A 60948-nucleotide genomic window follows, 5' to 3' on the forward strand; every position below is an offset into this window, starting at 1 on the left:
AGAACTTGCCCAGAATGTAGCAGTCAAACTATTGCCTTTCCTGATACCTTTTAACCTTTACTAAAAGTTCTACATTGTTTGCCAATGTCCTACCAAGCCAAATTGTTATTCATAAATAAAGCTCTAAACCAGGGGTCTCAAACTCGCAGCCCGTGGGCCAATTGCGGCCCACAGGACGATATTCTGTGGCCTCCACCGTGATATGAAAGTATAATATTAGTGCGGCCCGCAGGGGGAATGGACCTCTGAAGGAAGTCCCACCCGCCGTTCCTCCTCGTGGCTTCTTCTCCACCCTGAACTTTAACAAGTCGAAGTACAGGTCCAGACTTACTGATGATCATCTTCAAGCCATACTGAGGGTCTCAAGTGCCTCCTCTCTCAAGCCAAACATGGCTCAGATATGTGAGAGGAAGCGTTGTCAAGTCTCTGGCAGCAAGGAGTAAGCTGGAGAAGCCATGTTCTGAGGAACTGTTCATGATCTTCATTCAATGTTCCATTCATGTGTTCAGGACAGTTCATGTATTGGAGAAATCATTAACTGTTGATGACATTTGAGGATATTTTTTTAACAACGTTTTTTGTGGAATCCCTTATGCGGCCCAGCCTCACCCAGACTCTGCCTCCAGCGGCCCCCAGGTAAATTGAGTTTGAGACCCCTGCTCTAAACAATTCAAGATCAACTATCCAAAACAGTGCCGCCCCCAACTTTTAGGTACCAGACACTGGTTCCATGGAAAGAGTTTTTTCCACATCCAAGGGGATGTGGTTTCGTGTGCTGCCTGCATCCCAGGGGTGGGGCTTCGCTTGTTTGTGCAGACTGGTTTCTGGCATGCCATAGACCAATGCCGATCCACAGACTGGAGGTTGGGGACCCCTAATCTACAAGACCATTATGAGTCTGGGTAATTCTTGTTCTTGGAAGAGATTCTGGTCTCTGTCCCTCAACCAACAAACTACTGATTAGTCATGAATCAAAAATGAGCAGAATTGGTATAATTTAATGAGTACCAAGCCTATGGAATGACCTCACTTTTTAATACACCAGCCTAAGTGTTAATGTATTTAAGTTTTTTAAAAAATAAATTTTCTTATGCATGCCTTTCCTAGTCTACCTATTATTTTTAACATATTGAATTAATTAGCAATTGTGTCAGCTAAATATTGAACCTTGCAATATGTGACACTGATAGACTGCTGATATGGTGGTTTTATTAAAAAGAACCAGCTGTCTTAGAGGATGTTGATATATTTATGTTCCTGTATCCTTCAGGGTACTATAAGGAGTGAAAAGAAATAAGGAGTCTGGTTAATGTTAATAAAGGGACTAATGAGTTGAGGTCAAGAAGGCACGGAAACCTGAAATGCCAAGATACATCTCTCTCTTTCCCTCAACCATAGATCCCTCAAAGTTGGAACACTTCTTAAAGAAGCCAATTGCAAGCCTAACATTGTGGAGTAGCAAAATTGTCGTGGCAAGGATAGACCAGAATCAATTAGTGTCAATCCAATGGGCTTTGGAGGCAATTATTTAAAAATGCTTTGCTTCGACTTTCTGGCAGAGGAATATTGCCAACTAGCTCCTGACTTATGTTTTGCCCTCTCGGTTGGATACTCCTTGCTTTTGGGTCCATCACTTCAATCTTTACTTCCTACTTAGGCTGAAAGCATTGGGTATAAGCCACTTGACTCCCACATCTGCATCTAGGTATATTCCTATGCCCATGACATTTCTTACTGTTGCCTTTTACTTACTGTTGCCAGATGCATGCTTGCTTTGCAAATCTGGCAGTTATTTCACAAAGCTAAGAAATGAGCATTTGAATGTGTTCTTTGTTTATGTCTTGCCATTAAATTGCATCGAGTGCATTTCGGCTGGTGTGTCAAAAAGGGCTTCTTAATACAAGGGAAATTATACTAAACATGAATATGAGCATAGGTGCAGGTATTGGGGTTGGGAAGTTGTCCATCCATAAAATGGTCTAAGAGCCAGAGACACCTAGATATGTGCTCTGGAATCTAGGAATGAGGTTATCTTAGATCAGGGCTGTCAAATGCGTGGCCCGGATGCGCTGGTCACGCCCACGCCCGGTTTGGCAAAGGGGAAAAATGTCACGATACATCACATGATGCTGCCAGGATGATGCGAGTTTGACACCCCTGTCTTAGGTGATCTCTTGCATAAGCATTATTCACAGATGAGACAGTGGGAATACCAGGGAAGTTGATTCTTATCTATGTGGCTGATGGGTAATAAACTCTGAAAAATTCTGCAGACCTAACAGATCAGTAATAGCAGAATACAAGAGACTGGCAAGCAAATTTCACATCCAGCGCTGGGACCAAAGAACCACTTTCTAGGTGCAAGTAAAGAAAGTGATTGACTCAGAAACAGAAATTGTGGTTTCCACAGAAATAAAGAGGATGACTCCTGGCAACAAACTTTACAGTTTTTAGGATGCCCATCCTGGGGTGATAGAGAAAAACTGGTTGCTAGGTTACAATCACACCAGCTGGAAGCCAACTGAAGAACAAAAATTGACCTCTCTCACATGCCTGTTCTGAGCTTTTGCACACAGCTTGGAGCAATGGTGTGAAGAGAGCTTGAAAAAAATGTTTTGATAAAAAGAGGCTCAGGATTGTTTCTGGGGAGGTGGGGGGGGGAGATGTAAGATGTAAAAAAGATCTTAAGAGTCAAAAGAAGAAAAAGTGAGTTGTTGGCAATAGCCTTGCCTTGCTAGCCCAGATGGATCAGATTAACAGCTTGAAAGCACAGATGCGGCTGGACAGAGCTTTAAGCCATGTTGCCCAATTGGAAAGGGAATTCAGGAATTTTAGTGGAGAATAAGGTTCTGGGGGTATTATGATCTGTTGAAAAAATAACTGTGATTACGATTGTGTTATGTCTATCTTAAAAGAAGAGCTGCAACAAAAAGTTTATTTATTTATTAAATATCAGCTGCCATCTTCGCTTTCTTTGAAGTTTGCTAGCACCTGCCATAACCAGCCCAGGGGGAGGTGGGAGAGGGGGCATTTGGGAGGGGAAGAGTGCTGAAGGTGTGAAACAATGCTATGGGAAATTTGGGAGTATGGGCACTAACAGAAATCAGAGGTGCCAAAGCAAGCCATCTTCCTGCCTTCAAGGACACACCGGCCCTGGGAAAGGAATTAACAGCAGCGTCTGATGCATCAAGTTCCCAAAACATTGGAACGGAACCTGATTGGACTTCTCACAGGGGGGAAGGTTTTGGACATTGGGGATTGCTTTCAATATATGATTTTCAATGAGAAAATTCTGATGGATGAGGAAATAATTAAGAAAATAATGGAATGTGCAGAAATGAGTAGATTGACAATGGCAATTAGAGAACAAGAACAAGAACAAGATTATTATAAGATTTGGAATTTATTTTATGAATGGCTGGAGAGAAGAGTAAGAAATTGAAATATGTAAATACAGTATAATATATTATTACTGATAAACGGATGAGTTAGATAGAGTAAGAAAATGAATGTGAAATATATCATTGAAAGTCAATAATTACAATGTTAAGGATAATATAATAAGTGATATATGTGATATAAAATACTGATTAGAACGATTATAAACATATATAAGTAAAATATGTATGATAATGTTATTATGTGCACAAAGAAATATGTACCCAACTGACACATTGTTGAACAGAAAGGTTTTATTTGTTTGTTTTTATTGTTGTTATAAAAATAAAAAAACTTTTCATTAAATATATATGTGTGTGTGTGTATGTGTATGTATGTATGTGTGTGTGTGTGTATATATATATATATATATGTTTTCTGAGGTTCTCGGTATTTGTATGTGGATCTTTGGTTATTCGGGTTTCTCCCGCGTAAGATTGGAAGTATCTAGGCAACGTTTGATGAAGTCTCATTCATCATCTTCAGGCTTCTGTCTTCAGCTGAAGACAGAAGCCTGAAGATGATGAATGAGACTTCATCGAAACGTTGCCTAGATACTTCCAATCTTACGCGGGAGAAAACCCGAATAATCAAAGATCTATCTATCTATCTATCTATCTATCTATCTATCTATCTATCTATCTATCTATCATCTATCATCTATCTATCTATTTGTTTTCTTAAGTTTTCGCGATATTTATATGTATGGTATTCAGCTTTGTTTGGGTATTTTCCCACATCATTATAGTTGTGCTTTTAAAGTTGTAGCAACGTTTCGGCAGAATCTCATCTGCCATAATCAGGCTTGTGTATTGTGTTCGTCTGTGAGTCAGACTTTCACAGCCGTTTCTGTTTTAAATTTGGTGCTAGCCTACGCTGCGCCAGAATGATTTTTTTCTTCATCCTGATTGGTTGGGAGTCTTGGTCTGTGTTTATTGGTCTTGGAGTTTGCTGTGTTCTGCTTGATTGGAGTTTCTAATATCTTCTGTCTGTTTTGTAGCTTTTTTTGTCTTGATTGGCTGGCAACATTGTGTTTCCTGTATTGGAGGCTTTTAGTGCGGCTTGGCTCCAAGTAAATGGACGGCTATCATTTATTAGGAAGCTAGGTTTCATCTGAGTGCCTGGTTGGGGTGTGTTTGAGCTGGAGGTATCAGGGGGAGTCTGTTTGTGCCCAGGTGTTTGGCTGGCTTGTGGTGTGGAGATTTTTTTGTTTGAGAGTGCAGGCTTCCAGATAATTGACAGTCTGGTGACACCTGAAAGCATGAATAGAAGAGATGACTCCACCAGACTGTGAAAGTCTGACTCACAGACGAACACTATACAGAAGCCTGATGATGGCAGATGGGATTCTGCCGAAACGTTGCTACAACTTTAAAAGCACAACTATAATGACATGGGAAAATACCCAAACAAAGCTGAATACCATACATCTAAGTACCCTGAAAATCTACAAAAACATATATATGCATAAGCACGAAGCCGAAAGCACCAGCCTGAAGATGGCAAGTGGGACCTCATTGAAACGTCACCAAGATACTCTTAATCTTACACAGGAAAAGACCTGAACACACCAAGACCTGCATACCTGTACCCATGAAAATCTAAGAAAACACACACACACACAAACACACATACATATGCTTTTCATGTGTTTTTTCTTCAAAGCTTGCCTTGCTATGCCGTACTCAGCATTTCTAGTAAAAGTACCTTTTCTCTAACACCAATGGAGTCAGGGATCGTTCTTTCCTAAGGAGTAAGCTGACATTAAATTTATACCCATCTCACTCTTGAGCAAATCTAGGTGGCTTGCAAACATCACAAAAGCAAACATGAAAATATTAAATATTAAAATGAACAGAGATTAAATAAACTAGGAACCAGATTATTACAGGGTGGGGTAGTGGGATTTTCTTCCTAATCCACTAACCACCTCCAACATGGAATGTCCCCTTTGGTGGTCCAGGTCAATTGACAGAGTCAGATTTTGAGGCCTCTTGCACAAGGCCAAGAGGGTGGGGCAGATGTCACTTCTGGGGGCACCATATTCCATATTCTTCAGATTGCACATATCACATTCGTGCCCATGGGGAAAATGTTTTGGGACTTTGGAGGAAGTGTGAAAGCCAGAGAACTGTCATCCAGTGGTCCAAATAACCTCTGATTATTGGGGAGCTGGGGGCTGAAGCCATTTTACATCAGATGGCTAGAAAAACCATAGTGTGATGCACCACTAACTTTTTTTTAAAAAAAGCATAGAAAAAAATAGGAAACTTAAGGTAAGAAAAATAGTAATCAAAATTATTTTTGATGAAATTTGAATCAACACCATTTTAATTAGACCATGTTGTAATCATTGTGTTAATATGGCTTTTTGGGGGTGGGGGGGGAATGATGCATAACCTTTTCAGCCCAACAGCAGTTTTTTTTTTCTTTGAAAATATTTTGCTTCTCATGTAAGAAGCTTCTTGGATGAGAAGCGAAACTCTTTTAAAAAAAAACACACACAAGAAAGTCTAGTTGCCTTTTGGAAAAGCACCTTTGGAACAACCATGGATCTGGATGATTGAAAATCTCCATAGACAACTCCTAGGGAGGATTTGAGAGCTAAATGTGAGGATTTACAATGTCTCTATGATGGTAGAAGAAAGAAAGCACCACTTGGAAGCCTTGGAAGATCTGTTTGGGGATACTTCAGAAGAGCATGAGAAATAGGAACAACTTCTAGCAGCAAGATTACCTTGATGTATACTTCTCCAAGTTTACTCATCGTTGTAAAGTTTTGCTGGATTAAAAGCCCTTGCAGTTCCACCAGATCGATTTTCTAGCCTTCAGAAAGAAAAGAACACTGTTTGTGATACTTGTACTACACAGTAATTGCTGAAAAAGTCAATGCCTTTACTGGTGTATACTTACAATAGCTTCAGACTTTCAGTGATATATTTAATAACTAATTAAATTAGATACGGGATGGGACAGAGGAAGATACAAGTGGAGCTTTGTCCTCTATGAATCTATAGCACCTTTTGGTGGCCATTTAACTTTCATGGCACCTTTTTGTGCCCAGATGTACCAATAAAACATACCCCGTCTCGATGCCTAGTGCCACTCTAGGAAAACAAAGCCCAGGAAGTAGTTATGGATGGAACTAAAATGATAAATACATCCTAATCACCTAGGATGTGTGCATAGGGGATTAGGTAGACTCCTCTTTTTCTGGTAAATTGCATGAAAGAGAATTAGTTCTGAAGCTGCCCCTATACAAATGAGGAACACTAATCCAGATAGTCCTGTCCTGTTAACTCAAGTGGTATTTCCTCAGCAACATCTAAGAGCAGCGGCAGCCTTACACAAGAGCTGCTATCTGATCCTTCTAGTTAAAGATGCCCAGCATTTAATCAGGCAGATGAGAAGTGTATCTATTGCCTTTCCCGTTCTCATGGCTTCAAAAAGAGGCAATTTCCTAATGTGTTTTTTTTTCTCCCAATTTCCTTTTAGATCAGCCAGTAAATTCTGCAAGAGGCTTGGCATGTGTTTTGATGACAAGGGTCTCTGGGCTTGAACTCAAACAGAATTAATTGGACATCACAAATTCCTTCACGGGGCTGCTGCCAGTGAAAGGAATAGCAACCTTGAAGTGGATCTTAATCTTGCTCAATTAAGATGAAGGCAAGTCCACTTACTACCAGGCCTTTGGAGTGAAGTTGGTGGATGCCAGTCACAATAAAACGGAGAACTGGTTGTAGGGCATGTAAATGCTTTTTTTCCCCTGTGAAGTTGGTTGACTGGTTTGGTCAAAATTGCTAAAGCACACATCAGAAGAAAAACCAAAGATTTGCCCCTCAAAAGGAAGCTGGACATGTGACTGATGCATTTCAAGAGAGAAAGAAATGAGCCTAAGCTGAAATCTTTGCACCCAACATGAGGATTCAGAAAAGGGCGGAACAGAGAGAAATCTGTCACCGGTCCTGAAGAAATACTATCCAGGCAGAAGATATATTAGTTTGAGATGCACCGTGAGATTGGAGGATAAAAGCATTTAGACTTATATACCAACTTTACAGTGCTTTACAGCCCTCTCTAGGCGGTTTTACAGAGTCAGCCTATTGCCCCCAACAATCTGGGTCCTCATTTTACCCACCTCGGAAGGATGGAAGGCTGAGTCAACCCTGAGCCTGGTGAGATTCGAACTGTCAAATTGCAGGCAGCCGGCAGGCAGCAGAAGTAGCCTGCAGTACTGCACTCTAACCACTGCGCCACCACGGCTCGTGGCTATGCACCACGGTTACGCTAGTTCTGCTAGCGTAGAACTAGGAGGATAAAGGCATTTAGACTTATATACCAACTTTACAGTGCTTTACAGCCCTCTCTAAGTGGTTTTACAGTCAGCCTATTGCCCCCAACAATCTGGGTCCTCATTTTACCCACCTCAGAAGGATGGAGGGCTGAGTCAACCTTGAGTCTGGTGAGATTCGAACTGTCAAATTGCAGGCAGCCGGAAGTCAGCAGAAGTAGCCTGCAGTACTGCATTCTAACCACTGCGCCACCACGGCTCTTGCGGCTATGCACCACGGTTACGCTAGTTCTGCCATCATACCAGGTAAAAATGATTTTTTGTACTATTAGTTCAATTATTACAGAATGATTAAGTGCAATTCACATCATTCCACCAATGTAATGCTTTCTCTTCTGCCATAGTACCAATGATAACTTACTGGCAACTTCTGGAAGACTTGCAACACTATATATTGAAGGAGTGCTCTTTTTTTTTTTTTTTTTTGCAAATCTCAGTTTCAATCTCAGGGAAACAATATTCACTTAGATCAGTTTCCTAAATTAGTTATTGACTCAAATAGGTCATGGAACTATCTTGATTCCCAAAACTCTGAATATAGGAAATGTCTGATAATATCATTTCATTTTTAGTTTCCTAGCATCCAAATAGCCATTGATCAATGTGAGTTTTCAGATAGGGAAGTCTAAGATTTTCACAGACTCAGACTATGTTTAAGCAGAAGATCAATTCTTCCTGTCCCAAATCTAAAGTTATACCTAGGGCACATGCTATTAACCTTAATCTGATGGGACACAGTGGTGCCATATATTATCCCATCAGAAGCAGAATATATTTCTTTTAAAAAGGCTTGACCATCTCATTTATAAGACATGTCTATTCTCATCTCAGCAGATTCTTTTTAATATTTGGTCTGCCTCTGAAGATTAATTCAAAATGGTCTGGATAAAATGCTTCTCAGTTCTGGATAATAGCCCTCAAGAGAGTATAAACCTATTAAACAGTGTAGAGGAATATAGAATATAAGGAAGAAGTGCAAGTACCATTATGTAAATGAAAACTTGATTCTGAAAAGAGAAAATACAAGAAAGACATTCAAAACAATTCTTTCTAGAGGAATATTTAGGCAGGTTTCCAAGTTTATGTTATTATGCCCTGTGACAATAGCATTCCAATAGTCCTTGTTTTGTTTATTCCATGTCCAGGCCCAATGTAAGGGTTACTAAATCAACTGTAAAGTCCTAACAAATTCAGAAATGTGCCAGGATGTGTCTTATTCCTCTACAATGTATTTTCCAGGTTTTTATGTAGTGCTGTTTTGTGACTGATTTCCCTCAATGATTTCTATTTTATTGATGATCTTCTTCTTCTTCTTCTTCTTCTTCTTCTTCTTCTTTCTTCTTCTTCTTCTTCTTCTTTCTTCTTCTTCTTCTTCTTCTTCTTCTTCTTCTTCTTCTTCTTCTTCTTCTTCTTCTTCTTCTTCTTCTTCTTCTTCTTCTTCTTCTTCTTCTTCTTCTTCTTCTTCTTCTTCTTCTTCTTCTTCTTCTTCTTCTTCTTCTTCTTCTTCTTCTTCTTCTTCTTCTTCTTCTTCTTCTTCTTCTTCTTCTTCTTCTTCTTCTTCTTCTTCTTCTTCTTCTTCTTCTTCTTCTTCTTCTTCTTCTTCTTCTTCTTCTTCTTCTTCTTCTTCTTCTTCTTCTTCTTCTTCTTCTTCTTCTTCTTCTTCTTCTTCTTCTTCTTCTTCTTCTTCTTCTGGAACCATTACTGTAACGGTTGACATATATGACAGTCAAGTCAGTCCTTCAAGGCAGACCAGACTAGGTAACCAAAGTCATGCAGGGAAATACAGGGGTGGGCTGCTGGGGGGTTTGCAAGGGTTTGAGAGAGCCCCTACCTCAGATTCTGTGCAATTCAGAGAACCCCCAAATCCCACTCCTGGCTGGCCCTGCCCACCCCTCCCCTCCCCGGAGTCCCCACGCGGCCCGCTTTGGATGAAGGTGCGCGCAGGGTACATGCGGAGCTCGAGGAGGGTGAAGAATGGGCCTCCTGGAAGTTCAGGAGGGTCGTTTTCACCCTCCCCGAGGCTCCAGGAAAGCCTCCGGAGCCCAGGGAGGTCAAACACCACCACCCCCGCCGTGGTGCAGGAGGCTGACTAAGCCACGCCCACCCAGCAATCAGGCAGAGAACCCTTTGCTAAAATTTTTGAAGCCCACCCCTGGATAAATATTACTCTTATTCTGAAGTTATAGTAATAGAATCTTGCAAGCCTGAATGCTCTTCCTTTTCTCCCTCCCTCCATCTTCCTGAGAGCCAGGGAGGTCTTGTCTGCAAGGCTTTCTCCGATTACGGTTCTGCCCCAGACGCAGGTTTCTTTATCTGATCATTGTCTTAGTAATGGCTCTTTCTTCCGTTCCTCACCATTCCTTCTTCCTATTATAAGTGAAGAAAGTTGGATGAGAAGCAAGGACTGGCTGTTTGGGTCCCTCAACACAGTGCCTGTGGATCCCCATCTGCAGTTAAGGACCTCCTGATTCCTTCCAAACTCTCTGCTTATTTTTTAAAATTGATCTTTTAAACACCACTCAGAGAAAGGGAAAAGCAATTTAGGAAGTAAAATTGGATGTCCCAGAGGATGAACTATTGTATTGTCTTTTTAAAAGATATGCCAGTGTATATGATGTCTGAATTTGTTTTTATGTAGTTTATTGTACAGCCTTTGTTTTGTAACAGGGTGACATTTGGGGTTCTAATTCCCTCAAGACAGTTCCAAGTTCCTTGTCTCTATATCATATGACCTTCTGTAAAATGGATCAGAAAATCATAGGTTCAAGAAACCAACTCTGTGTTTTAGAGCAAGGGTCTCCAACCAAAGCTGGCTGAGGAATTCTAGGAGTTGAAGTCCACAAGTCTTAAAGTTGCTAAGGTTGGACACCCCTGTTTTAGAGGACTGTCAAATTTACATTTGTTGCAGAGGTGGGATTCAGCAGGTTCTGACCAGTTCTGGAGAACCGGTAGCGAAAATTTTGAGTAGTTTGGAGAACCGGCAAATATCACCTCTGACTGGCCCCAAGTCCCAGCTGATCGGCTGGGTCTTCTTTTGTTGCCCTGCACAGAACGGAGCTGGAAAGCAGGTTAGTGGGTTGGGGAGGGAATGGAGATTTTGCAGTATCCTTCCCCTGGAGTGGGGTGAGAATGGAGATTTTACAGTATCCTTCCCTACCACGCCCACCAAACCACGCCACGCCACGCCAACCAAGCCACCCCACAGAACTGGTGGTAAATTTTTTGGAATCCCACCACTGATTTGCTGGTCTTTTCACCAAAAGCCACACATTTGTTTTCCCGGAAATGTGATTTGTAATTTACCATGGCAGATTTCATGTAAGAAGACTCAGGAATATTCTGCATCCTAAAAATATTTTTCCTCTGTTGATTGCCCTAACAACCTAACAATTGTACCCAGCAGAGAGAATTCTGAACTCATATTTGGTATTTGATATATGCCCAATAATATATTTTTAAAAAGAAAGGGAAAAGAACAGTAATGCTATGTTTCTGATCTAGAAGTAATAGAAGTATATCATCAATTTTTCAATTTTTAGTGTTATATTACTTCATTCCGTTGCTAAAAAAAATTATCTCATTTTGCCTGCATACAAGTGATTGCATATGAGGAATGCACCTTTGGAATTACAGTTATAAAAATACAGCTCACATAAAAAAAATGTAGTTAATAACATTCATGATCCTAAGACGGATTTATTACTATTGAAATGGGATTTACATCCTTCTGCCAAATAATAATGTAACTGATATTAAAATACATGACCTAGGTTGACCCCAAACTAGTTTAGTTACCATGAAAGAGTTTACTGAAATTGGGAATTGATGTTTATTCCAAGGAAAGAAAGGCTTGCCATGCTGCAATGAGAAGATAGATTTATTAGAGAAATTATTCCAACTGTCCTTGCAAAAGGTTCATTGAAAGGAAAAAAAGGAAGATATTCTCAAGCCTCTATCAGATTTCTGGTAGGAGAAATGTTTTTCCCTGCTGCCTTTGCCTGACGAGGAGTATGGTCTTGTTAGATACAGTGGATTCTTCTTAGTAAGGAAGAATAGAATTGCTCATTTTTGAGATTCAGTTCTGTGTAGGATGGGTCATTTGACAATTCTGTGGTTATCTTCAATGAAACTAAATACCTTAATTTGTGGTGGGGAGGACGACTGATTACATATATTCTGTTTGTTTGGTTTCTTTCCTCCCAGCAATATTTCATAGTCTTTCTCCTCCCCACCAGAGCCATCTCTTTTCCCATTTTAAACCCCAAATTGCGGTGAAAGACTTTCTCCTCTGCCAAGATGCTCTCGATTCAAGGCCATCCAGGGAGTGAGGAAAGGCAGTAGCGGCTGGAGTAAGTGCTGTGGCCCGGCACACAGATTTAGAAAGCAGAGGGAAGGGAAGGCGTACCCGGCCAGTTTTAAAAGGACCGGGAGGGCAGCTGCCCCTGTGACAAATGAAGAATCTGTGTGAGAGCATCAAGAATGGATGAGGTTGGGGAGTTCTTTCATCTCAGCCATAAATACAGCATTAAAAATTAACCTGCGGCAAGGCACCCCACTGCTCATGCTATCATGAGCATGTCTCCCTAAGCCTTCTATGCAGAGGCATTGTGGGCAACTTCTTTTAAAAGCTGGCAACCCTGTGAGATTGTTCCTTCCAGGAGAAAGAAAGAAGGCAGCAGGGTTCAGCTAGCTCCACCTTCAGCTGAACCAGATTGGAGGGAGGCACGGCAGGGGACAGCCAATCACAGGAGTCCCAATGGAAGACCTCCTTTGGGGGGGGGGGAGAGATTGGGGGGGTCTAGATTTTTTTCCAAAGCACAATAAATTTGGGGATTTCTTTCTACCTTAGCCCATGCTTGCAACACAACCATGTACTGCAGTGTATCAACTGTTCTTTCCATTCATTAATAGTGGCACTTTTAAGCAAGGAATGTAAATTCTAGCTATGTTTTATTGTTTTTTTCCAGGTAGCTTGTCAGAGATGCAAATAATCTGTGCAATTTTCATATATAACCTGCAGGTTGGTGCAGTGATTGAAGCACCAGGTTAGAAACTTGGAGAATGAGGTCTAATCCTGCCTTAGGCACAAAGCCAGCTAAGTGGGCTTTAGTGCAGCTTCTCTCTCCCCCAGGAGGGAGGCAATGGCAAACCACTTTCAAAACCTTGTCAAGGAAACAGAAGGGGCTTGTCTAGGCAATCACCAGGAGTCAACACTGACTTGAAGTCTGTCTCCCTTTCCCTCTCTCTCTCTCTCACACACACACACAAAGTTTGATTGTTCTTCCAAGGAATTTGGCAGAGACAAAATAATCTGTACAATTTTAATGTGTAACCTGTATCCTGACCTGTAGTTCTGCGCACAGGGTATTCTGTGCAATATCTTGACCTATTACTGAGTAATATTTAAGCACCTTTATCTTCAATTCCTAGAGCAAAAGCATTTTAAGCAATGAGAAAGACCATATTTTCTGTAATTAGAAAATTATCTGTCACTAAGCCCTCATTATGTCTGCGTGGAGCAGCCACTTTTACCCTGATCGAAGGCTAAAGCTATTTTGAATGCATGCCTGTGCAAAGAAAATTTATTAAAAGCTAAAGCCCGGCAACCAGAGAACCCTCAATTGGAGAGAAAGCAACCAATTCCTCCACTGTGTTAATGATTGACAGAAACAATTGCAGCAAGATCCCTTATGAAGAAACACTGGAAGCTGTCTTATTGATCAGAGTCAAATAGTTCATCTAGGATTCTGGGGCTTATTGCACAAGACATTTTGAGGAACATTGGGCTAGTTCAGTACTAGCTGCATCACACCAGTCATTCTTTCATTTTAACCTGGACATGTTAAGAACAAGACCTTTGATATTCTCTATATACCATACCATACTGAAAAGAAATATGCATATATTTATACATTTATTGGGGGGGGGGGGAATCTATGAATCTATCACAAACATCTATGAATTGTTTTATAGACCTGATTTTTTTTACATAGAAATGGAACATCCTTTAGATGAGGAAACAAGATAATCCTAAACTCAGGTTTGTCCACTCTAAGCCATGACCTTAATCTTTGATGGTCTTTAATGGTCTATTTTTCTTCCATGAAATTTCTGTTCCTTTTTTTAAAGGAAAATCTGAAGAGATTGGGAAATCTTATGAGCTATTAGTACTTGATCAAAGTATTCTTGCGCGAGAACACAATATCTTAGCATTTCTGGAGTATTTTAACTATATGCCTAAAGTTGAATTATTTTTAATGTAATTTTAGGGGTCCATGCATGCCATCTAGGGGGGCTGTCATGAATGTGCTAATAATTTTCATTTATCTAAAACAGAATTGGGGAACCTGAGGTCTTCTAAACTAGGTTGCCGAACTAAAATAGTCAGTATCTATTATTATTGGTTCTGTTTTGGTCGAGAATTTGTCGCCTCTGATCCAAAACCAAATGCGTGGTGTCCTTTGTGTCCTGAGCAGGATGATGAAAGCCCAAACAATAATCCATGCAATGGTCAGAAGCTATAATGCTTGGTGAAAACTGTACATCTTTTAATGGTCTTATATGTATATTTGACAAGATACAATGAATAACCATTTTTGGTGGAATGATGTAGAAAATGATTACATAGGAAAAAGTCTACATTTTCCTTTCATACGAAAGTGATAGAAACAGTCTTCTTCTCAATGCATGGGTGTTATTGTCATAGAACGGGGTGTCACACTCAATTTCATTGAGGGCCGCATCAGGGTTGTGCTTGACCTTGGGCGGGGGCAGGGTGGACATGACCAGTTCAATGTCACTTGTGTCGGGAGCACCTGTAGTAGCCCGAGCACTCTGCTAGCGAAAACAGAGTCCCAAACATTGTTTTTGCCTGCGATGGCCTCCTGCAACCCCCTGCCAGCGAAAAACAGAGCTCCATTTTCACTGGCAGAGCCACCATGGGCCAGTCCTTCGCTGTTACCAGGGCAGCCCTGTGGGCCAGATCTTAAGCATCCCGTGGACTAGATCCCGTCCCCGGGCCTTGAGTTTGACACCCCTGTCATAGGACAGATGTTCTTCCTGCATATGGCCTGCTCAGAATTATAAAGCAGGCAAGAGCCCCACTTCACCAAAAAGAAAGAGAAAAAGAGAATCAGCATTTGGAGGAGGTTCATCTGTGAATCATATAATTCAACCTTGAGCCTGGTGGGATTCAATCTGCCAAATTGCAGTGGGAGTACCTTGCAGTACTGCACTCTAACCAGTGCGCCAATGAGGCTCCATGTCATGCAACTAAGAAGGACAGCCCTTGTAAAAATACTATTGACCACTTTTAGAACCAGAATCAAAAATAACTGATTTGTCTTCAGCATCGTCTGAGAATATGATGGAAAAGGTTATAAAGTGGTAGAAGAAAGGACAACTTTCTCACATGTAGCAACTCTCTAAGACCAAATATCAAGTTGCTTCTATACTTGATGTGATAGCTCTCAATAGAATAAACTCAGATTTCAGTACTTTTACTGCCCCAAACAGATGAGAGAAGTGGCGCAAACAGAAGTAGCTATGATTTACCTAAAGCAAAGGTACTGCTGGCATCCCTGCAACAGGCAGCAGTAATACTGAGTCAAATAGCAATAGCTCTTGGACTTATATACTGCTTCACAGTGCTTTACAGCCCTTTATAAGTGGCTTACAGAGTCAGCCTATTGCCCCCAACAATCTGGATCCTCATTTTACCAGCCTCCAAAGCCTGAAAGGCTGAGTCAACCTTGAGTCGGTCAGGATCGAACAGCCGGCTGTGAGCAGAGTCAGCTGAAATGGAAACTTCAGGACCAGTTCAAATATGGCAATAGCAATGGATAAAACCTTTGATCAAAACAGTTTTAACAGTTCACCATGAAATTGAAAATGAAGTTGGGGCATTCCCCCAACATGCAATATTTGAAGCCAGTCAACTTTCATGCTAAATAAGCCATTAAAGTTTATCATGTCTCACGAATGAAGGCAAATATATGTGTCCTGAGATAATGATGTGAAATCAAATTTGGATCAGTCACTGGGACCAGAGATTTAGGTGGGAGATTCTTCCAATGTAATCTACCGGTTGCCCTGAATGGACTGCCCCTATGACTATGTGGGACAAAACGGGAGGAGGCTAAACACCAAATTGCAAGAATGTAAGTGAGCGGTCAGAAGAGGAGACCCGAACTCACTGGTAGCCTCACATTGCAATGAGCAAGGACACACATTTAATTTCGCAGCAACTAAAATCATTGGCCATGCAGGAACAAAGATAGCCAGGGAAGTGATTGAAGCTTGGGAAATGGGCCTCTTGTCAGTTAACAGGAGTGCTGAATTACCACCAGTCTATCAAATACTTAGGAGCTGAGGGCTTGGCAGCACAAAGAAATGACAGCCAATCACCAGCTATCAATGCACCGCGGTGTCTCACGTGGTAAGATGCTAGACCTGCGCACCGCTGAGGTCGGCAGCTTGGCAGCTCAATTCCCATGAGCAAATAAACCGTGTAGGGACAAGAAAGGAGCCTCCCCTTATTGCCTTCCGGCATCCCATAGGTAAAATTAACACCGCCCAAAAAAATTCCTTTCACAGAGGCAGCCAGCCACCTTGGTGATCCCTGGCTAACATGTGCCATACGCTAAATAAATAAATGCACCAAACAGCCAATAGGAAGGCACCACATAAAGATGACTCACAGAACAGCCCAAAGCACATATTCCAGTAGAAAAATCCCCTGAAGATGAGCTCCAGCACAAATCTGAAAGCCCCAAAGAGTAACTCTCTGGTCCTGGTGACCGACCCAAATTCGATTTTGCTTTATCGTGTCTGTTTTCATTCAAAATAAGCCATCAAAGGGTAAGTTCTCCTGTTGCTTTCTACAATTAGAGCATCAGAATGAAGCCAAGCAACAGAAGTTGCCATCATTTTAGCTGGGCTCCAACTGTTATTTCACAAATATCACTTCTACTTGGAAAATCTCCAGCAAACGGAGAGACCAAGAAACCATCCTTCTCCCTTCCTAACAGGAAATGAAGGCATTCTGTTATGTCAACTTGATAACTGAAAATACCCTGCAATAAATTCCCCCTCCTAAGTTATATGGCTTGGTCTCCCTCTTTATCTACAGATGTTGAGACCTGTTGGCAATATAATCTCACCGAAAAGCTTCAAAAGAGTTAGGTGAAGGGGAACAATTTGGGAATTAATGATCCTTAGTTCTTAGCTTGAAGAAGCCAGGTTATACTTTTTTAATGTGGATTTCTAAAATTCAAATTTGATGGCAAATTCTGAACATTCTGCACTGGGGGTTAACTTTTGATCATTAAGAAACAAGGAGATTCAATTGAAAAATGCTTTATACAATTCAAACCATTGATCCTCCTAGCCCAGGGGTGGGCAACTATGGCCCTTTTATGAATTATGGACTTCAACTCCCAGAATTCCTGAGCAAGCATGGCTTGCTCAGGAATTCTGGGAGTTGAAGTCCATAATTCATAAAAGGGCCATAGTTGCCCACCCCTGTCCTAGCCTATAAGTTTACTCTCACTTGCTGCAGCTCACAAGCTAGAATATGCAAGTCTGCTAAAGGAACATTTGCTTCCGTATTCTGCCACAACAGGGGAGATTCTGTCAGCCTCCTTTCCCTAGACTTGGCAGGAATGTTAATATCCATCACGGCTAGAAATTCTTGGAATCTCAGTGCATTTATGGGGTGTTAGATGGGAGGAAGGACTGCCTGGTCATTTTACTGAGTAAATTGCGGAGCTGTGGTATAGTACAGTAATCACAAATGTTTCTCCCCTGTTGAAGGACTCTAGTCCTAGAAACTAGGATTGAATTCCTAAAATAGCAAAAACAGCAGAGCAGCTGAGAAAAAAGTCCTAGAAACTTTTAAGAACTCTTTCTCATCTTTCAGAGCTACTTTACAAAAGCATACAATTTGAATTTCTCCTTGGTGTTCAGTGTGGATTGCTTTCATGGAAGAAACGTAGTGACTTAACTCTGAAAACAATTTTATCCCACTGGATTGCAAACTCCATCAAATTTCCAAAGATCACCCCTTCTAGGAATAAAGATGCATTCGTAACTCGCTTTTAAAGAATTACTCATCTTTAAATCTGCCATTGTTTAATGAAAATCTTAACTTAATTTTCCTTCTTCTCTCCTTTGAAATTGTTCTCACCACATTATGCTCATTTGGGGATAATTTTCCTTTTCACTTTCTTCCCTTCCCCCATGTTTCACTTGCTTGTCACCCTGCATTCTGGAGATTTATATTAAAAATAAAGAAATCAATGTGTTGCTATGGAGACAAACTTTCATCCAATGCAACTATCTCATTTTCCCAATGAGTTTGACTGATGAAAGCACAGAGGTAAAAATGATAATGGAAATATCCCACATTTTGAGCAACCATCCAGTGCCGTAACACTACATTTATTTGTTTTCTGAGTGCATTGCTGTTAAACACAGTGGTCATTTTGACGTAGTGAAAAGACATGGCTTTACCTCTGACAAATTCACTGTGTGCCCTTAGGCAAAACACACATAGGCTTAATTGAGCCTGTAAAACATGTCTAGTATTGACCCAGTACAAATGTCTCAAGTGCCTCAACAATTAAGTCTTGTACACAGAACAAGACCTTGCCTTGTGGTAGATAATCCAAGCTCTATTTCTCAGCAGAGGATATGGTAGTGTAAGATCTCTTTTGCTTTCGCTGCAGATTTTCAGGAGGAAGTTTGCATAGGCCCACTGCTCTTCCAGAAAGCACAATAACTATCCATCACAAAGAAGGGAAGAAGGGAGGGAAGGAAGGATTTAACATTGAAAAACACATTTTAAAATAACAGGAAAAATGGTTAGAAATTCTCTTTTTTAATACTACTGGATATTTACTAGCAGTACCATTTATATATATATAAGCCAAGTAGAAGCTTAGCACAACTAATGATTTTTTTCTTTTTTAAAAAAAGCATCTTTTAATCTTAAAATTAAAATGCAGCCACGCCTCCTTTGATAACATCAAGACACCATTTGCACTATCTCAGCTCATTAAAGTTTTTTTTTTTTTTAGTGTAGCTCCCAGACTCAAAAAAGTGTTTCTTTTCTGCTATACAATAAATTCCACCATGGCAACTAGGCAGACTTTGGTCTTCTGAATTCATTTTGAAATGACCCTGAGGTAATATTATAGTGTAGAAGATAACATACAGGGGGAAAAAAGCCTTTTGGTAATAATGGACCTTCTGAATGAAAAAAGTGCAACTCTATGGAAATCAAGAGCCAAATGTATATTAGAAGCATTAAAATAAGACCTGGCTTAAATCATAGAACAAACATTATTTTCATTTAAAACTAACTGGACGACAATTTTCAAAAATGTATCTTATTTAAAAAAATCCTCCAGAGGATCAGAGTAGAAAAATCTAAAACCAGTGTAATAGAAATTTCCAGTATTTTCCAACAATTATTTGAAACCTGCTCAAACATTTATTGAGGCACCTCTAGCAATGCCGATATAAAACTTTACAATGAGATATTACCGTACCTAGATCAATACTTATCCTTAATCTTTACTTCTCTTTTCCAATACTTTTCTCATCACCAAAACAACATGTGACTTATCAAACTGAGAGGGATGAATGGGGACTAATCAGGTTTCTTTTCCTCCCTTTGTCCAGCAGTGCTCAAAGCAGATGATTTATCAAGGAATTTTAAGGCTACAGGTTATGGGGGGGCATGTCCTTGATCTGGTGATTCGCAAGTTATGGGTTCTGCACTAAAATAACCTGAATTATTTGAGTGATCAGAAAGCATATTAAAATAAAATCTGCACGACATTAAAAATAACAAGAAATATCACAAGATCAAACTCTGATGTCGATAGTTGGCAGGGATTTATTTTTATTTTCTCACATAAGAGAACTGGAACACTCTCTGTACATATATATATACACAAAGCTTGTTTGCATCAGATCAAAAGCAGGGAATTTGGTGGGAATCATATTGATTTTATATAGAGAAAAAGCAATGCAGAAAAACAGGAAGAGTGACTACAGTGTTATCTTAAACCACAAATGGATCATGACCAGCTTCTGAACAAAAGAAAATAGAAACAAAAAAGAAAACACAAACCAAAAAACTTGGAAGCCAATAACTAAATGGCCTTCCCTGGGGATAGTATTTCAGCATTAAGAACAACACACAAGAATGATTAAGATGTAGTATATCTAATGAAATTTTAGAGGGCTAAATAAATTTGTGGAAGGGCTGCACTGGAATAATGTAAAAGAAAAATATCTGTCTGCCTCAAAAGGGCATCAGCAAGATTCAATTCAATGTGAACGCATTATGGTAATCAGCATATGGTGAATTTATACTTATATTTCTGACAGCAGAATCCGGTGTATGCTCAAGTGAGCACAGAGAATTCTTATCCAGACAACATCAAGTCCCTTTGCAACTTCTGAAACTCAACCCTTGATGGAAGTTGGAAGTGAAGTCCAGAGGAATTTGCACATTATCATGAGAAATCTGTTCTCCTAAATCTACAGCAATAAAGTGAGGCCACAGGAGTGTTCTAGTTGTACATCCAAAAACAATTTATCAGTGATTGGCCAAATTAAGAAATGAATGCCACTGAATTGTGGGTCAGAGAGATAAGAAATGGGATGTTGTCACTTGTGAAGTTAAACCAGGCTATATCGTGGCAAAGGAGATTTTTATTCTACTTATACACTGAGAGCTAAACTCTGCCACCATCAATGCAGCCCTATAATAAATAACTCTATGATAAGTTGGATATAGAGGGAAAGCACTGAAGCATGACCCTGTAAGTATAGACATGTCTCCTGAATGGAAGAAACCATCAATATTAAACTCAAGCAGCTAGGGAATTTCCTTTTTTTATTCTTGTTAAAAACATTGTCATTGTGTCCATGAAAGATGCTACTGTCTCATTGTTTCAATTGTTTTCTGCCCCAGCTAACATGCATCAATACAGGTGGGGGAAAACATTTCTTCAACATGTCAAATAAGGTACTGAAATATGAAACAGATACACATTGATGTGTGTTGCATATGCACACACTTATTGTTTATGTTTATATATTTTATATATATAAACAAAAATAAACAATAAGTTAGATATGAAGTTTGTTCTGGGATAGAGAGCGTATCAATGGTTGGAATAACGGTTCTCTTGTTCCTTTTTTCCCATCACCCTTTCTTTTCCAAGTGCATGGTGCCAAAACACTCATTCTGTACGCAGAATTATATGGATCCCTGAATCTGTGAATACTGGTCCACTCATCTCACCAGTCCTCAGCGCAAAGGAGGCATCTTCAAAAGGTTTCTGCATTTGACCTGTCAGACAGAAAACAATTTTCAAGTGAAAAGTGGAAAACTGACAGCCATATCAAGAATATCTAGAATTAATTCCAAGCATGAACATCTAGAAGTAGGAAATGTTGCCCTCACTGGTTCTAGCTCAACAGAAAAAAGCCAAAGGCAATCCTATAAAAGTAGTCCTTGATTTACACCCACAATTAAATCCAAAATTTCCATTGCTAAGCAAGGCAGTTAAGTGAGTTTTGCTTCATTTTACAACCTCTATTATCACAGTTGTTAAGTGAATCACTATAGCTGTTAAGTTAGTAACACCATTGTTAAGTGAATCTGGTTTGCCTAGTGACTTTGCTCGTCAGAAAAGATGATCACATGACCCCAGGATACTGCAACCGTCATAAATACATGACAGCTGCCAAGTATCCAAATTTTGATCATGTAACCACGGGGATGTATTAATGGTTATAAGCGTCAAAAACAACCATAAGTCTCTCTTTTCAGTGTTTCTGTAACTTTGAATGTTTACTAAATGAATGGTTGTAAATCAAGGACTACCTGTAGTAGCTATGAGCACACAAAAATCTGTAATATAGGATTCCATATTCATAGACTGGACTTTTACACCTTTATGGCCAGAATCTAAATATTTGAAGACATATTCAATGATATTACTGAAAAATACCACCCAAATATTAATTCTGTTTCAGTGCTGGATAAATATATGTGTTTTCCTTTTAACTAGTGAGCACTTTTTCAGTGATAGGATGTTAGTTAAGGACCCAGTTTTGTGCACACATTTTCTAATATTTGGAGCTTCTGGGATTAAAATGGCAGGCTGTCCCTTCCCTGACACATTCTCCATCGACATGTTCCCTGGAGATCGTCCACCATTTCAAATGCAGAGGAGCAGAGAAAATACATCAGAACCCACATGCCCTGTCAAGCTCAAATGTGATTGAACCAATGTTAATACCTAGCATGTGTGCATGTTTTGACTGCAGAAACCTGAATCATTCGTCATATCTTATCTGCACTTTCTTTGCTGCCCAATTTACCCTCATGATTCATAATCAGGAGGGGTCTGCATGTGCAGAACCAAGCAGCAGGGTGGCATGCATCACTTCAATATGCATATGGAAGAGTTCCACTCTCCAATGCTCCCCCCGCATCAGACAATCTTCAAAAATAAAGTACAACAGAGAAAGGATCCTAATCTTTTTGCTGTGCTGTGTCTAAATTTTTAGCAGCAGAGATGTGAGTGTAGGGCCCCTCTTTCAAAACTTACTGCCAAGTTTTGAAGAGACTTCCTTTCTCTCCCATCTGACTATAGCAGAACTATTCTGCAGAAGCAGCTCACGACAGCCCAGGGAATGTGTTTTGAAATCTATAGAGAAAAACAGCTGGGAGAAAGGCAGTTACTAAACTCCTGTGATGCATCAAAAAACAAATTGGATAAGTATTCAATTTACAGGGGTCCAAAGGTTTACCTCACCCTTATCAAAATATTGGATCTTTTAACTGGCATTTACTTCCCTTCAAGTCTTGAGTATCAGTACCAAGGACAGAAAGAAAAAGAAGGGAGCCCTGGTGACTGAACTTAGCACCAAAAATTAGGACTTGCTGTCCTAAGATGCCAAAATTGACCCAAGTAGAAAGGAAACTGGGTAAAGCTCGGGTAGAACTCTTGAATTAGAATTGTTATGTACAGTATTGCCACTGCTACAGAAAATGAATCCAGAAAGCTTAAAGGCAGCGTTCCAGATGAATCCCTGACAGAATTTATTTATTTTCTTTGCATGCTGCATATAATCCTGTGGGTTTGTGTGTCTGAGAAATTAGTAGAATTTATTATTTATTTGTGGCTTTCAATCCATCTGCAACTTTTATAATTATGACTCTAAACTTCTTCCAGGACTTGTCATAATGGCTTTAGCCTGTTATTTCCCCCAAAGTTTTAGCTCATAAAATGACTAGAAGGGAAAATGAAAAGATTTAAAGTTATAATCCTGCTGGCAACAGAATTTTATGGGGAAAAATCACACAAGTATAAAATATTTCTTTTTTGAACTGAACTTTAAAATGGAGGATATTGAAAAATGAGACATCTTTTTTCACAAAGACACCAAAGCTTGTGGATATGGGTGCAAATGCATGCTCTTGCAATGCTCTACATCAGGGGTGCCAAACTCGCGGCATCACATGACATATCAGGACTTTTTTCCCCTTTGCTAAACCGGGCATGGGCATGGCCAACACGTGACACATCCAGCCCACAGGATGGGAGTTTGACAGCCCTGCTCTACATGCTATCATTGCAATCCTAGTTTTGCTCATTCTTGAACAACCACAGTATGAATGGTCTGACCACAACAATGTAATTCGCTGCTATAGGATATTTTTTTTTAAAAGAAAAAAATAAGAAGACTGGTTTAAAAATGCAGGATGCATTAAATTGAATTATCACCACAAAAAAGCAAGAAAATAATTAAGTCATTCAAGTAAATTACTTAAATTGTTTCTCATTTCATAACTGAGTTTGTAACTATTTGTAATTAAGTATTCAATTTTGAAAAAATGCACATATTTCCAGAAGAAATGTGGATATTAATTAACTGTAATAGGATATGCTACTTTGCCTTAAATAATTGGTTTTCTCCATGCAGCTGTGTAGCACATAATTTATAACCTTCAAATAAATGTTGATTTGGATTTATTCTCAACCCAAAAGTTCTTAATTTCTGAATCAGGAAAAAAAAACCATCTGTTTCTTCATCCAGAATTTAATAAAGCAGAGGAAATGTCAATTGCTCTTGATTTTTTAAAAGACTAAATGAGAATGCTTATGTTTTTTCACTTCTAAACATATCCAGGATTCATAATTGTAGCAAATTATGGTTAGCAATACCATCAAAAGAGTACAAGATGACATAAAGTGGTTATCACGGAAGACCTGCTTGTGCTCCTAGTCCCATCTAGTGGACAACAAAATTCCAGCAGCATTGCTACTGCATCATTGTGCCCTGTCTCATCTAAACTCTCTTTCTTTCAGTAAGTCACCCAAGACCACAGCTGAAGTGACAGTTTCTAAATGAGACCCAACTACCAGTCACTGGCAGCCTATGATTAATAGCTTTTTCATTACTTTGCAATCCAAAATGCCAATATTAGCAATCATCTTTTCTTCTGGAAAATATTTGACTTGGGAAGGAATTACTGCCTCTGAACAATAAGGCAGAATTTGTGAAGATAAAGGACAATTTAAAAAATAGTATCTTCTTGCAAATCAAGAATTTATTCCCAGGAAAAGAAAAGAAAGTTTTTGACCAAAGTTAGCAACTTCATTTTTTTTCTTCCAGTTACACATAAACATTAACTGTCAAGGGCGAAGTCTATTATTATAAGAAGGAACTAAGTTTTTGGATGATAAACAGTAGCTATGCTAATTATTTCATCTGTCTTGCAAATTCATGTTCTATATATTGATATGAATTTACATGCTTATTTCTTTAACATTTTTTTAAAAGATCCTTGTGAGGATATTATTAAATATTTTTCTCTAAATTTATTCTGCCACTACTGATGGATCCAATTTGGAACTTCTATTTTGGGATTACCTAAAGATCATATATGTTCCAAATACTTCTCATTCTTGAAAAACATACAAATGTTATTATTAGAAGCTCATCAAGACAAAAACCAAAACCTGCCACAAAATTGCTCGTAATACCTTCTTAAGGTCCTGAAGACAGGAGAAAAGTTAACCAGATGCTTTGGGCATGAAAATCCAGATCTGGCTTTACTACACTGTAACCACTTGCCTTTAAGTGTACTTTCACTAACCATGAGTTCGAAAGCCTTTCTTTCCTAATTGACCAAGGTGGGATGGTTGACACAGTCAGAAGATACAAATAAGCAGCATAAACGCACATGAAATACAGTACATAAATGCCTATATTAAAAATACAAAGCTTTTCTTTCTGGAAATACTGTTAAGGTCACTTAGTATAATGATTTCAGATTTTTATTGATCAAAGTATCAGATATATTGACCTTTATACACGAGAATTTCAGGCTCTGACAATTTGATGGCTATTGGATATTTCTAGCATCTGGTGTAGACTATGACTTCATCATAATTAATTAAATTAGTTACTTGAATACTAAATTATGCCATTATTTTCAAGTAGCTCATTTCAACAAGATGATTGGGTTAAGTTGGTAGCAGATCTGGTCAGAGCTTTCTCTGCATGGAGAGAAACTATAAGGCACATATTTTTTTCTCTGCAATTTTTGATTCACCAGTCAGGGACTCAGACCAATTTACAAATTAAAAATGTTTAAATGGTCTATATATTATCTGTATTATGTTCATTACAGTATACTTTCCTAGTAGCATATATATTTGAATTCAGGTTCAAGAAAGTTGCACAAAAGCATTATCAATCATTAAGGGGAACACTGCCTCATACCAGATATTTTATTCCCAGATCAAACAATTGCTGCCCCTTGTTCTAGAATGAAAAGCTGTATTGTTTGATTCTCAATCTCTTCTAAAGAAATTATTTTTGTAGAAAATATTCAAGATACAAACTTAACGAGTAATGATAAAGATGCCCTATCAAAAAATGAATTATTCCCTCTCAATAGCTTCTTGATTCTTGAGCATGCCTCAACATCAAGAAAACTCAGTAGAGACTGTCACCACCCCTGGAATGCTTCAAAACAATGGAGAAAACCTAAAGAATGTGGACATTTTTCGGTATCTGGGATCCTACCTCCAAGGCAATAGCAACATCAGCCTGGACGCATTGGCGAGAATTCACCGGTGGGTTATGTGACAGACAAATGCCAACCCGTCTTAAATCTACTTTTTACAAGACAACCATCTGCCCTGTATAGCACTGAATGCTGGGCAGCAACAACAGGGACCGAAAGTTATCTCCATACCATGGAAATGTAAATACTTCATTGGATATCGGAGATCTCCCTTCTTAACCACATCACAAATGACCCCATTTGGCAATATTTTGGAGTGGCACCAATTATAGAGAAGATGAGAGAAGGCTGGCTCCACTGGTATGGACATGTCCTGCACCTTCCACCATTGCCAAGAATGCTTACCAACTAGAAGTCAATAATCAGCTATCTCACAGGCATCCAAAACAGAGATGGCAAGACAAAGATATGCAAGTTGCAGGCCTGCGCTCTGGAGACGCAGCTGACCGTGGAAAATGGTGTTCAATGATCCAAAAAGCAGACCCTGCAGTAGTGGGAATACGCTAGGAAGAAGAATAACTTCTTGATTCTGCACTTGCCATTGCAGCCCACTCATTCAGAGTTCTCCTATTCACTTCTATTAGAAGGTATTTCTAGGCCATGTATCATCCCACACTACCTTTCCTACAACCTGGTGACATGTTCTATACTCAACTTCTTGAAATTTCCAGTTTCAAAGAAAATGAGGTTTCTAGCTTTTAAAACAAAAATCATACAAGCAACAGCTAGTGAAATTCAGAAGTTTAAGGCCAGATCAAGTTTGGCAAAATGGGAGAACTTCAGCCCATGAGATACAGTTTTTTTTCCTTCTCAGATGAGGAAAATAAGCAGAATAGATGATACAAAATAAATATGTTAGTAGAATTAATTAGCAGCAGTTTAGTAGAATTCCAGTGATCTTGGTAAACAAGTCAACATCTCAATTTATGAATTGAGATCTCAGGCATGGAAAGGCGTTTCCCAATACCTGCTAGCAGCAACTCTTGTTCGCTGTCATTGAGCTTCAGCATCTTTTAATTTTCAAACAAAAATAGTGTCTCATGAAAGCCAGGAGAGACATAGCAACAGAAACATTGCTAGGCCTTTTCTATTAGCGTCTTTTATTTTCAAAACAAGCAGATAATATCCCACACTTAGGAATCTGATTGATAGAGGAAATCTTTTACTATTTTCCTATAAACCTTTTTTTTTCAAGCCTAAAGGATATCTGATTTCAGGATTTTTAAGACAAAGGCCCAGAAATGGATACAATTGTCCTGGGTAGCATACTTGAGGCCAAAGACAGATTATCCATAGTGTTTCAAGGTACATTATGCTGTGCCCAAGGCTAGGAAAACTAACCTAATGTAAAGGAAACAACCTTCAGATAGTAAATTGCTTAACAATAAAGTATCCATTAATATAAATATACAGTAGGAACTAGAGAGAAATAATGATTCAGCTGGGCTGACAGAGCAGGTAGGAAGGTTTATTATATGCAGGATGTGTTAGGAATGTAAGTCACCTAACAGTTGGGTTGGAAAATATATAAACCAGGATAGACATTTTAATACTGTCTCTTTAAGGGAATGCTAAAATTGTAATTGGGTGTGGTTCCTCAAACGGCCATAAGATGGAGCCAGAAACCTGGGTTGTTCTGTCCTGTTGTTGAGAGTGTTGCCATTCCTGTATTTCCCTATTGATTGTTGCTGATCATAGTTCTTCTTGCATTTGATGTAAGTCTGTTACTGAACTGTTTTTGATACTGGACTTTGATTTTGGATTATCCCTGGACTGAAAACTGACTGCTTTAACCGTGTATGACTTGGACTGTGTTTGGGCTTTGCTTAACAGTTTTACTGGAAGTAAAAACCTACATTTTACTATACAGTGTATCTGTGTGCTAGTTGTGTGTTATTCTTCACTACTCTCACTACGTCTCCCTGTGTGCGCTCATTCTCCTAACAGGGAACTACCTCAACAGGATGCATGCAAACAATGCAGCATCTTCACCTATTATGGCTTAGAATGCTTTTTATTAAATGCTACAATTATTTTGATCCAAAGCAAAATCCAAGATGCATGATAGACTCCATTTCTCAAAGAAAGTTTAACAAGGCACCTAACATATTCAGTAACATCAAATAGTTGAAAAGGAGTCCTTGAGCAGTGCAGACAAGTGTCAAAACAGCATATTCACAGAATATGAATACTCAAGTTACAAAGTGGGCAGCATTTGTAATAAGTCATTCATAAGTCACTGCAATAAGTCATTATGACTATTATTAAGTGTTGTACCTTATGATTCTTGACGAATGTATCTTTTCTTTTATGTATACTGAGAGCATTTGCACCAAGACAAATTCCTTGTGTGTCCAATCACAGCTGGCCAATAAAGAATTCTATTTTATTCTACAAGTAGAGGTCACCAAATAAGGGGCCCTCTATCTTGTGACAGTTGTCATAAAAAGCAGTATTTCCAAAGGGAGATAGACCATAGTTGGGCTTAATCGTGGCATTGTTAATTTGGCCAAAATTAGGAAATGTTGTTATCATTAACATAAGACCTCTCAACAAGACATCGGTCAACTTTTGGAATCTTAAATTCTCTTCAATAACTCTAAGCAGCACAATGGCCACATTCAGCTTTTTTGCCTATGTGGAATTTTAAATAGCTCCCCCTTTTTTCCCCATTATGTATGATTCTCAGAAACTGCCTTGACCAATCCCTGCAATTTTCTTGGCAAGATTTTTTAAAAAGTAGTTTGTCATTGCCTGGTTCCTCCAGCTGAGAATGAGCCCAAAGCTATGTGGATATGTGCCTAAGGGGAGACTAGAACTCAGTTTCCCAGTGTCTAGCCTTGTGCCTTAACTGGCTCTCAGTTCACCTCTTAGAAGTCTCCTATTCCTATCTAGAAAATCTCTTCCTCCCAAAAAATAATCAGACCAAAAAGTGCAGCCATAACTCTTTTAGTGATAGAGGTTTCATACTGGACGTTCCCCTGAAGGTTGAGGAGCTGAGTTGCGGCTTTTGACTCCTCAAAAGTTGCCAATCCCAGACCTATGGACATTCTGATACCCTCTGTCCCCTTCTCTATGTGTGTTGCTGTATGTACTTTTATATGTACTCTCATTTTGTACAAGAAAAATAGTAAAAAGTTGGTTGCTTCAACAATATATGCTGTAACAAGGACATATCTTCCGTAACGCATGATCTGATTAGTGAAAGGTATGTTATTATTAGATATGTAATCTGCAAGCTGAACACAGAGCTATTTTCATAATATCTAGAACTTCTTCAAAAGAATGATCCCAAAATTAAGCTTCCTTGAAGCATAAAAGAGAACAGCCTACAACAGCCCAGACAACTTTCAAAGCTTGGTTTTCTTTTCGAGAATTGGCTTGATAATATGGCCATTGTTATAGGCTCTGATTATCTTGAGCAGGAGTGTCAAACTTGGTTTCATTGAGGGCTGCATCAGGGCTGTGTTTGACCTTGGGGGCCAGGGTGGATGTGGCCAACTCAACCTCACTCATGTTAGGGGCGCCTGTGGTGGCCCAAGGGCGCTGCCAGTGAAAATAGGCTCCCGAGCTCTTCTTTCAGTTGCAATGGCTTCCTGAAACCCTTTGCCAGCAAAAATGGAGCTTGGGAGGGCCACCCATAGCCCTCCCGACGTCCGTTTTCACTGGCAGAGGTACTGCGGGCTGGTCCTTTGCTGTTTCCAGGGCAGCCCCACGGGCCAGATCTAAACATCCCGTGGTCCGGATCTGTGACCCCCCCCCCAGGCCTTGAGTTTGACACCCCTGGTCTTGAGGGTTGTTCTGTATTCAAAAACATTGATTTATTCATTTTGCTCCCTCTTTAGCATGTGCTTCACAAAAAAGCAATTATTTCTAAGGAGAGGAAAATCCAGTGTCCTTCCTTTTATAATCTTGATAGATATCCCCCAACCTGTTCAGAAAGCAGGACTACAGCCCCATAAAATCAATTGACTCACCTCTTCCAAAAGTACCCAGGTCTCCCCCTGCCTTGGCTGAGCTGCAGTCACTGAACTGTGATGCTAAGGATTCAAAATCTTCCTCCCCAGATTTAATCTTCTGGATGTAGCCTATGGAGAACAGGGAGTAAAAGAGTTAAGTATCAAGAGGTCTGCTATGAAAAGAGAATATTTCTAGTTACAAAGCTAGGATTACTTAGGATGTTACTGTTAATCCTACATCTAGATAATCGCAGGGGTTTCTTTTCATTTTTTAGGAAGGAAAGATCCACAAAATCATATTTTTTTTCTTCTACAAAAAAACAATATTTCCATATAGAAAGCTATGTATCATAAAACACATGATATGCCTAACATTGCTTATTCTCTAGAACAGGGGTCCCCAACCACCGGGCCGCGGACCGGTACCGGTCCGTGGATCACTTTGTACCAGGCCGCAAAGAAAAAAAAAGAAAAAAAATGGCGGCTTTCTTCGCCTTCGGTGAATGCTGCTGGGATCAGGGATCAAGGACACAAATGAAAGAAGGGGAGGGAGGAAGCAACCAAAGCCTGTCCTGCTCTCTGGCTCAGTGGCTTCTGTTTCCTCCCGCCTCGTTCCTCTCTCAGTCGCTCTCTCGCTCCTCCACCAGCCCAGGAAGAAACTGCTTCAAAGAAGCCGGCAGGGTGGCTTTTCCTGTCAGCGCAGCTCCTCCAAAGCGCCCGTTCACCCCCACCCCGCCGCCCGTGGTTCAATCCAGTGCTCCGTTCTGCCTGCCTGCCTGCCTTCGTTTCTGGTTGTTTGGGAGCAGCTTCGGCTGAGAATAATAACTATTCGCCTCTTTTTATCAGCCGAAGCTTCTCCGAAACAACCAGAAACGAAGGCAGGCAGGCAGAACGGAGCACTGGATTGAACCGCGCATGGGCGGCGGGGTGGGGGTGAACGGGTGCTTCGGAGGAGCTGCGGCGACAGGAAAAGCCACGCTGCCGGCTTCTTTGAAGCAGTTTCTTCCTGGGCTGGTGGAGGAGCGAGAGAGCGACTGAGAGAGGAACGAGGCAGACACCTGAGGGAGGGAGGAAGACACCTGAGGGATGGGGCTGAGGAAGGCAGGGCCGAGAGCCGTGGGCCGCTGCCGCCCAGCGCTCAGTTTTGAAGGCGCTCCTCAGCCCGGCGCAGTTCCTGAATCTGCAGCTGAAACCCTCCGTTTTAAATGTCCCAATAGAAGAGAATATCTGTCGCTCAGGGTTGCAATGAGGAGGCATTGGCGCTCCCTGAACTTGGTGGTTTGCTGGCAAATGTTTTATTACCCGACTAGGTAACAACATCAGATGTTACCTAGTCAGGTAATGAAACGTCTGCAAGCAAACCACCAAACTCGGACTCCCCCCCCTCTCCCTGGTCCTTGAAAAAGTGTTTCTGCTTGAAACTGGTCCCTGGTACAAAAAAGGTTGGGGACCACTGTTCTAGAATACTTTTTTTTTGATATGGGAATTCGAAAGGTTGGGGGAAGGGGAAGCATTATCTTATATTTGAAGTGGCTGAATCCGGATAAGTTTCACTGTGGATACCAATCTCCCTCCTAAACCATTCTCTTTCTGTTGTTATACTGTACATATATTATCCTAAACTGCCTACTAGTTATTTATTCTTAAAATACACTATCGAAAACCTACTTCTTCTTTTGTTGTTATTTTTGCTAAAAACAACCCTCTGTACTGCAGTTCACCTATTTCACCTTCATCCTATCTGGTTTGGCTTTGCAGGACAACTGTATTTTTTTAAAAAAAGATGAAAAGCATCATATGTGAAAGTTACCCATGCCTAATTGCTTTCCAGTAGTTTTCTATAAGCAGGAATTGTCTTCTTATACAGTAGTACTTGTAGCAAACAGTATTACCATTTATTGTGCAACATAAGACAGTCAAAATAAGTGAGCCCCCATTCACTAATTTTAGGGAGAAGTTACAATCAAGAGGAGCTTTCTCTCTTCCCAAATACAATTATTGTTAATGTGAAAGTGAATAATTTGATTGTCCCACTCCCCCACACCATCTTCAGTCCTTCACTTTTGCCTGTCTGGGGGACTGAACAGGGAGTCCTCAGTATAATTAAGTTGGCTCTCTATGCAATTTAAAACCTGGAAAATCTTACTTGCATAATAATAAATTGAGGGGGAGGGAATCTACCTGTTGTTTTGTGTTACAGCTAATTAGGTTTTATAAATATTAAATCTAAGTTCTTTCAGTTATGCTTTAAACTGTTCTCAACTTACCTTTATAGCAATGTAATTTGCCTTGATTTCATAAGAACTTTTTCTTTGATCATTCCCTTGCTTCACTCCCTGATGAACACTTATGTGTACTGGCATCTTGCCTCCCATATAAATAAAAGCAAATTGCTTTGCAGTTTAGGAAACATCTTTTCAAAAACCATAGGTTAATTGCAACGCAGCAATTATTCATTCTTTGTGTTTTTTAAGCCTCCATATTTGCCATACAGTATGTTCTTTTGGTTATTTAAAAATTGCTTATAGTTCCTATGGCCTTGTAAAACACATGCAACTGTGTTCCGTATCTGTATTCTGTTCAAAGTGTTTAAGAGTGTTTTATACTTTTATTTTCATGCGAAGTTTGCAAACTTGTTTAGGCTGTTGAGAGTCTGCAAGCAGCCAAGGGGTACTCAATGAGTCTTGAGGTTGCACAGGGACTTGAATCTAGATCTTGTGCATGCAAGTCTAATATGTAAGCCATTTCAGTTGTCACATTCTGATACATTTGGTATCCCCAGTGGTCACTAGCAGCATTTCTAAAAACACTCAAGATCCCAATGAAGAAATGTGTAACCTCTCCTTGCTAGTTATATCAGCACAACGGTGGTTGTTTGAAGCTAAAAGAAAATATAAATGGAGACTCAAGAGAGGCTCAACAGAAATGCCGATGTTTACTTTGTATGCATCACAATTAAGGAACAGAGTCGGTGCTCAGCTCAACACTACTTTACAACAATCTGCAGATGCTGCTGTTCTTTGATGAGTTACATTTGCTGGAAACTGGGCAATTCTCTTTCTGTCCTTCAGAAGTATTGGGAATACAACTTTCAGAATTCACAGCCCGTGTGACTTAATACGGTCTGGGTACACCTGGAGAGGCTGTTCTAATCTTATCTATTTATAACAACAAAAACCTGCTTACATGGCAGTCCAGCCAGGAAGAACTGTGTGATAGAGAGTCCAGTACTTCTTTAATGGCACTGCTTAAGCATTATTGTGTTACTTGCAAGACAATTGAGCAGATGTTACTTACAGATGTACACTGAACAAATTTATGGAAGTATACTGAAAACCAAGATCAAATGAACTATTTCCTACAAAGACTAGCTAAGCATTCAAGCAGGATTTTCCAACCGAGCACTCCAGAAATACATTTCTGATTTCTCTCCTGCAGTGAGACGTGTTTATGCAGATCAATAGCACCTGGATAGAAAGCAAATGGCACGTTGGCATTTGAATTGTCCAAGAAGTGCTGTTTTGGAAGGGATGGGAGGTAGTGGGTGACTATCAATTCACCTAAATAAAATGAGCTGCAACTTATCAAGCCCTCTAACTGCAGAAAATGAGATCTACTTCTGAAGATGTTGTATTTTTGGATGCACTCTTTTTTCCTATGAGTATTTATATAAATACAGATCACATATTTAGTGCTCCAACAAGTATACAAGATCCCGTATATGGCCACTGTCCCACCATGTTGGTCTCCGGACAATCTGGGGTAGGCCCATGGTTATCCCTGAACTCATGAGCCACCTCAGACTCCACTCCTAAAGAAGGCAGACTGAAGTTCCCCAAAATTGTAGATCTGGAGAATTACACTGCCAGCTCAGAAATTAAGGTAAGAAGCACAGGAGTTGCTGTACAGCAGGGAGGCTGGTAGAACAGCAGCAATCCCAACTGATTTCTAGAGGTCAACTTAATGAACAGGAGCTCACTGATCTGGCAACCTTGTAGTTCAGCAACTCTGAAGCCAGTAAGAAATTCCCAGATAACAATCATCCCACCCTCCACCCTGGGATCTTGGCTGATGCCACACCTGAAACCCAGCTGGGCATATCTCTGGAAGAGCAATGTCCCTTCTAGTCCGAGCCAGCTCTAAAGTGATACACGCCAGATGATCCATTCATTAATGGTTAAATCACTGGTGAGAGAAGCTTTATTAGACCGACCTAGCATTCAGAAGCGGGAGCCGAAAGCCAGGGCTTCTGAAGATCTACTGATAGGGTATCAGGGTCTGAAATTGAGAAGCTAGAATGTGGAACCCCTATAAACAATAGTCCTGCATCCCCCAGGAGTGGCCTGCTCCTTCTCTCCCACCATATCTCATCTTGCCTATCACTATCATAATATTTTGGCCCCAACAGCAGCCCCATGCCCATATTATCATTTCTTCAGGTTTTGGGGTTAATGAGTAACAGAATATAAATATCCAAGCCCCTTAGTTCCCAAGACAAGGAACCAGCTGTTATTCAGAATAGAACAGAACAACAGAGTTGGAAGGGACCTTGGAGATCTTCTAGTCCAATCCCTGGGAGGAGCAGCTAGGCACCCCGAGAGACTTCACCAACTGTCAAGAGTTTGTCAGGGCACCCTATAATCACCTCTCCCTCTACTATGACACACCTGCACACACTAGCATAAACAGGCACCTCTCCTCAGCAGCTACCACGGCAGTCAAAAGGGTCTCTTCCCTTATACAGTCAGTTCCTCTTCCAACTCTCATCACGAGGAGGAATTCACAGGCACTCACTCACACCAACATCCAGGACCAGCCCTCACTTGCTACTTCCACAGGCTAGTAGAGGCTTTCATCCCGTCCAACTCCCCCACCAAATTTACCTCTGGTTCTCACCCAGAGAAGTTTATGGAAATTTTTTATCTGTAATGGGAGGCTAAACATGTTCAAGAGGAATTAGGTTACTGATGATCAAGCCATCATACTACAAATTCCAATAGCTAGGGAGCAACAGTGGCTGAACTATTGTCTCCTCTTCTCTTCTATTTTGACATCTTGAACGCCTCTGATTGATCACACATGGTTTCTTAGCCTACTGGAACCCTGCTAGATCACGCAACCAGCCCAACCTTATTCATGAGAAGGAATTTTTTTTTTTAAATCATGTTCCTTAGCATCTTAAGTTTTAAGATTTGCAGTCTTTTCCTCTACTACTATCTTGAGAGCCAGCAAAAACCTCAATTGGAAGGACAGAAACTGAAAGCGTCCGTGGAAAAAAATCTTTTTTGGGAGGTCACTTTGCTGCTGCCTTGTTCTCTGACTAACTTGGCTGGAGTTCATCCATTAGAGAGATTACTTCCTCCCTCTTTGTCCCAGCTATAAAGAATATAGAAGACTCCTTTGCTTGTGATAATTAATTTCTCTGCTAGAGGTTTCAGCGGGGCTAATTTAGTAATATTCTAAGATCATTAATATCCATTTCTGAAATAACAGAACTACTGCGATGCCGAGAACATTGTCTTCCAACAACTTAGTTCTTGCTGCATGCAGGTTTGGGCTGGATACTCTCCCGTGGACTACTGCCAGGATTCAAATTGAACTTATCTAACATTAAACTATCCTCAGGCTATGTAACTCAAGGAAAAGGGAAATAAGTAATAATTTTGGGAAGAGGGAAGAATGTGACAAATTCATAATTCAGTACTAAACCACTTGATTTCATTTCTTTCCCTCTAACAAGAAACAAAAAAAAAATCAAAACAGATGCAGTAGAGAACAAAAGATGGCAATATTTGCAAGTCCAGGCCTGCTGTCTTTCAAATGTTCTAGCTCTGTAGAAAAGCTTTCAGATTTAATCTAGCTGCCTTATGAAAAACCTTCGTGATGCACATAGCTTTGCTTCTAAACATTTTGTACCTGTTTGACAAAACTAGCAATATAAATGGCTCAACACAAGCAGCAAAGTATCTGTTAAATGAAGGACAGTCCTCAGCTTGCTGTTACACACACAGTTGTGTGACTGTGACGGTCATTAAATGGGCCATGTGTGTGCCTCAGGGGATTGGGGAAATTCTGGAGGCCTTGGACTGCTCCTCACCAGACCTGAAGGCCTTAGCCAGCTACAAGGTCCACCACCTTATGCAAAACTGCTGCAGGCTGGGAGGTCTCAGGCAAGTTAACTCATAAATGAATCTGGACAATCACTTTAAACAATTTAACACACTCACAAAGCTTCTGTCAATTCCCTTACCTCACAATGGTATTAATAAACACAGTAATAGCAGAGTTAAAATCTACTAAACAAATACATGACAGGCAATGATGATATACCTGTCAAACTGATGGCTCCCAAAGGATCTATTTAAACAATTCTGAGCTATAATTATGTTCATTAGATATGATACCTCTCTTCACAGAAATCCAATGAAGCTCAGCTGTTTGATTGCGACTGAGATGGGCATTGATGCAATACATTTTGTGAGATTTTGTTGTTGTTTTTGTTTATAATTTTACTTGCTCATTTTTAGAAGATAATAACAGGCTGTTCTCACTAAATCAACAGTATCAATCTTTCTTTATCAAGTCAAAGTACACATCTTTTAAATAATTATATGAAAACTTCCACGACCTTTGCAGCAAATTGAGTATTTCAAGGGCAGATGGAGGTTTTAGCAGAAAATGGATTTCCTTCCCTCCTGACCATAGTGTTTCATATTTTGTAGAATTATAAAAAAGATAATAAAAGTGACAAATGCATACATTCCTAACCCTGCAGCCGAAAAGTTGGATGAAACAACCTTTAATCACATCTTTCCTCCTGTCCTTAAGTGACATAGAAGATTGTTCTAACACAAAAATTATCAGATGGGATTGTCTCAGGGGCTTTCAATTGATACTTTAATACATTTTAAGCAACACTTGAATATAAGAACTACACCTGGAACTCATATAAAACAAGATTAAATTGTCTCTCTCTATAACCTTATCAGATGATGGAGGCCATTTATTGCTGCTGCAGAAACAACTTTTCATTTACCAGGTATTCTATCTGAAAAAGATAACATGCAGAAAAAAGCTGGTCTCAGAATTTCTACTTGAAAATGTAATTCTGGGACTTTGGTTTGCAGATAAAGGACTGTAGCTCCTGGAATAGTGACCTCATGTTAACATGTTTGCTCAATTTCAAGAAAATGTTGACAAAAATGTCCACTTCGTACTGTTTTTATACTCACAAAATTCAAGAAAATTCAAATTCTGTAGCAACTCTACATTAAAGTCAAAGTCCTTCAATTTAGGGATGTTATGAGTCCAGGCATAGATTAGAAGTTCTCTGCATAAGAAAGTGGGGGAGGGGGTTTATAAATAACTGGTTATCTTTTGATAGTTTTCCAGTTCCTTTAGTGATTCCTGGAGTACAGAATCCAAAGAGCCATCCTTCTTCCCCTAGCAAAAGAAGTGGGGGAGGAAAAGTGTCAGTTGTATTAGGTAGACAAGTCCATGAAATCAACTCCATGGGATGTCTACAACTATTTTTATTGAGATAATATTTATATAACCAATTAATATAGTTGCCCATCTCACAAACAAGTGCCTTGGGGCTGCCCAGAGATTAGCTATAATTACAGAAACTTACAGTCTGATTGTATTGTTCCTCTTCCCCCGTGTAGTAGTTCAGTGAATTAGGGAGATGTCTACCTGCACCAAATGGCAGCTGAAAAGCTATTTGTCCATTCTTATTTTGAATAATTTTTACCATGGAAGTGCCAGCTAACAAATCACTTTTAGTCCATTTACCTTTTCCCATGGAAGTCGGATCACTATTGCATGGAATAATGTGGGGAAGCGCCAAGAGAAGTGGTAACAGAAATGCTTTCTGAATGTTCTTTCTCTACCATTGGTTAATATGTTTGTGTGTGTGTGTGTGTGTGTGTGACTTGAGAAAGACAAAGAATATTTGTCATCTTCACTGTAGTCTGGTCTGTGCTTAAAGTTTTTGCCAAGATGAATGGTAATAACTGGCTAGTTCAATCTTCCTGGACATGGTGTGCCTCTGATAGGTTGAGATAAAGTATAACTAGAAGTTAGGAATCTTCTTTATTCTGCCTCATTGTTGAGATAGGATAATAATTGAAAATACAAGTGGCATCCCATGGAAGATTTTTATTCCTGCAGTAGTGCTAGCAATGCCAGTACCAACAAGGACGTATCAAGCTCTATTGACCGAGAGTTGGTTTTATATGAGTGCTGTAATCCTATCAGACAGTTGAAGCATCTCTTTAGAGGCATACTTTTGAAAGTCAGATATTTGCCAATAAACTGTGACATGCAATTGGGAAGAGAAAGGATTCCAAGGGCTTTAACCAATGAGAGAGGGGCTGACTACTACATATAAGCCATGAGTTCCACCCCTATCCTGCCTGTTTAGGGGCTCATGAAATGTAACTGATTTTAAAACCCTGCCTTGATATTTTTCACAGAGGCTCTTGGACTCAGAATTACCAGAATTTGGGGGAAAGGAAAGTATGATATAAAGGTATAATCATTTAAGAATAGAGCAAGCAAAGTATTTCACTGGGGCTTGACAAATAATAATAATGGGGGGGGGGGAAACACCCAACCAACGGAAGCAAAATTTTATTAGGTATGTGTTATGTATGTATTCTCCATTACCAGTATGAAATGATACTGTTCAGGAGAAAGTTTTATCACCTCATCTTGTATATGGATGTAATAGGTCTATTATAGGTTTTAGTAACCAGATTTTGTTAGAAAGTAGAATAGAACAGAATGGAATATTGGAATGGAACAGAACAGGAATAGGAATGGTTAGGGAGAGGGAGAGGAATAGGAAGAGGGATAGGGAGATGAAGAATAGGGACAGGACAAGAACTGAACAGAACAGTGGAATGGAATAGAATGGAATAGAAGAGTAGAGTAGAGTGTAGAGTAGATTAGAATGGAACAGAACAGAATAGAGGAATGGGATGGGATGGGATGGGATGGGTCATAACCCCCTCGAAGCCTGAGTCAGCAGAGGAGATAAGCCGGAGTTGAGGCCAACAGTGGTTGAGGGGGAAGCCTCATTGGCTTCGGAGGAATGCGGTAGAGTGCGCCGTCAGACCTCGAGGAACCGGAAGGGCCACAGCTTTGTAGGCCTGCTCAATGCAAGATCTGACCCACCTGCTAATAGTAGGAGAAGAGTCCTTGTGCCCCAAGTGAGAAGGGAAAAGGAAACAAAATGGCTTCAGACTTCCTGAAGGAGGAAGTGCGCTTAATGTATATTGTAAGAGCCCTACCTATGTCTAGCGAGTGCCACTGCTGCTCAAAGTCATGGTGCGGGAGGGGGCAGAAGCCAGGCAACATAATGTACTGGGACCTGTGAAACAGGTGTTAACCCTTGGAATAAATGAGGGGTCCATACTGAGGACAACCTTATCATCGTGAAAGGAACAAAGGTCCTGTCTGATGGAAAGAGCAGCGAGCTCGGATACCCACCTGGCTGAAGTGATGGAAACAGGGAACACTACCCTCAGAGTCAAGAAACAGAGAGACAATGTTCTAAGGGGTTCAAAATGGGGCTTTGTAAGGGCATAAAGGACCACATGAAGATCCCAGGAAGGATACCTGTGAACCACCAGAGGGTGCAGGTTGGAAGCCCCTTTCGAAAACCTCCTGACTGGAGGGTGATGGGATAAAGAAGGAAGCGAACCCCATGAAAGAACCGAGGAGAGGGCCTCAACCTGCCTGCGTAAAGGTGTTGGGGGCCAAACCTTTCTCCAGATCATGCTGAAGGAATCTAAGAACCTCTGCCAACTGGGCTAAAGCGGGAGAGAGAGAGACCCTCCCTAAGGCGCCATCGGGAAGGGCCTTCCAGGTGGCATCATAGATGCGCCTTGTGGGAGGTTTGCGAGATGCCAGGATAGTGATGATGACCCTTTCAGGAAGATCAGCCACCTCTAGCCGCTGCCGCTTAAGTGCCACATGGTCAGCTTGAGCCACTGGGGCTCCGTGTGGAGCAGAATCCCCTGATGAAGAGAGATTAGATGGGCTGGGATCCTCCAAGGAGAAGCCACTGACAGGTTGACCAGGTCCGCAAACCAGGGCGTCCTTGGCCAATAGGGTGCCAGGAGGAGGAGCTCCGCTCGTTCCTGCAACATCTTCTAAATTACCGCCGGAATGATGGGAGAGGGGGAAAGGCATAGAGGAGACTTTTGGGCCATCTGCACCGAAGGGCATTGGTCCCCTCTGCTTCCTGGCAAGGAAACCTGGTGAAGAATCTGGTGACCTGGGCAATTTGAGGAGTGGAGAAGATCCACCTCCGGCGTTCCGAATCTGAGGGAAAGGTCCCTGAATAGAGAAGGAGGAATAGACCATTCTGCCTGGTCGACTAGGCTCCTGCTGAGCCAGTCGGCCTGGGAGTTGTTGATCCCGGAGAAGTGGTCTGCCAAGATCAACAACAGGTGTTGCGCTGCCCATAACCCAACCATAGAGCCTCTCCCATGAGGGCTCTAGACCTCGTCCCCCCTCCCCGCCAGTTGACATGAGCCATGGCGGCCATGTTGTCCATAAGGACTAGAACATGAGAGCCGGTCACTGAGTGCCTGAAATGCTTGAGAGCTAGAAAATGGATCAAGGTCCTGAGCTATCTGGCCCTGCATATGGGAACCCCAACCCAGGAGGCTGGCATTGGTGGTTATCACTAGCCTGTCTGGGACCCTGAAAAGGAATCCCTTCCAGATTAACGGGGAACACCACCAATTGAGAGATCTCCGGATCTGTGGCGGGAGCGGGACCTTGATGGATGAATGGCTGGTTCCTGCTCGTTGGTAGGGAAGCAGGAACCATTAGAGTGGACAGGAGTGGAAAAATCCGTGGCTCTGGAGATATGACAAGGTAATTTGCAGATCCCGATGGGCTGCATGGATGAAGGAGGACAGAATCAAAATGTTGTCCAAGTAGCATTGGATCCTCACTGGAAGAGAAAGCAGAGATGCCATCAATGCTGCCAGAACCTTCGTGAAGACCCTTGAAGCCGATGAGAGGCCGAAGGGAAGTGCTCGATACTGCTAATGGGTATTCTGGTAACAGACACGGAAAAACTGGCGATGATGAGGCCCAATGGGGATGTGGAGGTAAGCCTCCATGAGATCAGTGGAAGAGAGGAGATCGCCCTCCCGAACACTCTCTAAAATAGAATGCAGAGTCTGCATTTTAAATAGCCTGTATTTTACAAATTGGTTGAGAAATTTTAGATCCAGGATGGTTCGCTATGCCGCCCTGAGGCTTTGGGAACAATGAAAGGCGAGAATAAAGCCCACGTCCCCATTGAGAGGGGGGAACAGGTTTGAATAGCTCGGATTTCAAGGAGGAGTTGAATGGCCTGATTCATGAGATCTTGCCTTGAAATGTCCCGAGAGACAGGACAGATCTTTTTTTTTTTTTAGGGGGGTGCATTAGGAAGTCCAATTGTAATCCTGACCTAATAGTGCTGAGCATGCAGGCATCCGCCGTTGACTCCTCCCATTTGGAGGCAAAGAAGGCTAGGCGACCTCCGATGGGTGGGGAGAACGAGGGATTACTTAGAGTGACAGCAGGAACGACCCCCACCCTCCCGAAAGGGCTGTTTACCAGTATAAGGAGCTGGGCGATAGTCGGCTCTCTTCCCAGAGGAAGAGAGAATTTTATGTTTATCTCTGGTTTCGATGAGATAAGGTTCCAGAGCATCTTGCCCAAAAAACTCCCCTGCTTATCTTCAATCCTTCTCTCTTCGGCCAACATGGCCTGGCCACCCCCCCCAAAAACCACCTGAAACCAGCTTCCATTTACGGCGTGACTCCGCCTGCCAATTTCTGAGCCATAACAGTCTTCTTGTTGCTACTGAAGATGCCATGGCCCTAGATGCAAATTTGGCGGAATTGAGAGTGGCATCTGCAGTGAATTCTGCCGCTGCGATAATCTTATTAAGGCCTTGGTGAGACCAAAGGTCAGATGTAGGCAATCTAATCTGGAGTTGGTGCAGCCACCGTATGGATGCCCACGTGAGAGTGCCAGAAAATGGGAACAAGGCCAGAACCGGAATGTCAACAGAAGGCACTGCCAGGGAATTGTCCAGGGCTGCACTGACGTTGTAGAAACGCTTATCCAGAGAAGATGGGCGAGGACCTGCCGAAGGGGAAGCGCACTGTTCCTTGACCATGTCCAGGAACAAAGTAGGAGAAGACAAAACCCCTGCCTGCACTACAGGCTTGGAGAAGAATGAGTCCCCTGGCTAGAGAGAATTCCTTGTGGCTCGGGAGCCACTTCCTCTGGCGACAGCTTAGCAGTGACCAAGGCCATGCTGAGTAATGGCCTGAAGAGAGAAGGATTGAAGACTAATGCAGAGGATGTCTGCTTTGGGCAAGAGTCCTCTTCCTCTGAAAGATTTTGGTCAAAGGTCTCGCCCTCTTCACGTTCTGAACGAGAGGAGTAACTGTGTTCAGATGGTGAAGCCCTTCCCTCCTCATCAACCTCCTCCCATTCTGGTAGAGAAGAATGGACCCTGAGGTCCTGGGGCCTGTGTAAATCAGGGTGATGAGGCAACTTATAGATTGAGAAGGGAGAAAGGCCTGAACCCTTTCCGGAGGTCGAAGGATTTGTTTGAAGCCTTCAGCCAATCCCTGCCTAATGGCCAAAGAGACAACATCTTGGATATCCCCTGGTCTATGCTCAAAGGTAGGGGCAGAAGGCCGAAGGCCCGCTGCTGAGGGAGTGAAGGTGGCTTCAGGCCTAGATTGAGAAGAGGTTCGAGGCCTGGAGGGAGGGGAAGGAGTATAGGGCCCAGAAGCCTGTTGGAAATAAGGCCCAGATCTGCTTAGATCCTGAAGATCATTGTACTGCAAAAGCCTCAGGAGACAGGCTCATAGATAACTTCTCCTGCCCTGGGAGGGCTTGGCTGGGGCCCATAGGTATGACCTGAAACATGTTGTAGTTGCACTCCCTTCTGTTGAATAGTTCTGTTGAACTGCCTCTCTAGGACTGCATGTCTGCGCTTTTCTGCCCTCAACTCAGCCTGAGTTGCCTTCTTAGGGGCTAGAGCCTTAGCTCTGATTTTAGCAGCCACCGCCCTCTGGACTGATTGGGTGCGTTGCCTACAACTTTTTCTCTTATTGGCTTAAGAGACTGTTCCACTGGGGGGGGTGGGGGACTCTGACCCTTATCTTGCTCCATTTGAAGAATAAAGGCTCTTACGCTGGAAAGAAACTGTTTGTAAATTTTTTGTATTAAGCCCCTTAGGGTATAAATTGGCCCCCGGGCTTACAAAATGGCTGCTCACCTCGTGGTGGAAGGCTTCAATCCAAGATGGCCGCTGACTATGGGAAACAGGCTCCGAGATCAAAGAATTTCTCCTTAGGCTATAAAGAGCCCCGAGTGAAGTCAGCAAAGGAAAGGGCAGCCTCTGGCCACACGATCAGCTGGCTGACGCTGGTATTGGTTTGCCAATCGCTTTTTACAACCGCTCAAACCGCAGGCGTGGGGGAGGTCTACAGACGCTGCCCAACTTGCCTGCACAGAGCTCTGTAAGCTGCTCCCAACGTGCAGGAGAGAGAGAGAGAGAGAGAGAGAGCCCTGCTCTCCTGGAAGAGCAGCTGCCCAGATCCCTGGGAGCTGCTTGAAGCGAGGAAAAAAGTACTGAAGATCGCTGGTGATTGCTATCTAACAGAACGCTTTCAGAGACACAGCTACTGACTGAAAGGAGCTGAGTCAAAAGCTGGGGTCTCTCCCGAGGGCTGGCTTTTATATCTTAGTACAGACTCAGCTATGACGTCATAGGAAGGAGTTAACCCTTCCTGGGTTCTCGATGCAGCATGGAGGAGAATAGGAATAGAACAGAACACTTTTTATTGGCCAAGTGTGACACAAGGAATTTTTCTCCGATGCATAAACTCTCAGTGTACATACAAGCAACAAGTTATTTGCATCAGTTTTTCTCTTGCTCTCCCTCCCTCCCTCTCTGTTTAGAAACATAACTAGAAACAAACGTAAATATAACTAGTGCAAATCGCTTCATGCTTCTGACCAAAGCTTTTGGTCATCCTACTGTATTTATTTTGCATATGTAAGTCATCATACTTTATATAGGACACAATATACTGTGGTAGTTGTAAATTCTGGGCAAAGATTGATGAGGTATAGGTCAGATGAATAAATGGATAGTTTTGGCAATAAGCCAAGCAATGGAAGCCTTTCATAGATCTTCCCAATTTCAAAATGTATTTTGCTATTCTAAGGCCTAGACCTAACAACATAATGGAATATGAGATTCCCAGGAATCAGCTCTCATAGCAGAATCAGCATGGTATTGGGCATATACAATTTGTAGAATTTGAAAGCCTCCCACAGAAACATACAAAACTGAAAACAAAAGGGGTGAAGCAGGGGGACCCTTCTACCACCTGGTATCACCCTATAGCAGTGATGGCAAACCTTTTCAGCACTGAATGCCCAAACTGGAACGTGTGTGCACTGGAAAACCGAAGACCAGCTGGTTGGTATGGATGCCTGTTTTGGGAGCGTTTGTGGGACTGTTTTCAGGCCTTTTGGGGCTGTTTTCTGGGCTATTTTGGGGGCATTTTTGGTGTGAAAAATGGCGTGAAAACAGCCCAAAACCAGCCTGAAAATGGTCCAGCAATGCCCCCAAAATGGCCTGGTTTTGGCCATTTTCAGGCCATTATTGAGCCATTTTCAGGCTGTTTTTTGGACCAAAAATGGCCTGAACCCCCCCCAAAAAAAAAAAAACAGCCTGAAAATGCCCAGAAAATGGCCTGAAAAACAGCCTTTTGGGGCCATTTTCCGGCACTCCAGCACCCGCAAAGACCATCTGGCCGGCGCCAGACACCCGAAGAGCAGCTGGCAACGGCACGTGTGCCCACTGGATGGCTCTGCGTGCCACAGGTTCGCCATCACAGCCCTACACTTATTAGGCTCCACAAAAATATTAAAGGACAGAATTGCATGAAGTGCCAGGTGCAGAAAGGAGGATTATAGACATTATGTTCTCACATTCCTTTGCTTTTACTTGCCATTAATTAGTTCCAGGGCCTCCTCCTTGCTTCGTGTGATTTTATCTTCCCTCCATGATGCGGGTCTCCTGGATTGATTGTGTTTCACCAAGAGATGTGAGCATCGCACTTTTGTTGGCTCCCCTTGACCATTCTTGCTGTTGCCAGTGGGGCGTTCCCATTGGCTGGCATTTGTGATATGATTGAAATAATAAACCCGCCCTGCAAAATAAAATAGAATGATGTTAGTTCTAAGGCAAAGCAGATCATTAAGAGCTTTGTTCTTTCTTAAAATAAATTTCCCATGATCTTCCCTTCCCGTCGTGATATTTTGGTTTTAACTTCTTTCCAGCATTTAATCCACCCTCATTCTCTTCCACATCAGCAGGTTGATGTATTACTTCTCAAATTTGTGCCAAGTGATCCAAGATACCCTCCCCAACTAGTATCAAGTACAGCCCCAGTACTATGTTATTTGTGATTTTACTGAATGTGTAAAATTTCACTAAACTATGTGAAAGAACAACATATCCCAGGTAAGTTTTAATAAACTGTTTTTGGTGATATCAAAATGAATTTTTTGTGGAAAAGAAAAAAGGAGAAATGTTCAATGTAAAAAAGCATTAGATACCACATTGATTTTCCAACAGAATGCATGGGCAATGGATATAAGGAAAGAGCATGTAGAAGCTGCTTGGAACATAATGTAAAGATTTACATCACAGAATGTCACAAATGTATATACATTAATGATAGGAAAATAGATGGCTCATAAAATGTAGTAAAAATTTATATAAGGGGATTATTGCTGCAAAAAATTGTACAAGAGAAAGACACTTATAGAGAACACAATTAAAAAGAGCAGGGAATAGCTAAGAGGAAAAGAAAATGCAGAGTGATTTTGATGGGAAAAAATGGGTTTCAGAAGAGGGCTAAACAAGGAGCTTCTAGCAGAGTTAATGTAATTAAAATTGACAAAATGAATTGGAATTAAACTGGCACAAGGCAATGCTAGGAGTATTTTGGAGATTTGTGGAATGACAGGAATAAGCTGAATAATGCAACTGGAATGAATATTTAAAAATGCAGGAAAAAAATTAACTGAATTAGGAATCTTATGGGACAGATAAATAACCTGTTGAAAAGTCCAACTGAAGCAAATGCTATTCATATAAATTCTAAAGAAAACTAATAATGAAAAGTTATACATGCTATGAGAATGTTAAAAATGATAAAGATTGCAGATGTTGAGAGCAAAAATTTTAAAATAAGAATGTGTGGATTACTTATAGAGTGGCTATGGAAACAGCAAGCAAAAGGAAGCAAAGGTGAATGCAAAAACAACAGGGAGATTAAATGTGCTTAGGAAGATGTTCAGCCAAATTCTGATAGGAAGGTTATGAAAGGTGATACTGAGCAAAATTTGTGAAGTAAACATTTATATTAGGCAGAAGGTATGTGTTTTCCTTTTCACCATGTCATGAAAAATGAATATGAGAAATAAAAGATTCTTGTATGTTTGTTGATTAAGAGAAAGTGCCTGACAGAAAGCTTAAATGATGTTTTGTGTGAATATACTATTAAACATTGGTCACTAAAGACAGTGAAAGATGGATAGAAAACATGCATAATAAATGGAATGTTTAACCAGCAGTTCAATGCCAAACATATACATACCAAATGTATGATGTTCCTTTGACTGCTTTAATGTATTTAGAGTACATCTTGAAGAGACCAAAAAAAGTGTTACTTTTGCTGCCCTCTTGTGGTGCCTGGAAGCTGTGGGGGGCCTGGTTGTAGTACATACAACAGGCTTCAGCAGAACTCTGATAAACCGAACTGCTTTAAGTACATGGAGTTTAAGGATCCAGGAGCTTAACATCTTTAGTTCTGGATGGGATTGCACTTCCTGAGACAGATCCTCTGCACAATTTGGGGATCCTCATAGATTCATGATTCCTGCTCAAAGAGCAGGTGGACATTGTGGCTAAGAGAGTGCTTTTGTACAACTTTGAATTGTGCACCCTTTCCTAGATTGAGAAACCTTATGCTTAGTAACTCACCCCCTGGTCATTTTGTGCTTAGACTACTCCAGTGCACCCTACCTGGGGCTATCCTTGAAGAGCATTTGGAAGTCAGCCGCATGAACAATCTTAGGGTGACCCATGCTATACCATGGTTGCACAAACTGCACTGGTTGTTGGCTTGCTTCCCGATCCAATTCAAAGTGTTGGTTATCACATTTAAAGCACTTTATGGAATGAGTCTAGGAACCATCTCAGCCCAATGGGATTGGCTTGCCCCACTTGCTCTGGCAGATGGGACATGCTCTGATCCTGCCAGCCAAGGAATTGCAGCTGGGGGGGGGGGTGTTTCCCAGGAGAAAAGTCTTTTCTACCTTGGTTCCTGATACCCCCATCCTCTTGGCCTTACGAAAGAGACTAAAAACCTAGATTTGCCAACTGGCTTGGGACTGAATGAGGGCATCCCATTTTGGAAGTGACTAATAGAAGATCTCACCTCAACCCCATGCATGCACTGGTTCTTTTTATCCATTTCAATTTTAATTGTAATATTTTAGCTTTTAACATTTGCTGTTTTAATTTTTTAATTCTCTTATTGTTTTTTTTAAATGACCTGATAAGTTGGTCAGAGACGCTTGAGCAGGACACAAATTTAATGAACAAAAATAAATTATTGTGGTGGTATTAGTAGATATGTTGATCAGGAACATGAATATACACGTATCTTGTATGCAGATGATGCTAAACTTCCGGCTAAGAACCTAAATGGTTTACAGTAAATGTTAGGCTGTATGGCATAATGAGAAGCATACAAAAATGAAAATAATGTAATGAAGGTCAAGGTTGTTGTGTTGGACAGGAAAAATGGAGTTAACAATGGCAAAATATACATGAAGGGAAAAAGCAGATTAAATAAATGAATTTATATATGCTTATTTGAATGGTAACTAAAATTGGAGAAATGGATGAAGACAATCTAAAATACAAGCAGGCTGGGTACAAAAGTACAGAGTAGTGTGTTGCCTAGTGTAAGTGAATACTGAAAGAAGCATAAATGGCTGTACATAAAGAATATGTTTCTGCACATTTTTACAAAGAAATGAGAATTCAGTATGAAAAGCATAAAATGCAGATGGGAATGGCCTACTGAAGAAGCTTGAGCAGTAAAGCAAGAACACATGATTATAGATTATAGACTGAATACAAAAAGGTGAGCAAAAAAGAAGTACATTGAGATAACTTGAGTCATATTGAAAGAATTAATGAGGAAAAAATACTGGAAGATTGAATTAGTCAAGAGAAAAGGAAGTCCCAAAAGTTGCAATTGGGTAGAGTACATTAAATCCTGAAAAAGATAAGAGGTTAAAAGATCAAAATGCAATGTACAGAGCACATAAGTAGTACAGTGGAAGCAAGGATGCTTTGCAAGACTAGAATGGTACGAAAAAGAAGAGTAAATGGTATTAAGTTGTTTTACTACATTTTCTTTTTTTGTACTGCATTTATCTTTATTTTCTTATTTGTTCCATTTCTATAGCTTAATATCTTAGGCTTACTATTTTGTACTCACTGTATAATATTGCTTATCATAAAAAAGAATAATATTATAGGTATGTTTCACTGGAAAATCATTACCCCTCAAAGATATGATTTGTAAGCAACAACAATCAAATTTCTATCATTTTGGTAAGCTCAGTTGCTGGAAGAGAAATAGCTATACGAATAATTTTTCCATACAATATACACATCACACACATAATATGCAATTTTACATGATTCATTTTGGCGCCAAAAGATTCAACAAGATTATAGGCAATGTTAAACTTTGCAATTACACCTCCTGAGTCACTAATAGGATAAGAAGAAAATGGTTTTTCTCTGTAAGACATCTTCTTTAAAGAAATTGGGCCAAACTGTCAGGCTGGATAAATCTTAATAACCTAATATTCTTTTTCTCATATTTCTCATACTTTAATCACTGTAATTTACACCATTTGCAGAAAATACTAAAATTGTTTTTCAATTTTATTAAATGACCTGAAAAACAGTCTGGTTTAGAATGAAATTTTAAAAATAAGCATATTGTATTTAAAATCTCTTCACTTCAATCTACCTGTCAAAAATAGATAAATCTAGGTGATTCTTTTAAATACAGAAAGAAAAATTCAGACGAACAATTGATTTTCAGCCATTATGATTTTATACTATTTTCTAACATGTGAAAAAGTTTAACCCACTTTTCAACTACTTTGCTCATAAAATATAGAAGAAAAGCTAATAATAGCTAACTCTCCCATCCCGACTCTGGGGCAAAGGAACAAACTTATTAAGCTGAAGAAGACTGTTAAGCAGTGAGAATGCAGATCAGATTATAATATGATCATAGCTCATCTTCCAGAAAGTACTGTTAGGAAATAACTATTTTGGGTCTGGATTATATTTTAAGCCTTAAATTCATTCCAAGATCAAAAACATTAACAGAAATGAGGCTTGGCTGCATAACACTGCAAAATCTGTTACTTGCTTTTTAAAAACACTGTAGTCAACTCAATAGTTCTCAACTTACAACCATAATTGGGACCAGAATCAGTCCCCAAACAAAGTGGCCATGAAGTGAGTTGTCATATGACCAGATCCAATTTTACAACCATTTTTTACCAGAATCATTAAACAAATCAGCATGGTTGTTAAGTGAATTACATAGCCTTTAAGTGAGTTGTGTGGTTGCTAAGTGAATTTGGCTTCCCCAATTGACTTTGTTAGAAGCTTGCTGGGAAGGTCAGAAATCACAATTAAGTAACAGCAAGCCAACACTACTCTCATAAATGTAAGCCAGTTGCCAAGCACTCAAATTGTGGTTAAATGATCATTGTGTGTGTGTGTGTGTGTGTGTGTGTGTGAGAGAGAGAGAGAGAGAGAGAGAGAGAGAGAGAGAGAGAGAGAGAGATTTGTAATTTCAAAGACATGTAAAGTTTTCCAAGGCCAATGTAACTTTCAACCATTGTTAAATGAAGTTGTAAGTTGAGGACTACTTCTACAGAACTTTACAGAACAAAATTTCTTAGTCCAACTGAGACTGAGAAAACGTCTAATGTAAAATTTTCCCATGTAGTGCCCTGACATTTGAACCTGGTTGTAAAAATTCATTTCAATTTTTTTTAAAAATAAAATAACATGCAAATAGCACGTCCTTCTTTTCTAACGTATTTGAAAACTTCAGTATAGATGCTACATACATAGAGGGCTTCCTACAAACACCAATGAAACTGATTGAAGTTATAGTTTATGTCTTTCCTAATCTGAGGCCTATTGCCTTCTTTTTGAGGATCTCATCAATTTCATTCAACTACAGCCTTCCCTGTTCATACAATCTATTCATGTACTTGCTCATTTTCTTTATATAACTAAATCTTCTTGGTATAAATATTTCTATTATCATTCACTTTTGCATTCAGTCCACTCTCACACCTGATTCTAAGTTTTACTTTCAAATTTACAATGTGTCATAAACTGATGCGCATTTTGATGTCAGGCACCTTTAAAATTTTGTGAACTAGTAAATGTTTGTGAATTTATACGCAAAACTGTATTAAATCTTAACCCTTATTTTTTAAAAAATAGAAGTGTTTTTATTTGCAGCGCAGGTTATGGTAATAACAGTCATTTGCTAACAACATATGAAAGATGGGAGGCAGATGTATAGAGTTAGATGCTGTGACCAACATCAACTCTCTTAACTCTAACACAAGCAAAAGTAATTAAATAAGCAATGGAAGCAAAAAAAAAAAAGGATGTGGTTTACAGCCTGAACCTAGTCTAACTGCAGGAAGGGATAAAGTTAACAGCGAGGATTCACTCAACAATTACCATGAAAAATATAGTAACAGCGAAGTGCAATATTTTGATTACTTGGTTAAAATTTCTTCCTAATGTAAATGGAGAGCACAAACTTAAATCTGTTTAAACAAATCAACAAAGCAAAAGTATTTTTGGATATGTAAATTTTTTTAGAGCAAGGCAATGTTATCTACGATACATTTGCCGGATGCACATTTTTGCACTGTCAATCTGCCTGAAAAAGAAGACAAGTTTACAGAAAGACAACATTATAATTTATACATCTGAAATTCCTTATTTCACATAATTTTGAAAAAGCAGTACCCTTACTTACAGGCAGGGGCAATCTTTTATAATGTGCATTAAAAATAAAACTCTGAACATATCTTAATTCCTCACGCCATTCAATTATCTATTGCCAGTGGTGACAAAGAACCTGTATCTGCTATTTTAATGATCAATACCATCTCCAAGTCTCCACTTAAAATCATAGAATGATGGAGCACACATATAATGTGGAATGAACCACATTTTGCTACAATTTTTTTATCATATCTCTCTAAAAGAATCTTACAGATTCTAAGTCAAATCCCAGGATCACTCTAGTTTTAACTAAGTTCCAAGAATCTTGACTTTATCATAAAATCACAAGATAAATACTGATAGATCCCAAAAGTTATGGGGAAAATTGTGATCTGACACAATTTTGCACCATTTTTATTTCTTTAGGCATCACTATTTTCCAACTGTTAATCCAAAAAAAACCAACAAAAACAAAATGAACTTAAATACAGAATCCATCCTGAATAATGGGAGTCAATTTTCTTTTCCCTTAAACCTTAAGAACAACATCTGAAACAACTTCTCAATTATTTTGCCTTGTTTTAATGCACAATTTTATCCTTATATCTATCTATACATTATATTTTTTGAAGGCAGCACTGCACACCCATGATTTTCAGAAGTTGCTGTGAGCTCCAACAAGGTATTGATGAATGTTATCCGCCTTGTTTTCTTCCCATACTGATAATTATTTTAAAAAATCTAATATATGAAGAAATTAATATTTTGGGCAAGTTCTTATAGCAATAGCACTTAGACTTATATAGTGCTTTACAGCCCTCTCTAAGCGGTTTAGAGTCAGCATATTGCCCCCAACAATTTGGGTCCTCATTTTACCCACCTCGGAAGGATGGAAGGCTGAGTCAACCTGGAGCCTGGTGGGATTAGAACTACCAAATTGTAGGCAGCTAGCTGCAGCAGAAGTAGCTTGCAGTACTGCACTCTAACCACTGTGCTACAATTATATTATTATTATTATTATTATTATTATTATTATTATTATTATTATTATTATTATTATTATTATTATTATTAATTATTATATTATTATTATTAATTATTCTACCTCATGTACATCTTTAGGGACATTTATAAGAGAACTTCATTGTGGAAGCTGAAGGAAGTCCAAAGACAACAAATCAAAATATACAAACGGGTCTGCATAGTTCTGGCAAAGATATGGAACTCAAGAAAACAAAAGCTAAACTATTAATGCTACAAACCTAAGAACAAGACTCAGTGTGCATTATTTACCTTTTAAAAATATTTTTAAAAGCTAAAAACAGTGTCAAAAATTTATCAGCAATATCAAACTGAATAATCAAAAATACAGCTGAGCTTGTGACTGGTATTTGATTACAGTATGGCTTACTTTATCTAATGCAAAGACTGATTAATGCAAACTGTAGGACAGAAGATCTTGTAGGACCCTAATAACAAGGAGATATTGTAACAATCTGAAAATCTAAGTTACATAATTGAAGCTTAGTCTTTGCTATCCTGAGAGTCTCAAAGTGTGAGTAAGATAGCCTTATCTGGATACCATGGTAGTACAGTGATTAGAATGCAATACTAGGGATCAATCCTGACAGAGCTCAAGGTTGACTCAGCCTTCCAAGGTCTGTAAAATGAGGACCCAGATTGTTTGGGGCAGTATTCTGACATTGTAAACCGCTCAGAGACCGTCATAAAGTACTGTGCTGAAAAGCACCGTGAGGCAGATGTAGGTCCAAGTGCCATTGCTATTGCTAGGAAGGTGTCAAGATGCTGGGAGGGAAAAGAAGTTAAACCGTATTTCAGATGTTATGGAATCAGATTGCTGCTAAAAACAAAAAGCCTCAATCAGTTCCACCTGATTTCTTAGGAAAATACAATAGCATAATTGCATATATGACAATCAAAAAAAAAAAAGGAAGTTTGGTTCGCATTGGTTTGCAGACTGCAGGCAGTTTGCACAGCATGTCAAGTTTTATGTTCTAAACTAGGTTTGGATGTGTGAAGAGCTTTAAGGTCACTTTAATCCCCTTCCAAAACTGGAAAAGGGAAGCTTTTAAAAAAATTCTATGCATTCTGCAGGTCACAGAAGGGATATCACGTTTTCCAATCCCGACTTATACAATATGTATGTGTTCATAAACAGTGCCAGAAATATTCTGACCCAAACAGGAAAACTTGGTATATGTTTGAATATATGAACATATATATGAATATATGAGAAACCTTGCAAAATAGAAAGTGTTCCTGGGATATGATTATATTCATGTAGGACACAGAAAGGACACAGGATGTAGCACAGCTGTATATGTATGCTTCACAAATGTACAGAGCCCAAACCTAAAAGCAAATTTCTTTAAGATAAAGAAAAAGCCTACGTACCATGGTCCCAGACCTGTACAATATTCCCATAACCCATTATAAGTTGGGAGAAAATGAACCAGTTACAAAAATCCTATAAACCTGGGTACAATCTTCCTCCCACATTATAGATAAATGGTCCCAAATAAATCATGACATTTGTAAATACTGCACACTGACTATACAACAGCTATTTGTAATTCTAGCCAAAGTGGTGTCATGGACCTGGTGCTCATTGTAAATTATATTGCTATCTAATTTTAAAATTTCGATGCCACTCAGAGTTACTATATCAATTAGATGGGCAGCATAAGAAATTTAGTAATAAAATAAAGTGAAATCTGCAGGGGAAGCCCAATGTGATCATATTTAACTTCAAAAACAGCCATCTCAAAATAGGTATATTAGTTTAAACATAAGTAAAAGCAGACTTACTGCATGGTGTTTCTAGATCTCTGAAAGAAAAAAAAGGTTACTTACAATATAATGAATGCAAACTCAGCTATGAGATGCAAATAGATTTGAGAGAATGTCACTGTGGTTAATGAACAGTCATGAGACAAAAAAGGGTTTCTTTAAAAAGGGGAAGTCTAAAATTAAGAGGAGCAAAAATAATCCAATGCCAACAAAAGCAAATTTGACTTTTTAATAAAGTAGTTAAAAAATTAAAGCAATTTGGAAAGCCTATGTAGGACCTTCAGCAAAGTGCTGCAGAATGGAATGTTCACATTCAGAATTTTACTCATCCAACAACCCTCTCAGTTTCCTGTTTCTTTCTGACTGATACACATTCTACAAGCCTGATTGGCATGTTCAGTCATTATTCATTTGGGGGGAGGGAGAGATAACCCCTTCAGTTTTTTTGTGTTCCTCAAATCTTCAATACATCCTACCTTTTTCTTTTTCGTCTTCCATTTCTTAGCAGTTTTCTTCCGTGGACAATATGAGCCTGTCTAATGCTCTGAGCAAGTAGCTTGCCTAAATGCCTCTGTACTTCCTGATTTGATCTGTAGTCCTTCCTCTTTTTATTCTTTCCTGGGACTCACACATGTAACCCTTTCTAATGCTGTATGGGGAGAGGTTTTACCATTTGCTTTCTCAATGTTTTTTCTAACTCTGCAAATATTAAAATAATTTAGAGCAAATAGTAAGAAAACATGCATTTTTCCAAGTTTGGCATTAATAATCAGCAAGCAAATCCATCAAAAGTAGAGGGAGAAGAATCAGAATAGCTACACAATTAGATTACAAGAATAAAAAGAATACTAAGCAAAATAAAGAGCAGCATTTGCCATAATTGCAGAAAATGCAGTCAGCAAAGCCTTATTTTCTAAAAGAATTATATCAAACAGATGCAACAGAATTATGTTTAGATTTAACAGACATACTAAAAACTTAAAAATCTATAACTTTAGATGGCATATTGTAGTTAAACATGATCAAACTACAGTATTTTAGGGAAAATCCAGCTTCCAATATATACCAGTTATAAAATTTCAAATGGATGATTTCAACCTAGCCTACCTTCTTGCAGAGTGGTTACCAAGATAAAATATGGGCAGGAAACCTGCCACCACCTTGGATGAAAATTGGGGAAGAAATGTCATAATGCAATGTAGTTGCTATAATCAGCCATTATTCAAAAGGTAATACTTTTTTCTTTTTATAAAAATATATAATAGATCCAGAAACTGTTTAAGATAAATCGACTGAAATCAAAATCAAAGGCTGAATTAAATACTCCAAAACAGCACTTTGTTGAGCAAGAATCAGTGTAACTTCTAACATATTGCCTTAAAAACCTTTTAAAATTCAATTAGTTTTAGAAAACATGTAGAGTGGCCAATTACTATACTTTTGTACAAATGCCATGAAAAATTTCCCAAAAGCTTCTATAAAGTATGTGAGAAGAGAATAAATCTTATCAAAAATGGTTTAAGCAGGAAGTTGAGGCAATAAATGTCTAGTATGCATTAGTCTCCCAAAGAACTGTTACATGTTTTAAACGGGCTAGAGAACAAGGTAACAGATAAAATAATTTGTAGAAGTTGAATTATTTAACCTAATGAAATCTTCCCATTTGTATACCTTCGAACTGATGAGCAGGCATGAAAATGGGAAAAGAGATTCAACACATTTATAAAATCCTATCTTCCAATAAGATAGAAAACCAGCTTGGTGAGAAATAAATCAAAGCTAGATATCAAAAAAATAGGATAAAGGTGGAGAGCTCAAAAGAAGTTAAATCATTCTGCAACAGCAGTAGGAACTGCTGATGATAGGAGTAACTGTAAATTTTTCGCAAAATGATGAATATGGAGAAAGCTAAGGGGCACTTTCTGTTGTTGTTTTTAGAAAACCAGAATTTAAGGTCACACAACGAATTGCCACAAGCAAAATGCTTCACAAAATGCATAACTTGGGGAATTCACAGTTCTACCACCAAGAGGGGATTAACTAAGCAAATTCACAGTGAAGATACTGTGGGGGGGTTTTCCCCCCTTAAAATAAAGGAGAGCGTCCATGTTCAGGAATTCATGCTGGATACTGTTTGCATATTTGGGACGGGAGTAGTGGAAAAGAGATGCAACTTGAATAGCTTCAAGTTCTGCTGATTTGTTTCCTAAATGCTTCCGAATCCCCCCCAATTGCTAAAACTCTGATTACTGCAGTGGAGGAATCCTTCCTCTGATTCATCAGAGTTCCTTCCATGGATTTTCAGAACAACTCCTCCCTCTCCCGCCCCAGAAACGCACACAACTCTTATTTTGAATTCACAATATCGGGTCAAAAATGTAACTGGGAGGGTGCCAAATTACATTCATTTACATAATTCTGGAGTTTAAGTCTTGAAAACACAAGATTCCTAATGAAATCGGGGATTTGGGGGGGTTGGAATCCCTTAAGGGCAGGTAGGGATGGGTGCTTATTTCATTGAAACGAATAAGAAAAAACGATGGTAAAATTAATTGGAAGTTTATTGTTTTATTGTTTCAAAACACCGTCAAAAGAAAGGAACAGCTATGGGGAGAGGGGGAGGGGGAAAGGAATGGAAGAAAAGGGGAGGGCAAAAGATAAACGGATTTAACAGGGGGGAAAATGGGAAGGGAGGGGGAAAACGCGATATACATGATGCCCGTTTTATAAAAAGCCTGCACTGGTTTTCGGAAGAGCCGTAGCAGCATGCAGCCCGACCTAACACGTAACGCCTTATTCTGAATACCCCCCTCAGAAAGCCTTCCATCCAAACGCATATGCCTCCGTTCGAGACCGGAGATTTTTCTCCTCGTCTTCAACCGTCTTTTCACGGGAACTCTTCTTTTCCAGAGGGGGGGGGAAGGCCGCCACTCCCCTCGGGCAAAAAGGCCTCATCGACCCGCCACCACCATCACCACTACTAACCCCCCCCCCCGTGTGTCAAGGCCTTCTCTCGTCGCTTCAGACGGGGACGTGCACATTCAAACTCCCCCCCATCCCTCCCGAGGGACACCCCCAGATCCAGCCCTCAACCCTTCCCTCCGCGGCGGTACCGGAGCTGCGGCTCATGCGCTTCTCCCAGCCCGCGGGGAGCTTCTCCTCCTCCGCCATCTTTCCTCCTCTCACAGCACAAGAAAGCGCAGAGCCGGCCACGCCCACTCTCCCTGGCAACGCCACCACCGCGCGCGCGCTCAATAAGCACCACGCGCCGGCCTTTCTCGCGACAACTAAGCGCTTTCTCCCCGCCATTGGCCGCTCTGGCGGGAAAGCCTCGTTCCTATTGGCGGGTTTTGTGAAAAAGAAGAAAAAAGAAAAAGAAAAAAAGAAGGCGATGGAATCCCGCTCGGAGAAAGCCTATGTAACCTGTCCACCATCTGAGCCTCGTTGAAACGATTGGTAAAAGGACCCAACGGTGCTTTTTCAAGAGGCAACTCGGACTTTCTGGTTTTTCTCTGAAGACGTTTCGCTTCTCATGCAAGAAGCTTCTTCAGCTCACATTTTTTCAACATAGACCACCCTTGGTGAGTGGGTGGACTGGACATTAACATTTGAACCACTATAAGTCCATGTATTTGCCACACGCTAAATAAATAATAAATAAATAAAGCTCAGGAAGCTTCTTGGATGAGAAGCGAAACGTCTTCAAAGAACATCCAGAAAGTCCAATTGCCTCTTGAAAAAGCACCTTTGGGACAACCATGACCTGGATGGCTGAGAATCTCCATAAACTATTGGCAGAAGAGAGATGGTGAAGGTGGAGGCTGCTGTGGAAGGTCTGAAAGGAGGATGAATTTGGGCAAAGGCTTTAAAAGGCTAGGTTCTTTTGAAGCATGAGGCACAAGGATGGAAAATATTTTAATATCTACAAATTGGATAGCATTCTCTAAATTGGTGACTCCTGCACCATTTTGAATTGCATCCTCAAAAATCTCCAGTCTTTAGCTGGAAACTCTGAGAGTTAGAGCTCAAGGAAAATTTGCCTATAATGAAATCAAATTACCATTGAGTCAATACTGGCTAGAGATGCAGGCAGATAAGTTGCTCACTTCTCCAATTCCAAGATTAGTGACTTTTGAAATTCAATCTGTAAACTGTAACTGTGCTACACTTAAGTGCTGTATTAGTCTTACTTGAGCCTCCTCACTATTTCCAGTCTTGGCATATGGGTCCTCCGTGAGCTGCATAACACAGTCCTGCCAGGTTTTTATTATTACATTTATAGGCTATTTTCTTTCATTGTGGCTCAACCTGCAGTACAATTGCCAATGTAAATTTCTTGGGTAAATTTTTAATGTCAGACCCATTTACAGTCTGGGTCTCTAGCAAAGATCATTTTCAGCCCTTCAACCGTGAAATTACAGGTAGTGCTTACAACAGTTCATTTAGTTTAGAAATTACAGGTAGTGCTTACAACAGTTCATTTAATTACAGGTAGTACTTACAACAGTTCATTTAGTGACCGAAGTTGCAAATTCACTCAAAAAAGTAACTTCTGATAGTTTTTCACACACCATTACAACATTCTAACTTTCTGTTGACAGCCAGCTGCCTGCAATTTGGCACATCGAATCCCACCCAAGGTTGACTCAGCCTTCCATCCTTCTGAGGGGTAAAAGCAAGCCCCAGATTGTTGGGGGCAATATGCTGACTCTGTAAACCGCTTAGAGAGAGCTGTAAAGCACTATAAAGAGGTATATAGGTGCTATTGCTATTCTCAGTGTCATGTGATCAAAATTCAGACGCTTACAACTGACATATTTATGATAGTGTCCCAAGGTCACATGATCACCTTTTGCAACCTAACAAGCAAAGTCAACAGGGAATCCTGATTCGTTTAACAACCGTGTTACTAATTTAACAAGTGCAGTGATTCACTTAACATCTGGTAAGGAAGGTCAAAATGGGGTAAAATTCATTTAGTTTTAATTTACTTTGTTGTCATTGCACCTCATACAACGAAATTAAATGCCATCTTCAGTATACATTATACATTGTGGTAGTAAATCAAGGACTACCTGTACATGGAAGTGCTTGAAGCTGAAATCTCTATTCTCACTTGTGACAAGCGTCAGAAGATTCAGTCTCCCATTGTAACAAATGCAGTCTGTCAACCTCTCCCACACATGGGCTTGAAGTTGGACCACATAAAAGTGAGTACATTGTTGCACATGCTTAAGATACTTGGTCACTTTGAGCAGTGTTGTCTCAAAAAACAGGGTTGGGTTTGGGTGGAGGAATGCAAGAGACCTGAAACGGGAGACACAAAGTATGACCAGCAACTGAGTGTCGGTATGCTAGAATAATTGCTTGTGCAGTTGGGTAATATAACATTGTTTGCCTAAATCCAGTATGGCATAGTCCAGTGGTCTTAAACTAAAATCACAGGTGCCCTAGGGGGACAAAATAATTTTCCCAAGGGCTGCAATATTGAAGTGTTAAGTACTTGACACAAAAGTCTTTGATAAGTAAAATTTTATGATATGCAATTGATGTTAAAAATATTCCAAACTACAGCTACTCTTGCCCAATAGCAATCATGTTATGTTTGCTCTGTGTTAGTCCTTTGCTTACTTCATTGTATCTTCTGGCTTAGCATTATGGTAGAATAGAGGCAGCAGGTTCCTTTATCAGATTTCAGAGAGTGCAAGAAGGGAGAACTAGAAGAATAAGAATAGAATAGAACAGAACAGAACAGAATTCCTTATTGGCCAAGTGTGATTAGACACACAAGGAATTTGTCTTGGTGCAAATGCTCTCAGTGTACATTTTAAAAAAAGATACATTCAACAAGAGTCAAGAATCATAAGGTACAACACTTAATAATAGTCATAGGGTACAATAAGCAATCAAATCATACTAGGAAACAGTCAATATAAATCGTAAGGATACAAGCGACAAAGTTACAGTCATACAGTCACAAGTGGGAGGGGATGGGTGATAAAGATAAATCTGGAAATCTGTGTACATTTGTTTAGCCCCCATTCTGCATTCCAGGTGCATTTGATACCAAAAGAAAACTGCTCTCACAAAAAGGCAGGTTATTGATTGATTATGTGCCATCAAGTCATGTTTGACTCCTGATGATCATGTAAGTACACTTCATGGTGATCTATCCCTAACTGTCAAACTTTCCACTGGTGCTTTCATTGCCACTACAAGGGAGTCCATTTTGTTGCTGGTCGTCCTCTTTCCTTTTACCTTTTCTGCCATTAGAGCCTTTTCTAAAGAGCTGTGTTTTCACATATTGTGTCCAAAATAGGATAATTTGAGCCTAGTCATTTGTGCTTAAGGGAGAACACAGTGATGAATCACTGAATTGATTTGTTTGATGATCCATTATAGGTAGTTCTCAACTTACCACAATTGAGCCCCAAATTTATGTTGCTAAGTGAGAAATTCGTTAAGTGAGTTTTGCCCCATTTTATGACTTTTCTTGCCACATTTGTTAAGTGCATCACTGCAGTTGTTAAATTAGTAACCCAGTTGCTAAGTGACTCTGGTTTCCCCATTGACTCTGCTTGTCAGAAGGTTGCAAAAGGTGATCACATGACCCAGCAACCATGCAACTGCCATAAATGTGAGTCAGTTGTCAAGCATCTGAATGCACATCACATAACCATGAGGATGCTACAACGGTCGTAAGTCTGAAAAATGGTCATAAGTCTCTTTTTTTCAATGCCGCTGTAAATTTGAATGGTCACTAAGTGAACTGTTGTAAGTTGAGGACTACCTGTAATTTGTTTTCTTGTCTGTCCACCATATATTTAGGAGTCTTCTCCAACACCAAAGTTCAAAGGTGTCAGTACTCTTCCTCTCCTGCTTCTTCAAAGTCCAATTTTTGCTTCCATAAGGTATCTCTAAGAGCCTCGGTGGCACAGTGGTTGGAGTGCAGTACTGCAGGCTACTTCTGCTGACTATCAGCTGCCTGCAATTTAGCCGTTCAAATCCCACCAGGCTCCAGGTTGACTCAGCCTTCCATCCTTCCGAGGTGGGTAAAATG

At 40.1% G+C, this 60948-nt stretch overlaps 1 protein-coding gene across 2 annotated transcripts; it reads right to left on the reverse strand.

Moving 5' to 3' along the window:
• Positions 1-19675: 19675 nt before the first annotated feature.
• PIN1 (peptidylprolyl cis/trans isomerase, NIMA-interacting 1) lies at positions 19676-57079 on the reverse strand. 2 transcript variants are annotated; one of them, XM_026673845.2, is made up of 4 exons: positions 57002-57079; positions 44935-45135; positions 29894-30004; positions 19676-21158 (listed from the first exon to the last, which is right to left on the reverse strand). In XM_026673845.2, the coding sequence occupies exons 1-4, from the start codon at positions 57057-57059 to the stop codon at positions 21049-21051; spliced, it is 480 nt and encodes a 159-aa protein (XP_026529630.1). In that variant the 5' UTR covers positions 57060-57079; the 3' UTR covers positions 19676-21048. The 2 variants fall into 2 exon arrangements, with proteins under 2 accessions (XP_026529630.1, XP_026529631.1); XM_026673846.2 differs by lacking the exon at positions 57002-57079 and adding an exon at positions 54365-54471.
• Positions 57080-60948: the final 3869 nt, after the last annotated feature.

Source organism: Notechis scutatus, chromosome 2, assembly GCF_049901735.1.
Source record: "Notechis scutatus isolate UNSWTSFEM ecotype Mainland chromosome 2, rNotScu1.2, whole genome shotgun sequence".
Taxonomy (NCBI): Eukaryota; Metazoa; Chordata; class Lepidosauria; order Squamata; family Elapidae; genus Notechis; species Notechis scutatus.

Excerpts from the sequence above, each read along its gene's own strand:
- PIN1 (XM_026673845.2), bottom strand. The coding sequence starts at position 57,059 with ATGGCGGAGGAGGAGAAGCTCCCCGCGGGCTGGGAGAAGCGCATGAGC. Across the intron at positions 45,136-57,001 it reads GCGCATGAGCCGCAGCTCCG|GGCGGGTTTATTATTTCAAT; the intron begins GTACCGCCGCGG and ends TTTATTTTGCAG. Across the intron at positions 30,005-44,934 it reads GGCCCTGGAACTAATTAATG|GCTACATCCAGAAGATTAAA; the intron begins GCAAGTAAAAGC and ends TGTTCTCCATAG.